Source organism: Arvicanthis niloticus, chromosome 22, assembly GCF_011762505.2.
Source record: "Arvicanthis niloticus isolate mArvNil1 chromosome 22, mArvNil1.pat.X, whole genome shotgun sequence".
In the NCBI taxonomy this organism is placed as follows: Eukaryota; Metazoa; Chordata; class Mammalia; order Rodentia; family Muridae; genus Arvicanthis; species Arvicanthis niloticus.
In genome coordinates, this window is record NC_133429.1 from 51,770,171 (window position 1) to 51,842,259 (window position 72,089).

The following is a 72,089-nucleotide window of genomic DNA, read 5'->3' on the forward strand; positions in this document are numbered from 1 at the left end:
TGAGGTCCCATTTGACCATTTTTGATTTTAGATTATTGGCCATTTGTGTTCTGTTCAGGAACTTTTCCCCTGTGCCCAAGTATTCGAGGCTCTTGTCACTTTCTCTTCTATTAGTTTCAGTGTATCTGGTTTTATGTTGAAGTCCTTGGTCCACTTGGACTTGAGCTTTGTACAAGGAGAAAAAAATGAATCTATTTGCATTCTTCTACATGCTGACCTCTAGTTGAACCAGCACCATTTGTTGAAAATGCTGTCTTTTTTCCACTGGATGGTTTTAGCTACCTTGTCAAAGATCAAGTGACCATAGGTGTGTGGGCTCATTTCTGGGTCTTCAGTTCTATTTCATTGATCTTCCTGCCTGTCTCTGTACCAATACCATGCAGTTTTTATCACTATAGCTCTGTAGTACATCTTGAGTTCAGGGATGGTAATTCCTTGGGGTTTACTTCTAAGTCTAGTTGCCTGAAAGTTGTTTATTCAACTACCATGTTGTCACAGATCAATTAAATGATTTCTCACTGGTTACATATTTTAAATAATTTTAAGAACTCTTCTAGCTTTGGCAAAAATCAAAATTTGTTTTTAAAAATTTAAGAACAATTTCAATACTATAAATGTTATCACATATAAACCAGGAAAATGAACAAGCAAAATGGAGAACATATTGGGCTTAGGGAGTCTTAGTATGAGCAGTTATTCAAAGCTCATCCATATACAGAGATCGTAAGTTGACATCTGGAGTCTTCAGTCACTCTCATCTCTTAAAATAGTGTAGACACTGTCTAACACAAGACACTGTCATCTCCCATTTGTTTTCTTGTCTGAATAGGGTCAAATGGAATCTCTTGCAGATTACATTTCTCTAACAGATGTTGTATTAATTTTTATTGCTGTGATAAAAATTTCCTGACAAAGCAATGCTAGAAAAAGTTTGGTTTACTTTAACTCACATTTCAAACTTAAAATTCTACACTTTGGAGGAAGGCATGATACCAAGAGCTAAGAAGTCACTAGTAACATTGCATTCAGCCAAAATGCAGAGAAAGATAATTACTATTTGTCAGATTTCTCTCTTTTTATTCAAAAAGGATTTCAGACTATAAAAATAATTAGTTTCCCCACAATAGCTCTAATATTAACTCCATAATGAAAAATACAGACTAACAGATTTTATTAGAAAATAAGATTTGTTTTTCTGATGCCTCCAGAAAAAAATATATCTCATCAGTGATAGACACCACCTTAAGGTAAAAGGATAGGTTAAATGGTATTCCATGCAGTTTAACTGAAAAACAAGAAGACATAGCTATTCTTTCTGTTGTATCTTATAGACTAGTTTGAGAAGCATTAGTGTTATATCTTTAAAGTTCTGGCAAAATTCAACAGTGAATCCTTTTAGGTCTAGACTATCTTTAATCAAGAACAATTTTATTATTGTATAAGACATTGAATTTTTAAAATTTATTTGCTTATTCACTTGACATCCCAATATCAGCCCCACCTCTTTCCCCAGTACCCACTCACACAAATCCTCCCTTATTCCCCCTCCTCCTCTTTTCTGAGAAGGGATAGCCCCCCATGAGTATTATGCCCCTTTCCCTACCCACCTATCAACCCACATTCCCCTCACACCCTACCTCCCACCTCCCAACTCCCACCTCCCACCCCCAGTATATCAAGTCACTTCAGGACTAGGCACACCTTCTCCCACTGAGGCCAGACAAGGTGGCCCAGTTAGGAGAACAAGATCCATAGGCAGGCAACACATTCAGGGACAGCCCCTGCTCCAGTTGTTAGATGATTTACATGAAGATCAAGCTACATATCTGCTACATATGGGGGAGTAGAGCTATGTCCAGCCTGTGCACGCTTCTTTGGCTGCTGGATCAGTCTCTGGGAACCCCCAAGAGTCCAGGTTAGCTGATTCCATTGGCCTTCCTGTGGAGTCCTGTCTTCTTTGGGTCCCTCAATCCTTCCTCCAACTCTTCTATAAGACTCCTGAAGCTCCACCTAATATTCGGTTGTGAGTCTCTGCATCTCTTTTCATTGGCTGCTGAGTGGAGCCTCTCAGAGGACAGTTATGCTAGGCTCCTGTCTGGAAGCATAACAGAGTATCATTAATAGAGTCGGAGAGCAGTGCTTGCCCATAGGATGGGTCTCAATTTGGGCCAGTCATCAGTTGTGCCATTCCCTCTGTCTCTGTTCTTTGTTTCTGTACATTTTGTAGGCAGGACACATTTTGTGTCAAAGAGTTATTAGTCATAAAGTGCAGGATAGCCACACTATAATCCACAGACCCAAAGAAGCCAAATAACAAGGAGGAAACAAAGCAGAATGGTCGAACCTTTCTCAGAAGGAAAAATAAAATAGATATCAGAGGTGGATGGAGGGAGATAACTGAATGAGAGAGGGAGTGAAGGAGAAATCAGGTATAGCGAGAACAGAGAAAAGAAATTGGGAGGGCATCTCTAGGATATACCAGAGACATGGGTTGAAGGGAGACCCCAGACTGTCTTTGAGGGTGATTCTAGCTAATACTCATGGCAGTGGGTGATATGGATCCTGAAGTGGCCACTTCTTGTAGCCAGGAAGGACTCCCAATAAAGAGACATTGCATTTTATAGACTGTTCATTTTTTAATCTTCATTTAGCTTTACTAGAATATATGTCTAGAAAGTCAACCAATCTTTTTATGTTGTCTAATCTATTGAAATATAGCTTTTTAAATATATACCCTAATAATTTCCTGGAGTTTGTTAATATCATTATTAGTATCTGTAATAATGTCTTCCTTTTGAAGCATAATTTTAATAACTTGAGTCTTCTCCCTTTTTTAATTAGTTCGGTTAAGAGTTTCTCAATATTTTTATTCTTTTCACAAAGCCAGTTCTTTTCCCCCATGGTTACCCAAACTATCTTCATTTACATTTACTCATTTTTACTCATATCTCATTTCTTTCTATGTATTGATTTGTGTATGGCATGTTATTATTGCTTGAACTCATTGGCACAGTAGACAATTTCCTAAACAGAACACCAATGGCTCAGACACTAAGATCAACAATTAGTAAATGGACCTCATGAAACCAAAAAGCTTTTTTAAGGAAAAGAACACTGTCAATAGGACAAAATGGCAGCCTACAAATTGGGAAAAGATCTTCACCAACCCTATATCAGATAGATATCGAAAATATATATCCAAATATATGATATCCAAAATATAATAACTAAAATATATAAAGAACTCAAGAAATTAGATACCAACAAACCAAATAACCCAATTAAAAAAATGGAGTGCAGAGCTATACAGAATTCTAGACACAAAAATATTGAATGACTGAGAAGCACTTAAAGAAGAGTTTCCTTAGTCATCAGGAAAATGCAAATGAAAATGACCCGAATATTCCATCTTATACCCATCAGAATGGTTCAGATCAAAAACTCAAGTGACAGCTCATGCTGGCAAGGATGTAGAACAAGGGGAATACTCCTCCATTGCTTGGGGGCATCTCTAGGACATGCCACAGACTGGGATGGGGGAGGCTCCCAGGCATCCCAATGATGATTTTAGTTGAGACTCCTAGCGGTGGTGATATGGAACCTGAATCGGCCATGTCCTGTACCCAGGCAGGACCCCCAACAGAAGGATAAAGACACCAACCCAACCCCCCAAAAATCCTTTTGATCCAATATTTGTCCTGTCTAAAAGAAATGCAAGTACATAGATGGAGCAGAGCCTGAGGGAATGGCCAACAAATGACTGGCCCAACTTGAGACCTATCTCATGGACAAGCACAAATCTCTGACACTATTAATGATACTTTGTTATGCTGGCAGTCAGGGGCCTAGCATAAATGTCCTTTGAGAGGCTCCGCCCAGCAACTGACTGAAACAGATGCAATACCTACAGCCAAACATTTGATGAAGCTTGGGACTCTTATAGCAGAGTTAGGGAAAGAATTGAAGGCCCTTGAAGGGGATAGGAACTCAACAGAAAGATCAACAGAGTCAACTTGCCTGGATCCCGGGAAACTGTCAGAGACTGAACCAACAACCAAAGAGCATACGTGAGCTAGACCTAGGTCCCCCACATATATGTAGCAGATATGTAGTTAAGTCTTCATGTGGGTCCTCCAACAACTAGAACTGGGGCTGTCCCTAAATCTATTGCCTGCTTGTGGATCTTGTTTTCCTAACTGGGCTTCCTTGTCTGGTCTCAGTGGGAGAAGGCTGCCTAGTCCTGAAAAGACTTTATGTACCAGGGTAGTGGAATACTCAAGGTTGGGCAACCTCCACCCTCTCAGAAGAGGAGAGGGGGCCATCGGGAGAGGGACCTGTGAGGTAGCAACCAGTAGGAGGGGTTAGTGATCAGAATGCAAAATGAATGAAAAATACATACATACATACATACATACATACATACATACATACATACATAGAAAAGAAAAGAAAAAAAGAAAGCACTTGCTGGTCTTGCAGAGGACCTGAGTTCAGTTCCCAGAATCCATGTCAGGTTGCTCACATCTACCTAAAACTCCAGGTCCAGGGTATCTGACATCCTTTTCTGGTCTCCATGGATACCCACATACAAGTAGCATATGCCCACACAGACACAAAAAATATACATAAATGAAATTTTTTTAAAAAATTTAAGAGGGTTAAGGAGGCATTAAAATTAAAAACAATCTGCTGAAGGCAGAGGTGTAGAGCTCATACAGACAGAGTCACTGCAAATGGTTAGATGCATATTAACAACCTCAGACAGAGAGCTGCTAGAGGCATACAGAGCTGAGTTGTGGGTCCAGAAGAGCCTTAGAGAGCAAGAATAACATGGCTGCATTCATAGATACGTGAATTGTCTGTGAGTTAATAGATAGACAGCAGTTCAAGTGTGATGTACAAAGCAGTAGAGACCAGGCTAATCTGAAGTTCCCAGAACAGTCATGAATTCTCTGGGATGGTCAGATGGGGAAAAGTGGGTGGAGCTCTCACCATCTCAAGATTAGCTGTGTTTTGTAGGACTCTGGAGTAGTTATTATACCTTTTGTTAGTCTGTTATATTCAATGAGTTTTTGGACCTGGTTTTTTAAATATGGTTTTAATACACTCAAATGCCCTTCTTTCCAATACACTTTGCTAAGATTACAGATGGTTGGTATATTTTTAACATGAGGAATAAACTATTATCAGTCTGTGCCTTCTAGTTGGTGCTAGACATGTGGTTGTGTTGCTTGAGGTTTTAGGTCTAAGCCTGGGCTTTGACAGATCCAACAAGCTAGGGTTGGCAACACATCCCCAAGACAAAAAGACAAAGAAGAGGAGGAGGAGGAAGAGGAGGAGGAGGAGGAGGAGGAGGAGGAGGAGGAGGAGGAGGAACATAAGAATGAGAGGAAAAGTATATGGGATAGGAGAAGAAGAGATAACATGAAGGGCAAAAACAATAAAAATCAGCACAGAAAAAGAAAAAAAATTAATTAATGGTCAGATCTAAAAAATTGAAAACAACAAAACTAATAAATGAATCAAATTTTTTTTAATATAAATGGATTTTTCCCCATCTCCTCCCAGTTGTCTCTTATAGCTTACTCTGGATGGATAATGACTGATTGGCTTTCTAAATCTAACATGTTAGAGCATAAAAATGTACTAGCAGTCTCTGCTCAGTCTGTCTGGGTTGAGTGGAATTCTCATGGAGAAATAGTCCTCAACCTGATCACACCAGCTGAGTATGAGTGGTTCTTTCTTCCCTGTCATCATTACCTCATCCCCTGAGCTGCATGTATGGTCCCTCTTTCTTCCCCAAGTGTTGCTGGTAATTTGTACTTTCTGTTAGAAAAGAATTATCTGTGGGCCTGAGGGAGCTCACTTAGTATTGACATTCAGTACTGAACTTTTTCCTCTTCCAGAATCCATGTGGAACTCCTTTACAAATAGGCATGCTCTGGGTTTCCAATTCTGCATGCCTTTTACTGTACTCTCAAGTGCATTTACATTTGAAAGTCTGAATTCTTATTATCTGCTCATCTCTTGAATCCACACTGATTCTTGTTATAGTCACTGTCTTAGTGTGTGGTGCTTATCCTGAGATACTTTGGAGTATGTAGACATAACGGTACAGGTTTGTTTTTTTGTTTGTTTGTTTGTTTGTTTTGCAATCCCCTGTTTAATATTTCAGTTACAAAGCTTCTCCTAGGATGGTCTTCTTCCACCAAACTTGTAAGGTTTAAAGTAGAGAATTCACTCCACAGTGTCTGCTCGGCTCACTTTACTTTTGCAGAGTACCAGATAGCACTCCCTTGGACTTTCCTTTTAAAATTAGTATATAATAATATAATACAATATAATTTTTGTAAATGCATTATTAAAGAAATAATTTCATTAAAAATTTTGTACATGTTTATTTTAGATACAATTCCATCCTCATTTATCTTCTTATCTCCCTGTCTCCCTTTTTCTAGAGGTACCCTTTATCCCACAGTAATTCTTTACCTCCTTCATTCAGATTTTCTAGTGTTTTCTTGTTTTTTTCAATGCCCAGCTGTTAAATCTTCTTTTCCCTTGACACATAGGTTCCTTTCTACCTTCCCATCTATATGCATTCCCACTTAAATATTCATAATTGACATTTAGACACTAGGACCTACATATGAAAAAAAATGTGTGGTGTTTGTCATTTTAAGCCTGGATTACTAGAATATTTTTTATTCCAAAAATACAGTTTTCTTGTATTTTTGTAACTTAATTTTTATTTATAGTTGTGGAAAATCCCATTTGTACTTGTATTAGATTTAATTAATCAGCCATCTGTTGATCAACATCAAGGCTGATTCTATTTTCTTGGTGTTGTGAAGAACAGGAAATACAATGAATGTGCTAGAATGAAGGGTTCTCCTTTTCTTTTTGCTGTTGTAGAGATTATCACCTCTGTCATTTTCCTCAGTTTTCTGTTTTAAAACCTGTTTCCCCTAAAACTCAAAATTCAATAATTATGCATTTAATTAATATGCATAATTTAATTAATAATTTTGATCTTTATTGTTTATTGTTGATTAGTATTACTGATTCTGTTTTATTTTTATATAGCCCATGTCTTCCTGCAGTCATAAATCTGATTTATTTTTGATTCATGAAGATGTGGAGTGCTTGGTATCAGTAACGTAACATCTTCCCCTACCTAAATTGTTATTTCTTGATGCTGTTCTCACTGCCAATGTCTTCTATAGTTATTTACTTTGTAGCTACCAAGCATTTACATGCTATATGTCCTATACTACTAGACATTTTGAGCTGATGATAATTAAATACATAAAACAATAATTCACTACCCCTTTACATATACACATACTACTATATTACTATTTTCATAAGCTAAATCATCTTATATTTATTATTATATTTATAGTACATTTCATTGGAATTTTATGCTTTGGGTTTTTAATTTCTGTAATAGTATAGCTTTGTAGCAGCAATTGTAATATTTATAATATCCTATATTTTCCAAATTCAACTCTTTGAATGTGATTTTTAATTCTTATATTTCCTTTCAAGGTATACAACATGAACAAACATAATTTCTCATACTGATCTGAACCTATGTTGGGTTGTATAACACTTTTAAAAAAAGAAACTTCTCTTTTTATTTATTTAAATGAAGCTGTTCTTGACTGTATGGTTGCTCCATCCTGGTCTCAAAAACATACAGTTATAATTTATGTAGTCATTTGTGAGATTGGAAAACAAAACTCCATCATATAAATTTGAAAGTATTGTTTTATGTTGCTATGGAGTATAGAGCTATAAATACAATGTTACAAAGGTATAAAGAGATATGACATCCTTCCTTTGGCCTCTATTTGCTAAGTTTTCATCATTAAAAATTATATTAAATGTAGAGTACAAACACACATGCACACATGTACACACACACACAACCACACATGCATGCTATAATCAAACTGAGGAATAATCCTATTGCTGACTTACTTAGAGATCACTAGTGTTTAATGTTGTTTGGTTTTGTGTTTACTTTGTAGTACAGAAGTTCAAGCTCAAAGCCTCGCTCATGCTTGGCAAGTATTTTATCACTGAGCAACAACCTCAGTTCTGCTTACTTACTTTTTTTAATTGTTCACTTTAACACTATTAACACTTACTCAAATTGAAAAACTAGAAGACAGTTCTTTTCAGAGTCCTGTCTTATTAATAAGTTAATATGTCTTATATATTTCCTGTAGCTTTTTAAATGTGCCACTTTCAAAATATGCATAGTTTAAATCCAGATAAACATTGTGGACTTCTGAAAGAATTTTTCTGACAGGCTTGGACATTTAAATTCTTCTGATCACCTAAGAACACTTTCACTGTTACCAGCCTCAGGTCTTTACTTACAATGTTGCTGGCAAAGTCATATGATTTAATCATTAGTCTCATTATTTCACTCATTAATTTGTAAACTCCCTATGTCTACCATGATGTCAAAATATTAACATGAGTATTCACCAAAAATTATCAAATAAACAAATATGTCTATGTGCACAAAAGAACATGCTCTATTTCAATGGCTCAATTATTTCTAAACCTTCATTAAGTATTTCTCAGTAATAATAAAAAAAGATAAAATTATAAACAGTATGATGGAAAGAATCACTAAAAAGTATTTTCAGTTCTCTATCTTCTAACTTAGTTTATTGAAAGAGAATCCAGCAACTAGCATTATCTCAGAGCACTACACAATGTCTGCAATGCTTAGAGACAATTTCTCAAATGTATATTAAAAAAAGATATTTTATACTTTGTTTCTTATTATTATTATCAGTTATTCCCTGAGTATAAACAGTTTGATAAAGCTGAAATATACTAACAAAATAAAAGTGCTAACAAAAAAATATACTAACAAAATAAAAGTTATTTTTATTAACAAAATAAAAGAGGCAATAAAATAGAAAAGGGTTTTATTTAAAAATAATCATTATCTTTATAAATTTTATACAAGCTGGAAGGACAATGAAAAAGATAAACACTAGATAAATTGTTGTAAAGGCCTTAGAATGAAACATTAAAATATTGTTTAACACTACAATATACATACTGATTCTGTGAATTAAATTGTCACTGAAGATGTGATAAGGGACTATAATCAAGAATGATTCTCTAATGTCCAGGATGCCCCATGTTCATCTAATATTTAAAAGGTTTAATATTTAGTAAGGGCTTGTTCCATAAATGCTACTAATATCATAGGAAAAGAAAATATTGACTATAAGATATATGAAATCAACACTCAAAGAACTACTAGTAGCAAGGAAGAATAATTAAAGAATGAATTTTTTCTTCTCTACAAGTCTGCTTAGAGCATCTCTAACATCTTTGTTTCTCAGAGAGTAAATCAGAGGGTTCAGCATAGGTGTGACTAGGGAATAGCACAAAGAAGCCAGCTTACTCAGTTCAGGAAATCTGTCAGGGGTGAGATACATGAAAAAAACAGCACCATATAACACACTCACCACACCCAGGTGAGAACTGCAAGTGGAGAAGGCTTTCTTCCTTCCCTCCGTGGATCGTATCTTTAGAACACTGGACACAATATACATGTAGGAAACAACAATGACTATGACAGTCGGTAAGATAATGATGCCAGATAAAGAAAAAGATACGATTTTATGAACAAAAAGGTTATTACAAGATAATCTCTGAATTGGTCGAGTATCACAGTAAAAGTGGTCAATGGCTCGAGAAGCACAAAAGGATAAAGTAAATGTCATGCTAGTCTGGAGAACAGAGCTGATGCAGCCACAAAAATACGAGCCTGCCACCAACTGAGTACAGAGACGTGTGGACATGTGGACAGAATACAGGAGTGGGTTGCAGATGGCAATAAAACGGTCATAAGCCATGGCTGCCAGAAGAAATCCTTCAGCCACAATGAAGAGTGCAAAGAGAAAAAGCTGAGCCACACAGCCTGCGAACGAGATGGACTTGCTCTCAGTCCAAAAGTTGCTCATAGCCTTCGGTGCAATAACAGATGAATAGAAGAGGTCGATGAAGGAGAGGTTGCCTAGGAAGAAATACATTGGTGTGTTCAGCCTGGGATCAGTCATAATGATGGCCATCATCCCAAGGTTCCCTAGAAGGATCATGGCATACACAAGCAGAAAGAGCAGGAAGAGAAGGATATGGAGTTCAGGGCTGACCCTGAAGCCTACAAGGATGAAGTCAGTCATATCTGAGTGATTGCGTGTTTCCCTGTCGCCCATAGAAGAGACCTGATGAGAGGCACAAGGCAAAATAAACAAACTCTTAGTTTGACCTTATGTTATAAATTGCTGCTACAGTACAGCTGTATCCAAGTCTGTAATAGTTAATATTTAAGCTTCAAAATACTGCAACTTAAACTGAATTCAACCAGCTTATGTGGACTCTACATCTTATTTTCAATTTTTAATTTCTAAATTTGATATAGTTCAGCATTTTTCTTAAATATACAATACAGTGTCTTCCTCCTAAAATGACTATCATATTTACTATACTAGTGATCTATACATTCCTTTGCTACTGCATAGGTAAATTTCAATATTGTGAAGCAATAACAAGAAGTGAGCATAGATAATTTAAGAAATGCCATAGAGGTAGCAATTTACATAGTCTGGGTTTAGAGATACAGCTAGTCACATTAGTATTCATTTCTGAATATTAATCCATTCATGCATTCATTTATAAGAAGTTGAGACTTAATGAATACTTCTAAAGCTGTATTCTTGAAGTCTTTATAAATGTATAAGTTCGTGTGTGTGTGTGTGTGTGTGTGTGTGTGTGTGTGTATTTATATGAAAGAAAGACAAAAGTAAACCTATGGTAAGGGGAAAAACTACTAGCAGGGAGATATAGGGAGAGGGTACTAAAGGGAGAGAATAGAAAGGTCTGAACTTGATCAATGAGATATACACTATGCATAATGAACATATGCCAATAAAAGTGACTGATTAATTTTCAATTACCTAATATGTTTAATTTCCTTCTGTGAGTCTAAAAGCTTTTAATTTTGGTTTAAGTTATGTACATCTAAAATGATGCGCATAGTGAATTGCAAATGAAAAATGTTTAACATTCATTGTAGAATTTTTTTCTCTCTTAAATGGACCATACAATCTCATAAAGAAAAAAATCTTTGTTTATTCTCACAGTTCAACATTTTTTTAAGAAAAATGAACAAAAGTTTTAAATGTTATTTGGTACCAGCCACTGAACATAATATTTGTGTGTGAGAGTACGATTACTTTGCATTTACCCTGCATATGATCTTAGATCTGTTATTGATTCCTTTGTAAGACACTGCAGACTTTGAAGTCTCTGTATTAACTATATATCCCACTTATTCTTTCCATTTTGAACTTTATATGGGCAATACTAATTACAGTTAACATTTATGTGACATTTTTATGCCAAAGTATACTTTCTATATGCATTCCAGATAGTCAATTTAATATATACAATAATAATAACACACACAAATACTGCTGTATTTCCATGTTTCCTTAAAAGGTGTAGAGAACTAATCTTCTTGAAATTTACTAACTAGTGTCAGAGTTATAAAAGCAAAAAAATTTGTTTCTAGCATCTATGTTCCTGATAAAATCATCTTATAGTACCATCAATAAAAACTTCCTATTTCTTTAATTGACTTTAGCATTATTTCTTATCTTTAATCCCTTAACTCTTCAACCTGGGTCAAAGCATATTTTCTAAGAATAATAGCAATTATTAACATACATTAATATTATTGATTATTGAATACTTTTCACATAGTAATAGCTCTCCCAAGATCACAAAAAAAAATCTGTGGTCAGAATATCATTTGGGTATTGCAAATACCAATTAATCAATATATACTTGTTATAGAAATTAAAATAGACTAATAGAGCATGCAGACTCAGGGTCCAACCTGAAGTCTTCAGAGTTATGCAGTTATATAACATAACATATGCTTCAAGTTAAGATAGACTCTCATACTTTCTAATTCAGACCTTGGACACAGTTTCTTACAAAAAATTGCTTTATCATATATAAAGAGAATAAAACTAATATAAGCCAAAGTTTACTTGTGGAAATTAAATGACATACATGCATAAGTCATTTGACTCCATGGAAAAGTCTTCTACCAATGTTATCCATTCTATCAGACTTCTCTATAATTGTCCAATTAATTCATACCCAAACAATCAATTTTAATTGTGTTTGAAATTTGTAGTATGCATATGGCCTTTTGGGATGTCAGTCTAAGTTGTAGTAAGGAACTAGGTAAATTTTTAAAGTTTAGGAAATAAAGAAATGGATGAGAAATGTGATTAAATTACATCAGAAAATCAAAAATTAAGATAAGAGTAATGACCACTATTTATAACACATTTTAATAATAAAAATAAAATATTAACTAAGTCTCTCAAAAATTACATGTCCAGATGTTATAGTAACAGAAGCTTCTAAATTAGCACAGCGTGTGATGAAGTGTGAGATACTGAAGCAATGAAAGAAAGCTGAAGAGTCATGTAATATTTGTAAACAGCAGATTATCTTTAATATTGCCTAGACCCAAAATCCAAGAATAAATAGTATTTATTCTTATCTCATTTCCTCATATTTTAATATTAGTGACAAATGTCCATTATCCCTTCCATATCAATAGCTTCTTTAAAATGAAACTCAACTTTTTGTTCTCCATGTATTTGTTAGCATTGTTTCTGAATCTGGTCAATGGTCTTTAGTGATTGTAGTACATATTTACTATATTGGTCATAATTGAGTGGTGATAGGTGTACAAAATCATACCAATGTTCTATAAATGTGATAGAACATAACATATAAATATCAGCAAATTTACAAGCAGAGCCATTTATATCTTAAGAAAGGAACTCTTCACTCAGTAGCAACCATGAACTTAGTCAGTTGATGACTTGTTGTTAAATCTCAAATATGTTTAAAGTTACTTTTACCTTCTGTGGTGTGGTGGTTTGTCAGAATCTCTTTTAAATGAAGCAGTAGAATTCCAAGGTTCCTTCTTTTGGTATATTATTCTAGTTCTATGAAGGCTAAACATAAATTTAATTAATTATTCTATCACAGTGGTATTTTAAAACTATTTTAGGATTAAATAAACCTAATTTTTCAAACATTCATTCATAGTCTGAGTTTCAGAGTCTCCCACAAGAAAACCATAACCTATACTCATCATTACTCTTTATTTAAAAGCAATCTTCTGCTTTATTGTTTTCTTGAAAAATTATAGTCTTAGGAGAGAGTCAAGATTAACTTTCTAAATGTTCAACTGCTAAAGCTTAAGTGATCTTAAAAACTATAATTTGTAGACATGCAAAGTCAAGCTGAAGAATCAACCAGCAGAATATTCTCTGGATACATTCTTAGATTCTTATATGCTTTAAGTAAGGTGATATATACATCCAGGTCCTGAGACATCTGAGACCTCTAATCTATCAAAGCATCAGAAAAGGCTATTCACAGGGGATTTAGACTCAGTATAATATTATATCCTTTACAAATAAGCATAGCATTGAGATTTCCCTCACCCTTCTGGGAGACAGCCCTCTGGGGATAAAAGGAAATACAACTTAATTATTACGATATCTATGTTCCACAAGTATGGAGACAAAGTATGGAGCAAGAATTAGAGGAGAGGCCATCTGGAGACTGCTCTACCTGGGGATCCATCCCATGTGCAGTCACTAAACGCAAACACTGTTGTGGATGCCAGGAAGTGCATGCTGACTGATATACCTGTCTCCTGAGAGGCTCTGCCAGAAGTGGAAACTCAAAGCTAACCATTGAACTGATTATGGAGTTCCCAATGGAGGAGGTAGAGAGAAGACTGAAGGAGCTGAAGGAGTTTGCAGCACCATTGGAAGAGAGGCAATACCAACCAACTAGAGCTCCCAGGGTCTAAACCACCAGCCTGGGAGCACATAGGGAGGGACCCATGGCTTCAGCTGCATATGTAGTGGAGGATGGCCGTGTCAGGCATTGGTGGGAGAGGAGGTCCTTTGTCCTTTGAAGGCTGGATGCCCCAGTGTGGAGGAATTCAAGGGCAGGGAAGAGGAATGGGTCAATGGGTGGGGGCGCACCCTCATAGAAGTAACAGGAGGGGGGATGGGATAAGGTGGCTCTGGGGGGTATGGGGACAGTAGATAACATCTGAAATGTAAATAAATAGAATATCCAATAAAAAAAAAGGTATCTTTGTTCCAAAATAAAGTAGATGAGGGAAATGGAGAATCTAGATATTTTTAAAAATCATAATAAAAATTAACTACATGTTGAAAGACATTTCCTTCCTTATTGAATCTTTGAGATAAGGTAAAATGATCTTTTTCTTTAATTTCTGCACCAAAAAAAAAAGCATTTGCAGTTTTGACTTTTAAAATTTTTGTTAAACAAGGCAATGTAGATATTAAAGGGACTATTGTTCTTTGTTATATAGTAATAGTCTTATTTCCCTCAATTATTTTTAATTATGTTTTTTATTTTATTTTTAATTATGACCAAGAATATGAAACATGGTAGTAAGATGATGAAATGGACAAGTTCAACAGTACATCTAATTTATCAAGTTATGACTAAACTATGGCTGACTGGACTTAAGTCAGGACCATTGTTACTTTTTAATATATTTTATTATTTCTTTGATAATTTCATGCATATATATAATGTTTATGGCATACTATTCTCCTGCCCCTTCATATAACCCTTTTCCAAATTATCCTTTAAAATGCTCAATTTAATCTCTTTTTAGAATAACTCATCAATTTCAATTTTTATTTTCACATATTCATAGTTTTGAGATTATCCACTGAAACACATTTTACCTTCTAGAGCTCATATTAATTAAAGAAAAGTGACCATCTTTCAACAAAAAGTCCTCAACAGGTGAGAAATCATACCTTCTACCCTTCTATATTAGCCAAACTTATCTAAAAAAAAAACAGAACTGTTTAAAAATTCAGCAGCTGTTTTTCTGGGCCTGCTTAGCATCATCCTATGAATAAACTTAATAAAATATCCTTTTATTCAAATATTTTATACAATATATTCTGTTTTTCACATTCTTCAACCCCTCCCTAGCACCCTGCCTACATATCCTTTATGTTCTCTCTCAAAAAAAAAAAAAGACACTAAGCACAAAAATAAACATCAAAGAAAAAAAACAAGTAAAAAAAAAGTAAAATTAAAACAAATGAAACAAAAATCAACACAACACACACACAAACACACACACAGACACACAAATAAATAACCATTCGGTTTGTTTTGTGTTGGCCAACTATTCCTGGGCATGGGGCCTATCCAAGAATGTGGTTGATATACCCAGTGACACTCCAACATAGGAAACTAATTTTTCCCTTTGCCAGTGGGCATCAATTGCAAATAGCTTTTCAGTCAGGGTGGAACTTGTGTCTGCAACCTCTTCTCAGTGCTAGAATTTTGTTTGGCTTGAACTTGTGAAGGTCTTATTTGTGCTGCTAATGGCCAAGATCAATAAAATAAATGACAGCGCTTGCTAGTTAGAATTTAAATACTAATACTATCTACAAAGAGACTAGGAACTTCATACTTATGATTCTTTTATACTATACTCGTACAAAATACCTCTGCTTTTTTATACAACTCTGTTTCTCCAGATAGCTAAAGCTTAACAAATATAGCAAAAATGTCAGTGTTTTGTATGATCCCGTTTTAAAACAAACCATTTTGGAAGCCTGGTGCTGCTTTCTTAGTCTAAAACAAGAACACAATAATAGAGAGATAACACATGTTATTTTAACATAAAGTCACATGGCATGCTTCCATCCTGATGAGGTCATCCACTAAGACAGAGGCAAGCCATGTGGCTGCCAGGTCATCAACCAAAATGGCAGCAAGCTACATGGTACTCCAAGGTGAGCACATCAGACATTGTTCTCAAGTACCAAGTATCTTTTCCTGGGATGTTCTATTTTGCCCTTTCTTTCTGTCACAGAGTCAAGTTGTCAGCCTGACCCAGGGCAATGACTTTTGTCAGCCTGACCCAGGGCAATGACTTTGAAGAAAGTTTTTAAATAAGCATGCTTGGGTCTGGAGTACTTTGCTAAGCAGCTGCTCTCAGCTTCTTTTGACCCATCTCAGGGTAAAGCACATAACTTCTGGTTAGTTTTTAGAATGGTACCTATGTGCAGGACCTTGCTTGTTCTCATTTGTTTTTCCCTTTACTTTTTATAATTAAATATTTTTATACATACCAATATCATCCCCTCCTGTTGCCCCAGTCCCCCCTCCTATAGACCCTCCATCCACTCTACTCTCCCTTTCTCCTTTGCAAAGGGGGAATCTCCCTCTGGATATTAATCCCTCCCATGACATGCCCCCCTTCTCTGCACAACAACTCCTGCAGGGATGGGAGATTCCTCTCCAACTGAGGCCAGATAAGGCAAATCTTTTAGAAGAACAGGATCCACAGGCAAGCAGGAAACAGACTCAAGGACAGCCTCTGCTCCAATTGTTTGGGAACCTGCATGAAGACCATGCTGTTCATATGCTACATGTGTGCAGTGAGCCTATGTTCATCCTGTGCTCACTCTTTGGTTGGTGATTCAGGCTTTGGGAACCCCCAAGGATTCAACTTAGTTGCCTCTGTTGATCTTCCTGTTGAGTTCCTATCCCTTTCAGGGCCTTCAGTCCTTTCCCCAACTCTTCCATAAGAGTCCCAAGCTCCATCCAATGTTTGGATTTTGGCATCTGCATCTATTTCAGTCAGCTGCTGGGTGGAGCCTCTCAGAGGACAGTTATGCTAGGCTTCTGTCTGCCAGCATAACAGAGTATCATTATAGTGTCAGGGACTGGTTGTTACTCATGGAATGAGTCTCAATTTAAAGCAGTCATTGTTTGGCCATACCCTTTGTCTCTGCTCTTTGTCCCTGTACTTCTTGTAGGCAGGACACATTTTGGGTAGAAGGTTTTATGGGTGGGTTGCTGTCCTTATCCCTCCACTTGGAGTCCTACCTGGATAGAAGTGGCTGCTTCTGTATCCCCACTACTGTAAGTCTCAGCTAGACTCGCCCCAACATACTCTCATCCCAGTTCTCTGGCAAGTCCTAGAGATTGCTCCTCCTCCCACCTCTGACTTCCCCCCTCCTTCCCTCCCTCCCTCCCTTCCTACATCTAGTCTCCCACCCCTGCGCCCACTCCCCTCCCCATCCCCTCTCATGCAGTTTCCTCCTTCCATCAATTTCCAATATTTATTTTGTTTCTTCTTCTAAAGAAGAGTCAACAAAGGTAATATTCCTCCCTTTGCCCTCTCCCCCTTGTTATTTGGCCTCTTTAGGTCTGTTGATTATAGTGTGATTATCATGTACTTTATGGCTAATATCCACTTATAAGTGAGTACATACCTTGCATGTCATGTCCTTTTGGGTCTGGGTTACCTTGCTCAGGATGATATTTTCTTGTTCTACCCATTTGCCTGTAAGATTTATGATGTCCTTGTTTTTAATGGCTGAGTAGTACTCCATTGTGTAAATGAACCAGAAACTGTTTCCAGTTTCTGGCTATTACAGATAAAGAAAGCTGCTATGAACATAGTTGAGCAAGTGTCCTTGTGGGGTGGTGAAGCATCTTTTGGCTATATGCCCAGGAGTGGTAGAGCTAGTTCTTGAGAAAGAACTACCCCCAATTTTCTGAGAAATTATCAAATTGGATTCCAGAGTGGTTATACTAGTTCACACTCCCACTCCCAGAGGACTGTTCCCCCTTTCTCTTCTACCTTGCCAGAATGTGTTGTCCCTTGAGTTTTTTATCTTAGCCATTCTAATGTGTGTAAGATAGAATCTCAGGATCAATTACATTTGCATTTCCTTGATGATTAAGGTCATTGAACTTTTTTTTAGGTGTTTCTAGGCCATTTGAGGTTCCTCTGTTGAGAATTTGCTGTTTATCTCTGTACCTCATTTTTTAATTAGATTACTTGGATTGTTGGTGTATAACTTCTTGTGGTCTTTGTATATTTTGGATATTAGACTGCTGTCAGTTATAGGGTTGGTGAAGGTCATTTCTCAATCTTGAGGCTGTTTTGTCCTATTAATGGTGTTCTTTGATTTGCAGCAGTTTCATGAGGTTTGTAGGTTTATTTCTAAGTCTTTGATCCTATTCCATTGACCAACCTGTCTGTTTCTATACCAATATCATGTAGTATTTATTACTATTGTTCTGTAGTATACCCTGAAGACACGGATACTGATACCTCCAGAAGTTCTTTTATTGTTCAGTATTATTTTAGCTATCCTGAGTTTTTTGTTTTTCCATATGAAATTGAGATTGTTTTTTCAAGATCTGAAAAAAAAATGATGTGTTGGAATTTTGATGGGGATTGCATTGAATCTGTAGATTGCAGATCCATGAACATGGGAGCTCTTTCCATCTTCTGATATCTTCCTCAGTTTCTTTCTTCAGAGACTTGAAGTTCTTGTCATACAGGATTTCACTTGCTTGGAGTTACACTGAAATATTTTATATTATTTGTGGCTATTGTGAAGGGCATTGTCTTTCTAAATTTTCTTAGTCCATTTATTGCTTGTATAGAGGAGCATTACTGATTTCTTTGAGTTAATTTAGTATTCAGCCACTTTGCTGAAGGTGTTAATCAGGTGTAGTAGTTCTCTGGTAGAATTTTTGAGATCGCACTCCCAGCCCAGAGCACTGGTTCCTTCCGGTCTGGGCCAGAGCACTGAGCAGATCCAAGACAGCAGCTCTGCCCCCAATCACACAGAACCCAGAGAAAGCGGGGCTCCCAGAAACTCTAACTCAGGCAGTATCTTAGGTAAGCAGACAGCAAGGCCTGCCCCAAACAGGGAGTAACTGGGACCAACAAGGACCCAAGAAGTCACTCCCTGCCTGGAGCACTGGTTCCCTTTGGTCTGGGCCAGAGCACTGAGCAGATCTTGGGTGGCAGCTCTGCCCCCAATCTCTAAGAACCCAGAGGAAACAGGGTTCCCAGAGCTCTAACCTGGGTAGCATCCTGTCTGTGCTTGAGCACTGAGCAGATTTTGGGCCCCAGCGCTTACCCCAGTAGTTACACCCACCCCACAAAGTTCTGATGCAACCAAGATAATAGGAAGGACAGGCTCCAGACAGGGACAGGACAGGTAGCACTAAGGAGATACAGATGGCAAAAGGCAAGCACAAGAACATAAGCATCAGCAACCCAGGGTACTTAGCATCATTAGAACTTAGTTCTCCCACACTAGAAAGTCCTGAATTCCCAGGAAAAGCAAGATTCAGATTTAAAATCACTTCTAATGATGATGATAGAGGACTTTAAGAAGGACATAAATAACACTCTCAAAGAATTTGAGGAGAACACAGGTAAACAGGTAGAAGCTCTTAAAGGGGAAACACAAAAATCCCTTTTAAAATTACAAGAGATCACAAGCAAACAGGTGAAGAAATTGAACAAAACCATCCAGGACATAAAAATGGAAGTAGAAACAACCAAGAAATCACCAAGGGAGACTACCCTGGAGATAGAAAACCTAGGAAAGAAATCAGGAGTCATAGACACAAGCATCACCAACAGAATATAAGAGATAGAAGAGAGAATCTCAGGTGCAGAAGATACCATAGAAAATATCAACACAACTGTCATAAAATGCAAAAAGTTCTTAACACAAAACATTCAGGAAATCCAGGACACAATGAGGAGACCAAACCTAAAGATAATAGATATAGATGAGAGTGAAGATTCCCAACTTAAAGGGCCAAAAAATATCTTCAACAAAATTATAGAAGAAAACTTCCCTAATCTAAAGAAAGAGATGTCCATAAACATACAAGAAGCCTATAGAATGCCAAATAGACTAGACCAGAAAAGAAATACCTCCTATCACATAATAATCAAAACACCAAGTACACAAAACAAAGAAAGAATATTAAATACGGTAAGGGAGAAAGGCCAAGTAACATATAAAGGCAGACCTATCAGAATTACACCAGACTTCTCACCAGATGCTATAAAAGCTAGAAGATGCTGGACAGATGTCATACAGACCCTAAGAGAACACAAATGCCAGCCCAGGCTACAATACCCAGCAAAACTCTCAATTACCATAGATGGAGAAATCAAGATATTGCATGAGAAAACCAAATTTACACAATATCTTTCCACAAACCCAGCATTACAAAGGATAATAGCAGGAAAGCTCCAATACAAGGAGGGAAATTATACCCTAGAAAGAGCAAGAAAGTAACCCTCTTCCAATAAATCCAAAAGAAGATAGCCACACAAAGATAACTTCACCTCTAATTGCAAAAATAACAGGAGACAACAATCACTGTTCCTTAATATCTCTTAACATCAATGGACTCAGTTCCCCAATTAAAAGACATAGGCTAATGGACTGGATACATAAACTGGACCCAGCATTTTGCTGCATACAGGAAACCCACCTCAGTGCAAAGACAGACTCTACCTTAGAGTAAAAGGCTGGAAAACAATTTTTCAAGCAAATGGTCCTAAGAAACAAGTTGGAGTAGCCATTCTAAAACACAAAGGTGGGGACTCATGGCTTCATCTGTATGGGTAGTTGAGGGTGGCCTTGCCAGGCATCAGTGGAAGTAGACGGCCTTGGTACCTGAAAGTTTGGATTTCCTAGTGTTGGGGAATTGCAAGAGCAGGGAGGCGGGAATGAGAGGATGGTGGGAGCACACCCTCATAGTAATCAGAGGGGGGGAAAAGGGTAAGGGGTTAGGCATCAATGGAAGTAGAGGGCCTAGGTGCCCAAAAGTTTGGATTCCCTGATGTTGGGAAATTTGAGAGCAAGAAGGCAAAAATGGGAGGATGGTGGGAGCACACCCTCATAGAAACTCCCAGAATTATATGGATTAGGCATGACAGAGGCAGGCCACCAGAAGACTAGATTCCAGAATTCAAACAAACAATTATCTTGATACTAAAATTTGTTTTGAGAATTGTATATTGCAGAATAAATAGCCTTGGTGTATCTACACATCAGGCAAGCTGAGCAGACCTGCTCAAACCTCTGATGTCCTGGAATTCCAGCTGGATGCAGTGAAGACGCAGTGTCAGAGGCTTATCAATTTACTCTTCCCCCAACCCCTCTTCTAATATCTCAATACCCATAATCAGCTTGAAGAAGTTAATGAAGAGTCAGTGCCCCTATTCCCTGGGCTTGGGGACTGAGGTGGCTGTCTTTCTAGAGAAAAGTGGTGGTTTTGTTGGAACAGGGAGGATTAGCTAGGATTTATTGCATAGCCATAACCTATTGGTAGAAATATGTATAATTGTTATTAAGATGAAATTATAATTTCTTAAATGGTACAAAATTTACTTTGATTTCAAATTTAAGGTTTTCATTGGTATGGGCTTCTTATTGATATAAAAGTGAGATTAATATTGTTACTCTCATAGACATTGTGCCTGTATAACACATTTAGGAATACAAGGCTTAGACCCAGTCCTTCTTTAACTTTTTTAACTTATTTGAGATGGTTAGCCTGTGAGTTCAGGACCTATAGAAAATTCATGGCTTTGAGTTTATTGTTAGGGTGTTTTCTATATTTTATTTAGAAATAGCTGAGAGGAGTTAACAGACAACAGTTCAGATTGCCTTACATGGATAGTTGGTTTTCAAAACATCAGAAATCCACAGAATTGACATGACAAACATTTCTGTATTAATGTTCATTTTGATTAGAGACCTGTCTGCTCCTGATAGCTTCCTGTCTTGGATTCTAAGAAGAAATTGAGCATCTTTGGAGTTACTCCAGTTGTGGTGAGACAGCCACTAGGCAAGAATTGCCTTTTTTTCATCTACAGACAAATTACTGTTCAGAAAAAGACACACTTGCAGAATAGTTGACTGATTTTATCTGGCAAGACAGAGTAATCAGCCCTTAATAATTCTGCAGCACTAGGTCTGTCAGATGATCCTGGGCCAGAAGGCTGAAGATCGGATGCTCCAACATTTTGTAGTATAGGGACTGTCCAGTTGTTCAACAGTCTCTATAAATTGGCTAAGTTTTAGAAGCTATGCTTTGTGCTTCCCATAATTTCAGTTAACTCAGTCATTCTGGATTTCTGATGGGGTTGAAAACTTATAGTCTCATAGCCAATCCTGGCTATTTACTTTGAGAGAAAAGATTTGAGAGAATGGTTTTCAGCTGACATTCATTCTAAAGCCAAGAAAAAAGCCAGGTTCAGAACTAAGTCTTTTAGTTAGGAGAAATGACAGAGGTTCTGGTTAGTCAACAAAATGATGGACTGGGTATTAGGTCTATCTTGCACCTTACTGACATAAATTGGTATAGTTATGCTCTAACTGTATTTTAAGAGAAAAGTTTTATTTTAACAGGAAGGGTGATATGTAGGAGGAGCTAAGGTGGGAGGAGTAAGGAGAGGAGGAGGAAAAGCAGAGGAGGAGCTAGGTGATAAGAGAGAAAGAGAGAGGGGGGCCAGACATGGAGGCAGATGTTCACATGTCTCTGCCAGTCAAAGATAGTTGATATATCTAGGTTGGGTATTAGGTTACACTTCTGATTGATATTGAGCATTACCAAATTTATAAAGCCATTGGTTAACATTTAAAAAATTGTATAAAAGGAAAAAGGAGAAGGGGGTTTCTAGGGGATAGGGGATTTCTAGGGAGGGGAAATGGTGAAAGGGGATGGCATCTGAAATGTAAATAAATATCCAATAAAAAAAAAAAACAGAAAAAGGAGAGGAGGAAAAGAAGGAGAGGAGAAGCTAGGTGATGAGAGAGAGACAGAAAGAGAGAGAAAGAGAGGGGGGATATCGAGACAGATGTTCACGTGTCTCGACCAATGAAAGATAGTTGATATATATAGGTTGCGTATTGGGTTACACTTCTGATTGAGCATTACCAAACTTCTAAAGCCTTTGATTAACATTTTTTAAAAGTGTATAAAGGCAAAAAGGAAAAGAAGGCATAGGATAGGGGTCTTCTGTGTGGGGGGGGGGGGGGTTGGGATGGGGAAAGGGGATGGCATCTGAAATGTAAATAAAATATCCAATAAAAGAAAAAAGAAAAATAAAAAAAAGAATTTTTGAGGTCACTTACATATATTATCATATCATCTGTGAATAGTGATACTTTGACTTCAAATGCTATATTGAAAAGTTATAAGGAGAATGAACAGCCTTGCCTTATTGCTAACTTTAGTGTAAATTGCTCTAAGTTTCTCTACATTTAATTTGATGTTGGCTATTGGCTTGGTATATATTGTCTTTATTTTATTTATGTATGTGCCTTTTATCCATGATCTATCTAAGACTTTCAACATGAAGGGGTGTTGGATTTTGTCAAAGGCTTTTTCAGCATCTAATAAGATAATCATGTGGTTATTTTTCTGCATCCCCAAAATAAAGCCTATTTTATCATAGTGGATGATGTCTTTGATGTATTCTTGGAATTGGTTTGCTAGTATTTTATTGAGTATTTTTGCACCAATGTTCACAGTGGAAATTGGTCTGAAATTCTCATTTTTTACTGAATTTTTGTGTGTTTTAGGTATCAGGGTGACCATGGCCTCATAGAATGAGTTTGGCAATGTATATTCTGTTTCTATTTTGTAGAATAGTTTAAATGTCATAGAATTCTGCACTAAATCCATCTGGCCTGGATTTGGGGCTTTGTTTTGGTTTTGGTTTGGTTTGGTTTGGTTTGGTTGGTTGGTTGGTTGGTTGGTTGGTTGGTTGGTTTTGGTTTGGTTTGGTTTGGTTTGGTTTGGTTTGGTTTGGTTTGGTTTGGTTTGGTTGAAATACTTTTAATGACTTTTTCTATCTTCTTAGGGGTTAGAGGACTATTCTGATACTTTACCTCATCTTGATTTAGCTTTGGTAACTGGTATCTGTCTAGAAAATCATTCATTTTATTTAGAGTTTCTAATTTTCTGGAGAGCAGTCTTTTGAAAAAGATTTAATGAGTCTTTGAATTTACTAAGTGTCCATTGCTATGTCTCCATTTTGGTTTTGTTATTTTTTTAATTTTGGTATGGTCTCTCTGCCTTTTAGTTCGTTTAGGTATGGGATTATCTATCTTGTTGAATTTCTCAAAGATCCAGCTCTTGGTTTTGTTGATTTTTTTTTTTTTTTGTATCGTTCTCTTTGCTTCTAACTGATTGGTTTCAGCCCTGAGTTTGATTATTTCCTGACATTTACTCCTCCTGGGTGAGTTTGTTTCTTTTCGTTCTAGAAACTGCAGGTGTACTTTTAATTTGTTCATTTGAGAACTCTCCAAATTCTTTATGAGGGCACTTAGTATTATGAATTTTCCTCTTAGCGCTGCTTTCATAGTGTCCCTTAAGTATGGGTATGCTGTGCCCTTATTTTCATTGAATTCTAGAAAGTCTTTAATTTTTTTCTTTAGTTCTTTCCTGAACCAGTGATCATTGAATAGTCATTCAGTTTCCATGAGTATGTAAGCTTTCTGTTGTTTCTGTTGTTGTTGAAGTCCAACTTTAATCCATGGTGATCTAATAAGGTACATGGGACAGAGGTATTTCAACATTTTTGTATCTGTTGAGGCTTGCTCTGTGACTGAGTACATGGGCAATAGTGGAGAAGGTTCCATGAGGTGCTGGGAACATGATATACTTTTTTTGTTTAGGTGAAATATTCTATAATATCTGTTAGGTCCATATGAATCATAACCTCTGTTAGTTTCATTATTTCTCTGTTTAGTTTCTATCTCAATGACATGTTCATTGGCGAGAATGGGATGTTGAAGTCTCCCACTATTAATGCATGCATTTCAATGTGTGATTTAAGCTTCAGTAATGTTTCTTTTACAAATGTGGGTGCCCTTGCATTTTAAGAATAGATGTTTGGAAATGAGATGTCTTCTTGGTGGATTTTTACTTCAATGAGTGTAAAGTGTCCTTCCCTGTTTCTTTCCATTACTTTTGGATGAAAGTCTATTTTATTAGATACTAGAATGGCTACTCCAGCTTGTTTCTTAGGTCTGTTTGCTTAGAAAACCTTTTTTTCAGCCTTTTATTCTGAGATAATGTCTTTCTTTGTTGCTGAGATGTGTTTCTTGTACGAAGCAGAATAATAAATTCTGTTTAAACATTTATTCTGTTATTCTGTGTCATTTTACTGGGTAATTGAGTCTATTAGTGTTGAGAGATAGTAATGACCAATGGTTATTACTTCCTGTTATTTTGATGTTGGTGGTGGCAGTGTGTGTGTGTGTGTGTGTGTGTGTGTGTGTTTCTCTGCTATTGGTATAAATGGTGTGAAGTTATTTATTTCTTGTGTTTTCTTAAGTGTAGTTATTCTCATTGAGTTGAAGTTTTCTTTCTAGTATCTCTGTATGGCTGAGTTAGTGGAAAGGTACTGTTTAAGTTCAGTTTTGTCATGGAATGTCTTGGTTTTTTTTTTTTTTTTTCTACAGGTATAGTAGCCTGGGCTTGCATCTTGGGTCTCTTAGGGTCTGCAAGACATCTGTCCATGCCCTTCTAGCTTCTAGAGTCTCAGCTGAGGAATCAAGGATAATTCTAATTGGTGTGCCTTTATATGTTATTTGGCCATTTTCCTTTGCAACTTTTAAAATTTGTTCTTTGTTTTGTGGTTTGATTATTTGTAGCAGAAGGATTTTCTTTTCTGGTCCAATCTCTTTGGTATTCTGTAAGCTTCTTGTACATTTATATGCATCTTTTTTTTAGGTTAAAGAATTTTTTTCTATGATTTTGTTGAAGATGTTTTCTGGACCTTTGAGCTAGGAATCTAATCTTCTTTTATTTCTATTATTCTTCTGGTTGGTTTTTTCATAGTGTCCAAAATTTTCCTGAATGTTTTATGACATGAACTTTTTAAATTTTGCATTTTCTTTAACCCATATATTGATTTATTCTATTGTATCTCCTACCCCTGAGTTTTTCTCTTCCATCTCCTGTATTTTGTTGTAATGTTTATGTCTATACTTCCTGTTCTCTTTCTTAGGTTTTCCATCTCCAGAATTGCCTTGTTTTATGTTTTTATTATTGCTTCTATTTCCCTTTTCAAGACTTAAACAGTTTTATTCATATCCTTCACCTGTTTGATTGTTTTTTCCTATATTTTATCTTTATTTGCCTCCTCTTCTAATGCCTCTACCTATTTGGATGTTTTTCCTGTTTTTTTCTTAAGAGATTTATTCATTCCCTCTTTAAAGGCTTCTATCATGTTTGTAAGATTGGATTTAAGACTATCTTCTTGTGCTTCATTTTCATTAGGATATCCAGGGTATACTGTAGTAGGATAGCTGTGCTCTAGTGGTGGAATATTGCCTTGGGTCTTGCTGATTGTGTTCTTATGCTGTCATTTAGGTGTCTGGTTTTCCCTGGTGCTGGCTGGATGATCCTGATGAGAGCAGCACCTCTCAGGAAGAGCATTGAGCTATGTGACAGACAATGGAGGTCAGGGTACCTGATTTGGCTGCTGTGCTTCAGGTGGCACTTGCAGGGGATTGATGGGGCAATGTTCTAAGCTGGTATTTCTTGGGGTCTCTGCAGGTCTCCACAGGGAAACAGAATACTCTTAGGGTCCCACAAGACTCCTTGGGACAGAGCTAGATAATGGAGTTCAGGAGACTGCATGCAACTCATCACCTAAGACTTTGTCTGGGAAAGACCTGACTAGAATGGGATTGGTAGAACAGGGTTCCAAGCTGTTAAGTCTTGGGGCCCCAAAGTCTTCCATGGAGGAGCAAGATACTCTTGGGGTCCCACAAATCTCCTGAGGACTAACGAGCCAGCCCAGAGAGAGACACTGGGTTTCAGGGACCATGTACCACTCACCTCTGCAGGCTGTGTCACAGGTGGACACAACTGGGAAGGGATTGGTGGGGGAAGTTTCCAAGCTGATTAGTTTTGGGGACCCTGAAGGCTTCCATTGGAGACTAGGATGCTCTTGGAGCTCCACAAGTCTCCTCAGGACCTAAGAGCATTCTCTTAATTCATATATATATATATATATATATATATATATATATATATATATAATATATAATATGTATAATATATAATATGTATAATATATTATATATAATTATATTATATATAATGAAGTAACAACTTCATTTTATATATATACATATATATATAACTTTTATATATATACATATATATATATAAATATATAATGAAGTTGTTACTTTATATATATAAAATGAAGTTGTTACTTTATTGTGAAAGGGAAGGGAAATACTCATCAAAGACTGATATTGAAAATATGGCAAAACAGAATTTCTCTGTAAGAGTTTTGATTAAAATTGCTCTATTTTCTGTTCTCCTTAACATATTATAAAGACCTAAAGACTAGGGGGAGTTCATTAGATCAAGCTACACATTATGATATTTCAAATGATAGCATGCTAATTTGAAAGTTGTACAACCTATGACATAATCAGAAATTGAATAGAAGAAGTAGGAAAAGACATCTAAAGATAGAATTTCTGTGGAAATAAAATAATAAATATTTTTATTGCAGTGGATATATTAAGATGAATTATAAATTATAATCTTTACCTGCTGCTTTTCATAAATTTATAAGCTTAATAGAATATTGAGGGAATATTCAACATTATTATAAAGATGTAGTCTTCAAGTAACTATTAACACTTCAATAATACAGTCAAAATAATACTTTTTTTTAAATGTTGATCAAAGGCTTTATAAGTTTGGTAATGCTCAATAACAAGATGCCCATACAATCAGAAGTATAACCCAATACCCAATCTAGTAATACCAACTATCTTTAACTGGTGGAGACATGCAAACATCTACCTCCATGCCCCCCCCATCACCTAGCTCCTCCTCTCCTTCTCCTCCTCTCCTTACTTCTTCTCTTCCTCTCCATACTCCTCCAACCTTAGCTCCTCCTACTTATCACCCTTCCTGTTAAAATAAAACTTTTCTCTCAAAATACAATTAGAACATAACTAATTCCTGAAATGGTTCATCAGGGCCTTGTTTAATACCAGATAAATTCCCACTAAGATTCCCCTTTAGTAGGTAATTGATTACAAGCATGGTGGGCAGCCATTGCAATCTGCATATACTCCTGAACATAGCTCAACCTGATTAGCATTACCTTCATATTGACCTTCTCCTAGAAGCATGTTAATATCCCAATCTGCATTGCCAGGCTGAGCATTCATCATAGCAGTTCTCTTACTTGTATCTCACCATTCTGAGCTCCAAAGTAAGTAATCTCCTCCTGACAAAGTAGCCTTACATATAGCTTTTCAATCTTGGGGTGTTAAATTTGCTTCTACCACAGTATACAATAAAGCTTGTGTGAAGGGGGCAGTAGGCCCATACTATGCCACAACTGTTTTTAATTCTTTTATCACTTTGAACTCCAATGCCTGATATTGTCTGACTCTTTTGTTCTGCTGGTCAATTATATCAACTACAGGAAAAGCTAACATGTCAGATGTATCTCACTCATCCCTGTGAGCCCGATTCACAGATCTTTCTAATGGCAATTGGTGCATCTCAAAATCATTGCTCTTTTTTGCACCTGAAAGACACTTTAACTCCTGTAGCTTGTTAGTCAATTTCTACAGCTTAATTTCCATCTCTAATTTATATACTTTCATATCCATCTGGGCAGCATCTGCTGCATCAAAGACTACAGGTGGAGCAGAAGGTGCATAGGGAGGCCAATCCTCGTTGTGATATTTGGCAGCCCTTTCTTTTAGTTCAGTTCAGCTCCCTCCTCTGGGTTCTAATTCATCATCAGAATCTCCAATTTCTTTTATCTGAGCTATACTTCTCTGATTTAGAGTTGAGAGAGCTTTTTTTCTGTAAGAGTGCTCTGATAGGTATTCTTGAATCTCTTCAAGCTGTGCCTGGGCAGCAGCTAATGCCTGCAAGGTCTCTTTATCTATTTTATTATCAATAGCATCTTTTATAAGCTCCCAGAGGCACAAGATGTTAGGATCTGCCTGGGTGGTTCTTAAAACGTCTCCAACTGTTTCCCAGGTTTTCTTATTCAAAGTTCTTTCTTGTGGGAACCATGGGCAGCATGAATCTATTTTAGCTAAAAAAAAAAAAAAAAAATCTAACATACAATTTGAAAACCCTGCTCCTCCTGCCTGAAGCAGCTCATTTAGGCTGTGGGAAAATGCCTGCTTAGAATTCTCCTGTCCTCTGTTTCACACTCACCTCCTAGATGAAGTCAGCAACGGGTCAACACCTATTCAGCCTAGACTGTATCCACTAAAAACACACTTGGAACATGGCCTCCAAAAGATCACTAGTGCTAGTATCAGAGTTTGTTCATTACTTACTGTGGGGAAGAAATCTCGCGGGCGGGGGGAGGGAGTCCGGTGGCAGAGTCCCAGGGCAGTCCGACATCAGGGTCCCAGGTGGGCTTCCTGCGCCACCAGCGGAGGATCCCACATTCACGCAGCTGTCGGTGGGCAGGCTGGCTGCTGCATCGGCAAGGTTCCAGGGTTCCAAAAGCTGGGAATCAGGCGGAGAGACCATGGACACGTGGTGTCCGGTTTTCCAAAGCTTTTATTGTTCATGGCATGGTGAATGGATGCAAGTGGTATACGCTTCCCCCGCCAAAAGCCAGGGGAGACCAATCTTATAGGGAAGGGAGAAAGGGGAGGGAATAACTTAATTAGCTACGGCCCTGGCCTTTTGATAATTCATTAATATTTAAATCTCTGGAGGTGGAGACTTGTTAGTCACACCCTCTACCTGTCCTACGTGACTGAAGGTAACAGGTTAAATGGAGTTACCTCGTCCAAGGCCCAACAACTTACCAAGTACAGGATCCTCTTGTTTCCATTTTCTGTGAAGCTCCACCTAAGACAGCATTTCTCAGTGGGTCCCCCATTTTCAAGTCCCTCATTAGGGCACCACCTGTAAGTGCCTACGGCTATGGACCAACCTGGTTCACCTGAAAGGAGGGCTGAAAATGAAAAAGGGGGGACAGAAGGGCAAAAGAAAGATGAAGCCAAGACAAGGTTCTCTGATCAAGGCTAGAAGTTTAATATTCAACTCTTCTAATTTAAAGGGTAAGCCCCACTGAACCCCTTCTTGTTTCAACTGGAGATGAGTAGGGGAGCCCATCCTTGGTCACTGCTGAAGATGAGTGGGGGAACCCATTTTTAGTCAATTGTATCAAGGCAAGCTCAGTGGGCAGTTTATTTTTCTAAGTTCCTGTATCAGGTTGCACGTGCAGCCAAGGTGAGTAACTCCACCTAGGTCCTATTATTTGGTCTATTGTGGTAAACAAGGTTTTTCAGGCCTTCTCAAGGCTGGGGCAGGGCACAACAGACCTATAATGCAGAATATTGAAGGGCTGATCACTCTGTCTTGGCAGATATAATCAATCAACTATTCTGCAAATGTGTCCTTTTTCTGGACAGTATTTTGTCTGTAGATGAAAAGAGGCAATTTACCCACTGGCTGTCTCACCACTACTAGAGTAACACCAAAGATGCTCAATTTGTTCTTAGAATCCAAGAATGGGAAGCTGTCAGAAGCAGACAGGTCTCTAGTCAAATGATCATTAATAAAGAAATGTCTGTACCATCAATTCTGTGGACTTCTGATGTTTTCGAAAACCAACTATCTATGTACAGCAGTCTAGACTGTTGTCTGTTAATTACTCTCAGCTAATTCTAATTAAAATCTAAAAAAACACCCTAACAATAAACTCAGAGCCATGAATTTGTTATAGGCCCTTACCTCACACTGCTTAATCATCTAAAAGTAGGAAAAAAAAAACATATAGGCCAGAAAGAAAGGTACTTCATGTGTCATTCCTTGGATGCTAACATGACTTTAGACAGGATTTCTCTCTATCCTTTAACTAGCCAATTAGGCTGGGCTGACTAGTCAATGAGCTCTGTCATTCAGCTTTTCTGTTTCCACTATGATGGGATTATAAATATGTACCAGCATGTCTGACTTTTAACAAAAGTTAATTTAACTAAAACATGATGGCATTATTTTCCCTCTCTCCTTTGTTCTCTACTATTTCTGTGTTGCCCTCATTCCCTTTCAAATAAATGAATCTTTTTCTCTGAAAAAAAAGTTAAAGAAGGACTGGGTCTAAGCATTGTACCCACAAATTTTGAATTAATAGAATAAATTATATCAATGAAATCCTTGATTTTGTATCAAAATAAATTTTGTACCATCTCCAAAATTATAATTTCAACTTAGTGACAATTATACAGATTTCTACCAATAGATATGGCTATATAGTCAATTTTAGCTATTTCTCCCTGTTCCAATAAAAATCCTTACTAAAATTTCTAGAGAAAAAAAAAAAAACCTACTAATGACCATGCCAAAGCCCAGGGAATTGGAACACTGACTCTTCATTTGCTTCTTCAAGCTAATTTTGGGCATTGAGACATTTGAAGAGGAGTGGGGGGAAGGGTAAATAGGGGTGTTAGTTGGCCTAAGAAGGCCACACCAGTGATTGATAAGCCTCTGATGTCTGTGTCTTAACTGGATCCAGCTGGAAGTCCAGGACATCAGGAGTTGAAGCAAGTCAGTTCAGCATGTTCTGACGAGGAGATTCATTCACCAAGGCTGTATATTCTGTAACCCTAATCTCAAAACAAATTTTAGTCTCATCAAGATAATTTTTTGTTTGATTCTCCGGAATCTAGTCTTTTAGAGGCCTACCTCTGACATGTCTGATCCATATAATTCTGAAAGGTATAACTATCTTAATGACCTCTTCTGAAAACACACAGCCAAAACCTTTTTCCCAAATGAGCACTTCCTTGAGCCAGTAACCAGAAAAATCTTTCTCTTGCCCTTTTTTCCAGAGGAAAAATATAACTACACAACTCAGAATCACATCCATTTTGAAAGTAAAGCAATCTAAAACTAATGAAGTAACTAAAGTACTGGTTTATGCCTATTTTCAGGCCTTTTCTATTTTGCAGAGTAGGAAATAAACCCAGAATTCCTGTGGGGCCCATGTTAGACAGAACCTGAGTATCCTGTAAGGCAATATAAATTTATACCATCTTAATACACCTGATTTACACTATCTGTTTGGCTCTCTGCCTAGAGCAGCTTTTTATTTATACCATTTATTCGTATGGCTGTCTATCTAGAGCAGCCTTCTAGTTATTTATTTATCTGTAGGTCTCTCTATAGGAGCCACAGACAAATTTTATTACCTGATTAAAACAGGCAATGAATGCACTTTACTCTATACCTGGAGTCAGTGACAATTTTCCCTACCTTAGTTCTGAACCCTGGGCTAAATTCCCCACATGATTCAGACAAATCTGTTTATAAATTATTTCCTAAAAGCAAATAATCCCTATATTGTAAATTCACAGTTAAATCAGTAATTGCTCTAAAACGCAGCCTTATTTATTTGGCTCTCTTGACTCAGAGCAGCCTGCAACTTCTCTCAGCAGGGGACCTGCCTGCAAGCAATTTCTTTGTTCAAAGTTTCTATGCTGGAGTCACATGACTCATATCAGTGTTACTCACTCAGTTTTTTAAACAAATAAAAATAAAAAATACAACTTTAACTCTCAGGTGAATAGTCTTAAATTTCTAGTAAATTTTTTGCCCCTTATTAGTGTGCCATTTGTAGGGGTGATATTTAGAAAACCGCGCCCAGTCTGGCTTGTTCCTGGGCAGCCACCATATTCCCACTGCTCCTCAGCTCTGACCAGGGCTCCAGCTAGCTAGATGTGCAGACCCTGGCACCCATGAGACAGCAGTTGGGGGGGGGAGGGGCGGGAATGGCTCTGCCAATCCTCCCATGCTGCATCCACAAAACTCAGTTAAACCCTAGACAATATCTGCCATCCTCGCAGTACCTGGTAGAAATAAGACTCTTAAAACTTAATGATTATCTAAAGGATTTATATATTTAGAAATGTTCAATCAACAAGATGCCCACACAATTAGAGTTTTTACCCAATATCTAACCTTTTAATGAAGTTGCTACCCAGGATAGCTTTTGACCTTTCCATGGTTCTCCATGACTGATAGCCTCCTTCTTCTTCTCCCCTTCCTCTATTTCTCCCCTCCCCTTCTTCTCTTTCTCTCCCAGCTCCACCTCCTCTTCTACTGCTTAATCATGGAGCTCCAGTGTGAATACAATGCAGCAGAATAAGTATCCTGCTACATAGAACCACAGTGGCCAGCAGTTGACCCCCAGCCCCAACCCCTGACCAATGGTCTGAGAGGTGTAGAAAGAAAGCCCAGAGGGGCCAGCCGAAGTCATGAGCACCAACAGAGCAAATCTGCCTCCCCACATCATCTGCCTAGTATACAAAAAAAGGTCTCTACCATTGTCATTATAGGCATTACCCAACAGATAAAAACTGACAATGCCCTGCCTTTGCTAGCTTTCAATTAAAAACCTCTGTTTACAATGGGAAATCACCCACCGTACAGGGATGTCCCACAACCCTCAGGGCCAAGAAATAACAGAGAGCACACATCAAATCCTAATAGAGAGTACACATCAAATCCTAAAAGCCCAACTTCTAAAACAAAAGACAACCACCTACCCCACACACAATATACAATTAATGACAGCTCTGACTACCCTAAATATATTTAACATCTACAAGATCTCCAAACACTCTCCTATCTCCCTCCATTGGCACACACTGGAAAGAATCCCTCCTGTCATAGTGTAATAGATGGGAGTTGGAAGGAACCAGACCCCCGTTTTACAACCAGAATGGGTTTTATTTGTGTTTTCCCACAGGACCAGCCATTTCTGGTTCTCACCAGAAATGTCTAACATCACCCCAGTGACCTAGAAGATGACCCACCTCCTGCTGCCAGATCGAGAACAGAGGAGAAAGAGGAGATACCACCCCCAATGGAACAACATCTGGAAGGACATCAGTGACCTGGTGACTACTGCCCAGGCCATGTGCCCTCGACAAGCTTCCCTCTCCTCTATTCTTATAGTTGTTTTGTCATTCTGCATATGAACTGTGCTAAATTACTCTCTCTAGCCTTTCTAACACTCACCACCGGAGATTCTTCACTAGGGAGACCTACAAAGGATACAACAAAATCATAGGAACCCAGGGTTGCCCATTTGAAGGATGTCAGACCAAAGTTGAGATTCCCCTACTCCAGCCCTTTCCTCTGTTTTCCATACCAAAACACAAGTGAATGCCTGCAGGAGGCCTCCAGATATGGAGGTTGCAGATATTGGAGTTGCAGAACTGAATCCATCAGCTGCCATGGCACCATGTTCACCAACCTTAAAACTCATTTTCAGCTTTCCACCAGTGATCTCTAGGATAAACATTGGTGAATGAGAGTCGTACGGTCAGCTCTGCCTTAATGGCTTTGCCAAATTCTCCATAATCAACCTACATGTCTCATGACAGCATGCCCCTGCCTCCAAATCAGTCTTTATCCATGTTAATATTCTTCAACAGGAAAATCAACTTCAGAAGGCGCTACAAGCTAACCTTTCCTGGAAACATACATTCAATATGCAGCTGATCTCCTTCTCTTAATCACCCACTTCAACTCCTCTCAATGCTTTTTCTGTGCTTCCCTCTCCAGACCACTATTGACAGCTGTTTCCGTTAACATTTCCCTTCACAAAGCCCATGGATCCTTAACCACACAGAAATTACAAGACATTTCTCTCTTTAATCTACCCCTTTCCCTTTGCCTTGTAGGATCCTCCTCAAGTCCCCATCCTACATGTACCTCATATATCACCATCACCAAACCAATATGTGCTAACCCCCCTGTTCTTTTCTGGTGAAAAGGCACTGCAAGTTCCTATATTAACCTCCATTTTCAAAGTTCCTACACCTCCATAATGATTGTTTTCCAGGTTTGTCTCTATGAATCAGAAGAATTCTACTAATAGCTGGGAGGAGACAAAAAGAAGAGAGAAATCTTCATTCCTCTGCTCTTTGGACTGGATCTTGATGTCTTGATGGGCATGACAGGAACTTTTGGAGCAGCCCTTGTCCAAACACACCATCTGGCTAATGATTTCCAGGACAAACTTGACCAGGCAATGGCTTCCACTGCAAACAGCCTTGAGTCCCTTCAATACCAGATAACCTCCTTAGTAAGTTGTCCTCCAAAACTGGAAGATCCTGGACTTATTGACTGTTAAACAGGGAAGGACCTGCATTTTGCTGGGTGAGAAAGAAATGTTGCTTATATGTCAATGAATCTGGGCTGGTTGAACAAGACACAAATGCTCAAAGAGCTCTGGGAAGATCTCTGGGCAAACTATGATCCAACACCCCTACCCAATGATATTCAAATCCCTTGGTAGCTTGACTTCTTCCCATCCTTGGTCCTATACTGGTCATTGGAACCCTGCTTCTCCTGGCACCCTGCTTTCTCCAACTTCTAAAACAGCAGATGAGTAGCAGGTTTTGGTCTGATACCAAAACATTCCGAACATAGGAGATAATTACTCCAATGACACCTCTTCTTTATAAAAGCAAAAAGGAGGATTTGGGGGCAAGTGGGCTGCCATTAGACACAAGAACTGGTAAGGTTGAGTGAACTAGGCCCTTTGAATATCAGAATTGAGAATACAGGAATGGAGCCCTGCCTACCTCTACTTGCTCTGGAACAGTAATCTCAACACCCCGCTGAGAGGAATATGACAATCATCTATATAGGAAAAACACCTGGAGTTCTTCCCCCATACAAATAGAGCATCACTAATATCTCAAACTGAACAAATAGAGAACAGCTAGTTGTGAAATGTCTTGAATTAAGTACTTCCAGCATTGTGGCATATGATAGTTTGGATCTGTTTGGAAACTGCTTCCATGATTTCCATTTTCTAGTTTCCTGGGATGCAGACTAAGACTCCACCTCACCCTGTGTGTGTGTGTGTGTGTGTGTGTGTGTGTGTGTGTGTGTGTGTGTGTGGCTTAGAGCAAAGAAGACTTATCTCCAAGTCTACTTTATGCTAAAATCATTCAGTGTTAATTTATGCAGTTCCTAGCAAAGAAACCAAACCACAAGGCCTTCTCTTAAGGAAACTAAAAGCAACTATTATCCTGTAAAGACAGTACATAGGGATACTTTTAAAATATTGACTAAAGAAAAGAAGAGTGTTCTTTAAAAAAAAAACAGATAATAGAACTGGCTATTACAGTCGAGCATTTGATACTTTTGGCAGCAATTTAACATTATCCATATTACTGAGATTCCTTATAATTGTCACGGACAAGGGACTGTGAAAGGGGCCCATGGAACTTTAAAACAATATCTTCGTAAAATAAAAAAATGAGGAGGTATATCCTCATATACCACAAATTTATTTAAATCATGTTCTTTTTATATTAAATTAGATGCCAAGGAAGTTTCTGCTGAGTGTCTATGGCACATTAAAACTAGGCATACTTATGCATAGGTGAAAGGGAAGGATCCACTTACGAGCTTATGGCATGATACTGATCAGGTATCTAATATGGAGAAGAGGGCATGTTTGTGGGGTTTTATTGTTTTGGTTTGGTTTGGTTTTTTGTTTTGTTTTGTTTTGTTTACAGGATACTGAAGGAGCACGGTGGCTGCCAGAGTGATGGATGAGACATGCTGATGCCAGAACAAAGAATGATGTTGACCTGTGAGTATCCGGAGTGCCCTGACAATGGTGACTGGGAAGCTGTATTGGACATATGTTCCCGACCCACCTTTGCTTGCCTATATCCCAGATGGGACAAGCTGCCTTGCCTCAATCTTTTAGACCTTGTGGAACATAGAATCAAAAATAGAAGTTATAATGACTCTTGTATTTTTCTTAAATGTGAAAAGTTATTCAGACTCAATCATGTACTAGAAATCAATCCAATATTGGAAATAACAGTCTTCATTTGGAAGGCTGGTTCTGGACATTTTCAGAGACATATTTGGGAGTTAGCTGCAGCTCTCCATGATGTTATGTTAGCAAGAGATAAACTTGGGACAGAATCTGGATTTTAAACAAGTGTTAATACATGTATTAAGGCTCTTTCTTAATTGTCAAGTTAAAAATACTTTTGTTCCTTGTACAGTATTTAATGAAAGTTTCATTAATTGTACACTTTCTAATTGTGTTAGCATGTTGAAACCCGGCATATCAGTTATAGAGGGCTATCAACCAACTTTTGTTTTATTGCCCTGAGTATCACAGAACCTTGATATATATATATATATATATATATATATATATATATATATATATATATATTTGCAAGTACTGGAAGAAGTGAGTCAGGCTTTAAGCAAAAGCAAGAGGGTAGTGGCTTGAATATTGCTGGTATAACAGCTTTAATTACATTAATTGCTAGCACCACTGCTTCTGCAATTGCTTTGACACAAGAAGTTAAGACAGTTACTTTTGTTAATCATTGAGCAAAAAATGTTACTAATGTATTGAATATACAAGAGGATTTAGATAGGCATTTGGAACAATGTATTGATGCTCTTTATCCTATTATTGGAAGGAGATTCAGAGTTTAAGAGTAAGGAGCCATCTCGAGTGTCATGCCAAATACCATTGGATTCGTGTTCTAAAATTTATGGTGGTAGTCATTATAATTAGGAAAAAGCTTAAAGACAGTAGCAGTGTATTTGGCATAATTCTAACACTTCTCTGGATGTTTTAACTTTACATAGTGAGCTTATGAGTTTAAAGAATGCTGCTGTGCTGAGCATTGATGTGGCAGATACTGCTGATAAAATTACCCATGGCCTGAGGTCACCATTTCTATTTTGGTCAAGCTTCAAGAATGGCATATATAGCTTGATTATACTAGCCCTTTTTGTCCTATGAATACATTTATTCCTGCCCAACATGTTGTCTTTAACAACATCAACGTGTTGGCAGCCAAAGTACATGGCTTGAACCTGAAAATGGACCCCACAAACAGAGTTATTAAATTGGCTGGCAAGCCAAGGATGGGTAAGATTCTGTACAGACCCTTACCAACCTAAGACATAAGTGCATTGCTTTTGATAATGCATATTCTGTGACATGTGAGGAAGGTATTCTTGGCAGAATGACCTAAGACAGGCTCAGTCTTGTTTATGAAATAAAAATGGGGAGAGGTGGAGAACTTTTGGGGATGTTTGGCAAGAATCTAACATGGGCCAAGGACAAGGAAATGAGCTGCTTGGCAGGAATCTGACACTGGCCAAGGACAGGGAAGTGGGCTTCAGGCAGGAATCTGACATTATACTAGAACAAAAAGTAATTTCAGGCAGGAGTCTAAATATTAGGTTAGAAGAAAGGTATAATTTCAGGCAGGAATCTAAATCTTAGGCTAGAACAAGAAAGAGGCTTCAGACATGAAAATGACTTTGGGCTAGAACAGGGAAGCTGGCTCAGATATTTTGGTCATTCTGATAAGCCCTTAGAAACAGTTATCATGGTAGTGTTCATGGAATTTTGTTTATTGCCTGCTTGTTCTTTGACTGTGTTTATTGTCTTGCTTGTTCCTTGACTATTTGCATCTATTGCATTGCTAGTTCCTCAACCTAGAACTGACCTTAATATTTACATGTAATTAAAATAGTATAAGAGCAAAAAGGAGGAGGGGGATTGGATAGGGGGTTTCTAGGAAGGGGAAATGGGGAAAAGGGATGACATCTGAAATGTAAATCAATAAAATATCCAATAAAAAAGTCTACAAACCAAGTACTACAATGGAAAAAATGTGGACATCAGTCTTCCCTTCTAGTTTCACAATGGATTCCCTTAATTAGATTGTACTTGATTCTTGAAAATAACCATTTTAAAACTTTCCCATTTTCTTCCACTTCAATCCCTCCACCTCACACCAACAACAATATTTTTCTCCACTGAAATCACAACATATTATTGATTTGATTGCCTGTGCTAGCGTCATGGAACTGAGAAAAGTGGTATCTCATACATAATTCATAAGAACAGTTTAATATTATAATTCGATAACATGGTGTTTTTAAAACGCCAGATGACTTTAGCTGTGTCTATCATCATATGTTTAAAAAAAAATCCCATCATGAGTTTAAACCACTCTAGGATAACAAAAATGTAGCACAGGCTGGATACCACTGTATAATACTGTTTCATTTAATAGTTTTAACCTACAATATGAAGTTTGGATTGCTGTGTAATTAGTATTTGAAATTAAACTTTAAAATATTGGTAATGTAAAACACATGAAATAATAATAATATTGTCATTAGGTAGGCAGACATCAGGAATATGCAGAATTTGTATCAGATGGTGTTATAATATAACAAAAACTTAAATGACTAAAACTTTTACCCAATAAGGGTTAACAATACAATACAAATAAGGGTTTTGAACACTTTAATGTCATCATCAGCTTCTTAAGGGTATTCAAGGTCATAGCATCATATCTTCTTGAGCATTTTGTGTACAATTTTAAGGTTACCTCTAAACAATGATGTATAATGTAAAGGATGAAGAATATACTCTCTAAAAGTCTCTTGGGTATTGTAGCATTTAATCGTTGTATCATTGAAACACAAAATACTTTGTTAATAAAATCCAGCAACATATTGGTATGAGTATAGGGTATTGCAATAAAATCAGGATGGCACAAGTAACAAGAAAGTAACACTAGCCACTCACTTATTTTTCTAAGCTTGTGAACCCTGAGAAAGATTTGCCAAAGGAGGATACTACATGACAAAAATTAGAAGGCAATTACAATTAACTGAATTTAACACTTTTAGAGACCTTTTGATTTTGGTTTTTGACTTCTCCAAATTACTTTGGACATTTACAGTAAATTATGAAAAGCAGCTTGTAATATTATTAAACATTGAAATACTATGATTTGTTGTGGCTATAAAATAGGAAATGTGTTTCATTCTGCTGAAAAATGAAATCAAGTAAGTCTAGGTATAATTTTATGTAGCATTTGGTTGAGTTTTCCAAGCAATCCTCAATAACCCACACTTGGTAGATGCTGAGAAGAGAAAAAAATCTAAGTTAAAGGGGATACAATGGAAATAAGTATAACCTAATTTTAAAAATGAGTCTTTTGGACTAATCATAAGCTATTCCAAGAAATTGGTCTCCCAAGTGATTTGAATTTCTATTTGCTTTCAAATTTTATTTCTCTAAAATATGAGAGAAAAGTGAAGATGACTTATGCTACTTAAGGAATAATATTTAAATTTTCTTAATTTATATGGGATTTTTAGTGTTGGTTGGTTGGTTGGTTGGCTGATTGGTTGGTTGGTTGGTTGGTTGGTTGGTTGGTTGGTTTTTTGAGACAGGGATTTTTGTGTAACCCTGGCTGTCCTAAAACTCAGCACTCCATCTAAATTTTACTTATGGCTATAAAATACTTTACTTCTCTATACACATAGCACACACAATGTTATTGTTAGAGTAAGAAACATACTATTTATACAAAATGCAGTCAATCAGAGCACTCGTATTTAATCACCTTAAAGAAACCAGTAACTTATTTGGAATGTTGTTTACAGGAAATTATTAATGCTGTGCATTGGAAAAGTTGAGGATCTGGCATCTCCTTTTAAAGTACACTTCAACTTTAAATGTGTAAATGGCAAGGATCAGACAGACAACAATCAACTAATACAAGAATCAGTAAAACGAGTGCAAGTCTTCTTAGAGTAAAACATTTTTCTTGCACAAGGCTTTTTTCATGGCATCTTTTACATCCTTATTTCGTAAAGAGTAGATTAGGGGATTCAACATAGGTGTGAGCAAAATATAACATACTGAAGCTATTTTACGAAGCTCAGGATTATTCGGAGGCGTGAGATACACAAAGGAAACAGTACCATAAAGCAAACTTACAACCCCCAGGTGGGAGCTGCAGGTAGAAAATGCTTTTTTTCTCCCTTCACTGGAATGGATCTTTAAAACCGTGGATACAATATACATGTAAGATACTACAATAACAATTATTGTTGGCAAAATAATGAGCACAGCCAAACTAAGTGATACCATCTTATTGATAAAAGTATTAGAACAGGAGATCTTTTCGATTGGATTTGAATCACAGTAGAAGTGATCAATGACCCTAGAGGCACAAAAAGACATGGAGAATGTTACACTGATTTGGAGGATGGAACTGACCCAGCCGAAGAGATAGGAACCAGCCACCAACTGGATACAGACACTCCTTGACATGCGAACACTGTAAAGGAGAGGATTGCAGATGGCAATGAAGCGGTCATAGGCCATGGCTGCTAATACAAAAGCTTCTGTTACCATAAAAAGTGCATAAAGGAAAAGTTGAGCCACACAACCCACAAAGGATATGGTCTTTTTCTGAGATAAGATGTTTACCATGGCTTTAGGTACAATAACCGTGGAGTAGGAGAGGTCAATGACGGAGAGGTTGCCTAGGAAGAAATACATTGGTGTGTTCAGCCGGGGATCAGTCACTATGATGCCAATCATGCTAAGGTTTCCCAGAAGAACCATCCCATAAATAATAAGAAATAGAAGAAAGAGGACACTGTGGAGCTCTGGACGGACCCTGATGCCTACAAGAATGAAGTCAGTCATTTCTGAGTGGTGAATGAAGTCAGTCACTTCTGAGTGGTTGTCTCTTTCCTTGTCACCCATGGTAAATTTCTGCTTCAGGTTATAAAAGAAAATCAACATATAAACGCCCCATAATTTATCACTTATAACACTTCACATTTTAAAAGATTTATAGTTGTTGTGAACTTTTGTATCCACTACCCCACTAAATTTATACAGCTTCTAACTAAGATAAGAGATTCCCTGCTGCTCCCTTAAGGGAGCACAACTGGACCAAAATGCAATGTTATTCCAGAACAGTGTTAACTTAAATATGATGTTGTTTGATACTTCTTATATTTGTATTGTTATATAAAAAGCTATGAATTATAACTTATGACTAAGATAATATCAATATATTAAAGACTGATAAATTCATAATACTAAAAATATACTTTTTAAAATTTAAACTTATTATTTAATATATGTTTTTCTATTTAATAACAAGTTTTGTCTTCTTGTCTATAATAAAAATAGAAATAGAAAGCTAAGAGTATAAGACAAAGTAGTATGATCTTTCTATCAAATGGACCTTTGCAACTACAGGTATTTATCAAAAGTTATTTTCTTCAGAGGTCTTTTATAAAGTGGCCAATTTTCAGTTTATGAAACACAACTTTTTAATTTAAATGCAAATAAAAATGTCAGTATGACACATTTTTATTCTGTGAAGTCTGATTCTTTCTATTCTGGTGTAAATTTTTCAAACAAAAACACATCTGAAACATTTTTGAATGTGAGAAAAAATTAGAGGCTTTAAAGCAAGAAGCCAATAAAAAATTTAACCTCATAGGATATATTACATTAGAACAAAAATGTTACTGAGTTCTTGATCTAATGGTAAGAACCCAGTAGTTTTAAGAATAAATATACATTAATTTCTAAAACATCTAAACCATTCAATGTTCTTGTATGCTAATAGGTAAGCAGCAAAAATTTTTAATTATTTTGAAGCATTTCTGATCTTCTTAAATTATAAAAAATACATTCACTATTAAGTTGTCTAATAGTTAAAAATAACTTTATAATTTTTTTCTTTTGTAATATTTAAACCAAATGTTATTCATTCTTCCCATGAAGGTATGGACAATAAAAACCTACGAATAGTCCAAGAAGCTTCTTTGATAGGGTTGAGATGAATGGTATACCCACAATCAAAAATGGCAATATGCAGTTTTATTTGGACTTTATAACTCAATAGTTATAAAAAAGTATAGTTATATTTTTACTATCTCTGGATTACAAAACTGTTTAGAACCCAAAAGCTTCCCTGATATATTTTATTCAATGCTTTCATCAATAAATTTCTCATAAAAGTCCATAAAATTAATACATACAAATTTGAATCCATAGAAATAATGACACTACCACATTTGCTATGCTTGATCTCCTTCTTCAACCCCTCTCTTTCATATACCTGAAGTTCATCTCCCTCTCCTCCATACCTGAAGTTCATCCCCCTCTCCTCCATATACCTGAAGTTCATCCTGAAAAGTTTACAATAGTTTAATATCAGTGGTAGTGGGGATGAACTAAATTTACTGAGTAAGGTAGATTAAAGTGTTTGTTTTGGTTGGTGAAGAATAAAAGTATCCTCTCAGGTACACATCTGTGCAGAGTACTTTCAAGTAGTCACCATTTGTTCATTTGGAGTGAAAAGGAATATTTTTACAAGAGACAAGAACTTTTAAGACACATTAATAATTTCACACATATCTGCCTTCCACCACAAATCATAAGCTTGTGAGCTTGATTGTTATGATAATTTCAAAATGTATAGTACATTAAATTTTATTAGATATCTTAAGCTACTAGTTTTATGTCATTGCTATGTTAACAAGACTTTTGTAAAAATGTCACAAGTTTAATTTGCTTTGATAGTTAATTAAATTTTAAAATAAAAAGAGAAGAAAGGAAGAAATCTCAGTTTCAAGAGTTACTTTGTTACTATGCCAATAAAAATGGTATAATTTTTCAAAGACAATCTGTATCTAACAGGACACAAATTAATATGTTTAATTAGTATTTACAAGTATCTACTCTATGGCAAGAATTGTTTGGCACTGAATTTGAAAATTTCAACTCAGGGCTATTTATTGCATGAATGTATTTTGTGAAGGGTTTACCGTGATGTGACATTCATTTTTAGTTTACTGCTAAATGATCAATAATAAATTAACTCACTCAGTGACTCAGTGCTGATTTAAAAAAAAAACACATTTTAAAATAGTTTAGAGTGGCAATACTAAAGGTTATTAAGTGATTATATGAGTACAGCAGACTTAGAGAGGTGACTTTAAGAGAAATCTAACTATGAATGTTCCAGCATGTATTTAAGTCACACTGTAGATAACTTCGGATTCAGAAAAATGTTCAATCTATCTAGAACTAAAAGCTGACTATTCTAACCTAAACAAATTGTCATTGTTGACAAAAAAAGTTTATATTTTGCACACAAAAAAAATGAAAAACAGGCTTTGAAGGGCTTATCTGCACTAATAATTATAAGTAACCCATATTATATATGAAAAATTGAAATATGGGAAATGGAGACATTTTAATATTGTGAAATTTATTAAGAAGTGAAATTAAAGCAGGAGATAATAGAATTCGTGTAGCTCAAGCTATACTTTAAATATCAACTAGTGTATTTTTAGTCAGATTTAGCCATTCTATTTCTTTAGGTAATGAAATACAAGTCTCAAAGCTTATTCTAACCTGAATAACCATCAAATTATATCAACACATTTTGATCTACAAGAAAATTATATTTTAAGTATCTAGATAATGTCCTGGGTTTTCTTTTTATATAATGAAAATATATAAGTATTTGATAAACATTCTTACCTTGTACTTGTATAGTCTCTTGTACTTATACTCTCTTGTAATGTCACTTACACGAAGTTGAAAAATTCCAATTTTTATTTATTCTAAATGGAAGATAAATTTGTAAAATAACAAGATCAAAATTAAGCATTTAAAATAATATTTAATTCCCCTCATAGATGCACTGTGTACATCTTGGTGACTTTGCCTAACTTCATAACTTTCCATTTCCTATTATTGAAGTTTATTCTCTCTTTAATTTTACCTTGTTAGGAAACTTGTTGAGATTGTTTTTTCAAACACTAAGATGATGGCATCTGGATCACCTCAGTTTGCACAGAAAATTCTATTTTTCTGGCAAAACTGAAGAAATGTCACTGACTTAACCTATAAACTTAGCTGCATACAGAGCTCCAGTCTCTATGCTAACAGACCTCAGACTAAAGACTGGAGCAAAATAGATATAAGAGGCAAGTAACAAAATCCCTGGTCCCGGATGGCTGTGAAAATAGCAACAGCCAGAAACTATGGTAGTCCTAATTTACTCTAATCCCATGAAATGATTCCAAAGAATTACAGCATCAAAGTTTTTTAGGACTTTGGAAAACAAAGTCCCTCTGAGAGTAGGCTAGAAAAGAAGTCAATTAAAATTTCATAACAAGAACAAAGTTTGGGACCATCCCATGAGGCTACATGAAGAGCAGTCACCAAGTGTGATTTCTTTGCTTGTTGAATACTCTTGAGATAATCACAAACTCATCTTGGATCAATCTCCATGTTTTAAAAAAAAGTTTTTTCATATTAAGCTGCAGACCAGTTCTTTGTACCTTGACCTGCCTAGATGCCACAGAGTCCGCACAGTACCCTTGTCTCTGCACATGCTTCTACTTTAGCCACTGACATTGTTCTAGCTTTAACACGGATTTGTTAGCTTTCAATCTTTGGTGACTGAATTTAACATTCTTAATTACTATTATTCATTACGTTGCATCAAGATCTTAGTTTAGCCCAGACTACCTAGGCTGGCTTCAAATTTATATCAACCCTCCTGGTTCAACTTCCTTAGTACTGTAATGACACCTTTATACCACCAAATCTAGTGATATCCTTTCTTTCTGTTGGGATCTCTTTTGAAGTATCTGGATGATTTCTAACTTGCTTTAAAGATGTCTAATATCAGAATCTATTTTCAGAGCAGTAGGAATTATTAAATTCAGCTTGAATATGTCAGCCACAAAAAATTCTAAATAAAATAATTAATCCATGTAACAAAATAGTATTAACTTAAAAACTATAGTCCTACTCTGTACTTTTACAATCAATTCAACATTAATATACTCCAGTGTGGAAACTGACTATAAATTGTAATGAATAGAAAAGATAAAATGGACTTTCAAGCAACATTAGCTCTTTCTTTGGCACACACTTTTTTTTGAGCCATTGATGTGAAAAAAAAAAGTGCTAAAACCTTATGCTGAGATTTTGCAGTTTGACCACCACCTGAAGAAAAGTCCAACAGGATGTCTTATAGTATATAAATAATATGAGGGTTTGAGTAGACACAATACACATAGAAGAAATGTGTCTTCCAAAGCCCCTATACTTCTGGAAGTTTTTAATATTTTCAACTACAACCCCAAAACTTCTTTCACTATTAATTTGTTCCAACAAGCCCAGGTTCTCCCCACTGGGATTTATTAAACTCATATTACCTTCAGAAAAGAGTTTACATTGATTTAACTAGCAAATTTCTGAGTTAACTTTTCTTCCCAATTTGGCATGGTACATTGCACACCTAGCCACATTTTGATGTGGGTAGGAAGGAACATTGTTAGAATAGTTTCATGTCATTAACAAAGAAGAAATAGGGACATAGTGAGAAACGCAAGCTCAGGAAATAATGGCATGGAACTTCACCTAGTTCAAGCTATATACACATTCCTATCCTAAAACACGTAGAAAATTATTACCCACCTAGGAGTCTTGTCTGCAGGTACTACATATACATGCTTTTCTTTGAACAATTCACCTAACAAGCTGCTAAAAATCTAAGATCCCCCAACTGCTTTAAGCTAAATGCTAACAAAACAATAGCATTAGTTCCCCCTGCCCCCAAATAGCATCAAATATAGTTTCTATTTAGACTTTTTTTTTTGGAGACAAGTTCTTTCTATATATCCTGGCTGACCTAGGACATGGTATATAGACCAGGCCAGCCTTGAATTCATAGATTTCTGCCTGCTTCTATCTCCCAAATGCTAGACCTAAAAGCATGCCTGGCTATTCAGTCTTTTCCATTGCATTTCAGTTATATCTAGTTATGAGGGAGCTCAATGGATTAACATGAACAATTCAGAATACATACATAACGTGGTAAGCCATATAGTCTTAGTGGATTTATAGACATAATCCCTTATTAATCATCTTATTTCTATGCACAATTGGGCATGCCTATAATTAAAATAAGGTGTATTATGGAAGAGATATGCACAATAAGCAAATAGTTATAGAAATCTAAGCTGTCAATCAAAATGGAAAGTTGTTCTTCTTGTGACCCTTAGCAATCAAACTTCTACTTTTCTTAAATATCATAAAAAGAAGTCCCAAACAATAATTGGGACCCTAAGTACTCTCACTCATGCTTGATTGTGTATTCATTTCTGGTCTGTACTATAACTATGCTTTTGAATACTGTTTTCTCACTAGTTTGTGCACCTTTATTTCAATTGTTTGAATAAACACTCACAAGTATGAAAACACCTGGATCATGGATATTTACATCGTGTCTTAGCTTATAACCCAGTTCATATTGGTTCATTTTATCCATTATCTTAACTTTTGAGTTTTAGCCTTTGAATTTTTCTGTGTCTTACATTTTCAGTACTCCAGATGCTTCAAGATTTCTTTTTATTTTATAAGCCCTATAATCAAATATTTCTTCAAGAATCCTGTTTCATTCAGCAAGGAATAGAATAGAAGCAAGGGTAAAGATTTTAGGTTCATTTTGCTTCTAGAATATTATTGTGTCTAAACTGTCAGCAAAGTTTTTTCTCCCAAAACATCTCTTGTGTGAAGTTTGTTGTTCAGTGTGACTTTGTCAATTTCCTTGGCTCCTGACTGCCAGAATACCTTTCAGAGCAGAAACTAACAACTACTAATTTAATTTAGTGTTAACAATCACTAAAATTGTTAATGAGACTGGGGCTGAAGAATCACCTATAATTAACAAGAAACTGCACCACTTAAACAAAAACTTGGCTTTACTAGGACAATTGATACTGGTTAGCTGTGCCGGGAGCCGGGAGCCGACCCCCTCGCCCCCGGCTTGGGGGTGAGAGAAGGGGAGGGAGAGATGCAGCTGCTTCTTCTTTCTTCTCCTCCTCCCACCGTCAGGTTCTTCTCCGAGGCAGCCCCTATGCTACTGTAGCTGACCTGCAGTCAGCATCCTGGCCCTAAGACCAGTAAGGTGTTAAGTAAATAGCCTTGTGCTATCCTAAAAACTTCTTCTGAGGATAATGGGACTGCAGGCTAGGGTGATTAACACCTGTAGCCTAACAGCAGAGGATTAGGCAACGTGGCCTTTGTTCTATCTCAGCAGGAACTGCTGGGCTCTAACTTGCAGGAAGAAAAGACACTTTAGAAAAGTTACTATAGAGTTTATTAAGTGTAAAAAGTATCCTATGAAAGCTATCTGAGGGGAAACGTGGAAAGGTCCTGAGTGGGGAAGAAGAAAAGATTCTAACAAAGTAAAATTCTAAGGGAGAAAAATTCTAGGCAGGGGGAAAGGAAAGGGCGATGGGGTCTAACTAACTAATTCCTAATTCCTAATTCGCGCGCGCGCGCCCAACTCTTTGTCTTCAGTATTTATATGCCATTCAGAGTACATGATCACATGTTACAAAGTTCATCACAAGTTCACACCAAAATTCAAGTCATAAATTGAAATAGAAGTTTACAACACAGAATGTTTACATGAATACCCATTAGGAGTAATTATCTAACTAGACATTCATCACCTGTCTAGCTCTACAGGTTCGCAGAAAGTTTGAAACTATAACTTAAGAAATTAGTGAAGTTTTGTATAGATAAACCCAGGCAATATTTTCTCTTCTGTCCTGGTACCTATAATAAATTGTGGATTCCCTCTAGTAACCTAGGCTAATGGTTTTATGACCTCTTGGAATGTGCTCTGAGCAGGAGAAGGTCCAGTTACTATCACTCTTGGGGCAATTAACTGATAACACTCAGGAGACTGGCAGAGTTCTCATTGCAGTTTGACTATGCCTAAGGGACTTAATAGCAGTCCCGATATAAAAGAACTTAATAATCACTGATATAATTTTAGGAATTCTTATAGGATCATCATTAAGACTTAAGAAGTCATCTATTTGTCTATATAGTATCACTACAAGACAGTACATCTTCGTGGATCTGCAGAGATCTGCTACAAAGGGGTGTGCTATTGCTTAGTGATTGTTACATATGTTTAATAATAGTAATAATGGGAAAAGCTTATTAATAGCAGGAATCTTTCCTAAAATCACGTCCACCACAGCCTTGCTAATGGGGCACACTCGTCGCAGATTATATAATAATCCGAGGCAAGCATTTCAGGATGATCATCTGCTCATTATTAGCTTGTCCCATTATGGCTCCCGACATAGCTGGAACTAAGAAAATGGCTCTAGTCTTCCAGACTGGGCCCGGAGCACTGAGCAGATGATCCAAGGCTGCAGCTCTGCCACCAATCTCACAGAACCAAAAGGAAGCAGGGCTCCAAGGAGCTTTAACCCAGGGAGTATCTTAGTTAAGCAGACAGCAACGCCTGCCCCAAACAGGGAGTAACTGGGACCCACTAGGACGCAGGAAGTCATTCCTGGACCGGAGCACTGGTTCCTTCTGGTCTGGGCCTGAGCACTGAGCAGATCTTGGGCCCCAGCTCTAACCCCAGTAGTTACACCCACCCCACAAAGTTCTGATACAACCAAGATAATAGGAAGGACAGGTTCCAGTCAGAGACAGTGCAGGCAGCACTAAGGAGATCCAGATGGTGGAAGGCAAGCACAAGAACATAAGCATCAGCAACCCAGGGTACTTGGCATCATTAGAACTTAGTTCTCCCACACATGAAAGTCCTAAATTTCCCATATCACTATGAAAGTAAGATTAAGATTTAAAATCACTTCTAGTGATGATGATAGAGGACTTTAAGAAAGACATAAATAACACTCTCAAAGAATTTGAGGAGAACACAGGTAAACAGGTAGAAGCTCTTAAAGAGGAAATACAAAAATCCCTTTAAAAATTACAAGAGAACACAAGCAAACAGGTGAAGAAATTGAACAAAACCATCCAGGACATAAAAATGGAAGTAGAAACAATAAAGAAATCACCAAGGGAGACTACCCTGGAGATAGAAAACCTAGGAAAGAAATCAGGAATCATAGACACAAGCATCACCAATAAAATACAAGAGATAGAAGAGAGAATCTCAGGTGCAGAAGATACCATAGTAAATATTGACACAACTGTCAAAGAAAATGCAAAATGCAAAAAGTATTTTTTTAACACAAAACATCCAGGAAATCCAGGACACAATGAGGAGACCAAACCTAAGGATAATAGGTATAGATGAGAGTGAAGATTTCCATCTTAAAGGGCCAATAAATATTTTCAACAAAATTATAGAAGAAAACTTCCCTAATCTAAAGAAAGAGATGCCCATAAACATACAAGAAGCCTATAGAATGCCAAATAGACTAGACCAGAAAAGAAATACCTCCTGTCGCATAATAGTCAAAACCCCAAGTGCACAAAACAAAGAAAGAATATTAAATGCAGTAAGGGAAAAAGGCCAAGTAACATATAAAGGCAGACTTATCAGAATTACACCAGACTTCTCACCAAATACTACAAAAGCTAAAAGATGCTGGGCAGATGGCAAACAGACCCTAAGAGAACACAAATGCCAGCCCAGGCTTCAATACCCAGCAAAACTCTCAATTACCATATATGGAGAAACCAAGATTCCACGATATTCCACGATAAAAACAGATTTACACAGTATCTATCCACAAACCCAGCACTACAAAGGGTAGTAGCAGGAAAGCTCCAATACAAGGAGGGAAATTGTACCCTAGAAAGAGCAAGAAAGTAATCCTCTCCCAACAAATCCAAAAGAAGAGAGCCACACAAAGATAATTCAAGCTATAATAACAAAAATCAATCACTGTTTCTTAATATCTCTTAACATCAATGGACTCAATTCCTCAATTAAAAGATATAGGCTAATTAACTGGATACGTAAACAGGCCCCAGCATTTTGCTGCATACAGGAAAACCACCTCAGTGACAAAGAAAGATTCTACCTTAGAGTAAAAGGCTGGAAAACAATTTCTCAAGCAAATAGTCCTAAGAAACAAGCTGAAGTAGCCATTCCAAAACCTTCAGCCGAGAACACAAAGGGAGGGACTCATGGCTCCACCTGTATGGGTAGTTGAGGGTGGCCTTGCCAGGCATCAGTGGAATTGGACGGCCTTGGTGCCTGAAAGTTTGGATTTCCTAGTGTTGGGGAATTTCAAGAGCAGGGAGGCGGGAATGAGAGGATGGTGGGAGCACACCCTCATAGTAATTGGATGAGAAGGGATGGAGTAAGGGGTTAGGCATCAATGGAAGTGGAAGGCCTTGGTGACTGAAAGTTTGGATTACCTAGTGTTGGGGAATTTGAGAACAGGGAGGCAAAAATGGGAGGATGGTGGGAGCACACCTTCATAGAAACTCCTAGAATTATATGGATTAGGCATGACAGAGGCAGGCCACCAGAAGACTAGATTCCAGAATTCAAACAAACAATTATCTTGATACTAAAATTTGTTTTGAGAATTGTATATTGCAGAAAACACAGCCTTGGTGTATCTACTCATCAAGCAAGCTGAGCAGACCTGCTTGAACCTCTGATGTCCTGGAATTCCAGCTGGATGCAGTGAAGACGCAGTGTCAGAGGCTTATCAATTTACTCTTCCCCCAACCCCTCTTCTAATATCTCAACACCCATAATCAGCTTGAAGAAGTTAATGAAGAGTCAGTGCCCCTATCCCCTGGGCTTGGGGACTGAGGTGGCTGTCTTTCTAGAGAAAAGTCGTGGTTTTGTTGGAACAGGGAGGATTAGCTAGGATTTATTGCATAGCCATAACCTATTGGTAGAAATATGTATAATTGTTATTAAGATGAAATTATAATTTCTTAAATGGTACAAAATTTACTTTGATTTCAAATTTAAGGTTTTCATTGGTATGGGCTTCTTATTGATATAAAAGTGAGATTAATATTGTTACTCTCATAGACATTGTGCCTGTATAACACATTTAGGAATACAAGGCTTAGACTCAGTCCTTCTTTCACTTTTCTAACTGATTTGAGATGGTTAGCCTGTGAGTTCAGGACCTATAGAAAATTCATGGCTTTGAGTTTATTGTTAGGGTGTTTTCTATATTTTATTTAGAAATAGCTGAGAGGAGTTAACAGACAACAGTTCAGATTGCCTTACATGGATAGTTGGTTTTCAAAACATCAGAAATCCACAGAATTGACATGACAAACATTTCTGTATTAAAGTTCATTTTGATTAGAGACCTGTCTGCTCCTGATAGCTTCCTGTCTTGGATTCTAAGAAGAAATTGAGCATCTTTGGAGTTACTCCAGTTGTGGTGAGACAGCCACTAGGCAAGAATTGCCTTTTTTTCATCTACAGACAAATTACTGTTCAGAAAAAGACACACTTGCAGAATAGTTGACTGATTTTATCTGGCAAGACAGAGTAATCAGCCCTTAATAATTCTGCAGCACTAGGTCTGTCAGATGATCCTGGGCCAGAAGGCTGAAGATCGGATGCTCCAACATTTTGTCGTATAGGGACTGTCCAGTTGTTCAGCAGTCTCTATAAATTGGCTAAGTTTTGGAAGCTATGCTTTGTGCTTCCCATAATTTCAGTTAACTCAGTCATTCTGGATTTCTGATGGAATTAAAAACTTATAGTCTCATAGCCAATCCTTGCTATTTACTTTGAGAGAAAAGATTTGAGAAAATGGTTTTCAGCTGACATTCATTCTAAAGCCAAGAAAAAAGCCAGGTTCAGAACTAAGTCTTTTAGTTAGGAGAAATGACAGAGGTTCTGGTTAGTCAACAAAATGATGGACTGGGTATTAGGTCTACCTTGTACCTTACTGACACAAATTGGTATAGTTATGCTCTAATTGTATTTTGAGAGAAAAGTTTTATTTTAACAGGAAGGGTGATATGTAGGAGGAGCTAAGGTGGGAGGAATATGGAGAAGAAGAGGAGGAGTAAGGAGAGGAAGAGGAGAAGCTAGGTGATGGGGAGGGGGGAATATGGAGGCAGATGTTTGCGTGTCTCCACCAGTCAAAGATAGTTAATATATCTAGGTTGGGTATTAGGTTACATTTCTGATTGTATGGGCATCTTGATATTGAGCATTACCAAACTTATAAAACTTTTGATTAACATTTTTAAAAAATTGTATAAAAGGAAAAAGGAGAAGGGGGATGGGATAGGGGTTTTCTAGGGGGGGGAATGGGGAAAGGGAATGGCATCTGAAATGCAAATAAAATATCCAATTAAAATAAATAAATAAAATTTAAAAAAAATTTTTTTAAAGAAAGTGGCTCTATTAATGTAGAGACCAACATCACTAAGGTGAAATGGGACCAATGCTGTATCTCATCCTGGTAGCCAAATTTGATAATGTGTAAGTCTCCCATCTATTGCTGCCTTGGAAAGCCTGTAGGTGTCATGGAGATGAGCTGAATTTTGGCACTGAGAAAAGTCAGGAGAGTTCATTGGTGAAAGTGAAGTTGCAGTTGAAATCCCAGGCTTGAAGGGATAATAGAGTTAGTTAGGCTGAGGCTTGGCACCATGTGTCAGGGTTGGACTTCATGAAGATAGTCTAAGAGAAGCCACTAGTGTAGGTGCTATTTCAGTTACAGTGAAAATGCCAGCATTATTTGAGATATCTGGACTGCAGAATGACCACTAAGTAACAGCTGTGAAGTGAAGTCTTTGTGTGCTATGAATGATGGAGCCAGAGTCCAGATGCTCAGGTCTTCTGGAGCTCATAAAATTGTTAGTGAGTCCCAGGATAAACATTGAGATGCAAGATTTTATTTACACTGTAAGATTTTAGTTTTCTTTTTATTTAACTGTGATTATGAGTGTGCCTTGATTCTTCCTTCCCTCATGGAATAAGAAGTATTCAACATACATTATTATTTTACAGAAGGCCACAGTTGAGAGACTTTAGACTTTTAGGGAAACTTTAGGTATTTTCTAAGAGACTTAATTTTGAAATTGTTTTCATTTTTCAAGTCTATGGGACTTTTAAAAGTTCATGCTGGTGGGGATGTGGGGGAAAGAGGAACATTTATTCATTGCTAGTAGGAGTACAAAGTAGTGAATCCATTATGGAAATCAATGAGAAATTCATCCAGAAGCTAGGAATAGATTTACCTCAATTTCCAGCAATACTACATTTGAGCATATACCCAAAGAACTCTACATCATACTACACATATATTTGCTCATTAATGTTCATTACTGCTCTATTAATGAAAGCAAGAAATTGGAAGCAGCTTACATGTCCATCAACTGATGAATAGATCATAAGAAAGTAATTTATATTTATATAATGAAATATTATTCTGCTGTTAAGAAAAAATGAAATTATTAAATTCACAGGAGCAAAAATAAAATCACACTGAGTAAAATAACCTGGATCCAAAAGGACTAATATTGTATGTATGTTTTGTCTTTTATGTGGATGTCAGCTTTAAGTCATTGATGTATATGTTATAATCTAAATAATCAGATAAGTTAGGTATCTAGTATTAAACTCATGGGAGGAGAGAATCTCCCAAAGAAGGAGAAATAGAATATATTGTTTAGAGAGACAAGTGGAGACAAGAATAGGAAAGCTAAATAGGGAGGAGGAAGAAAGAGAAACATGGAGGAATTATGGGGAGGAACAACTAACACCAAGGCTCATTTGAGGGGTCATATGGAAATCAATTTCTGTAGAAGCTTCCTAGAACATATGCATATATGAAAGAAATCTAAATGGAGTCATCAAACAATGGAGAGACAATGCTCCAAGTAAACATCTTATGCCACCAAGTGAAACTTCCACTGTCAAGAATAGGTTACATGTAATTGAGTCATTGACAAAACAGCACCAAACAGCCCTAAAATATATTAAGCTATTGACAAAGCTAGTGGTTGCTCTCTAGAAAATGAGGATTAGGCCCTATTGCTGGAGATAACACCTACCTTTTTTATTGAACATAGAGAAGTTGCCACTACTGACCAGAATTCATGGTACTGAAATGTATTCTTTACACTAACAAAGGAGAAACTCAGCTACAATGGTGACCTACATGCAAGGTAGTAATAGTAGCACAAACATTGTATGAGTAACCAACTACTCTCTGATTATATTTGAGACCCACTCAGTAAGATGAAGCCATGCCTGACACTGCTTGGGTGGCCAAGATCCTAAGATTAGATAGGCATTTGGCCTAGGAGAAAATCAAATACTATTGTTCTGCTCTAATAACACTGCAATAAAATGGCTACTAATAACATTCCTCTATTTCCATAAGTTAGTACATAACTCAACTATCATCAGAAAAAAAATTCTTCTTAGAGTAGATGGGAACTGACAGAGAACCACAACTAGGAAATATACAGAGAGTAAGAAATTTTGGAACACTCAGTTCCAAATGAAATATCTTCATCAAACTCTCCCCTCGGGGATCAGGGAAACATGCAGAAGATGAGATGGAAAGATTATAAGAGATCAAAAGGATAAATGAACCCAAAGAAAGTGTCCTCCAAACACAACAGTACTGATTCACATATAAATTCACAAAGACTATGGCAGCACACACAGACCCTGAACAGGTTCAAGACAGATGAGGGTCCCAGGACTGAGAAGGGGAAGTGAACATGAATCCCCACCCTTAATCCAGAAGTTATCTACAATTGAAACCCACTTGTAAAAGAAAAATTAGGTACTGGCAAGAATATTAGTCCAATTGTCAGGAGCCATCATAGGACAAGCTAATAACTAGCAGGTGATCTTCCTGAGATGTCTGCCTTGGATTAACAATCCATGACAGTTTTTCTCCTATAAGCAAAGCCCAGGGGAAATTCATTTTAGGAAAGATTCCTGCTATTAATATGCTTTTCATATATATATATATATATATATATATATATATATATGTCACTAGGTATTAGCCTAGTGATTTTGAGCAGATCTCCACAGATCTACAAAGATGTACTGTCTTATAGTGATGCTATATAGACAAATAGATGACTTCTCAATTCTCTATGGTGATTCACTAAGAATACCTAAAATTATATCAATATTTATTAAACTCTTTTATAATGGGACTGGTATTAGGTCCTTTCACTAGTCAAAACTGCAATGAGAACTCTGCCAGTCTCCAAGTGTCACCAGTTAATTGCTTCTGTGATAGTAAGCAGGCATTTTACTACTCAAAGCACATTCCAAGAGGTAGTAAAACCATTAAGCAAAGATTATAAAAAGAGAACTACAATTTATTATAGGTGCTAGGGCAGAAGATAAAGTATTGATCGGGTTTATCTATACAAAACTTCACTAATGACCTAGTTATGATTTTTAACTCTCCATGAACCTGTGGAACTGTGACAGGTGATGAATGTTTAGCTAGACAATTACTCCTAATGGATATGCATGTAATCATACTCTGTTGTAAACTTCTTATTTGAAATGTAATTTGAATTTATGTGTAAGCTTTTTAACATGTGATCATGATCCTGAAAGATGCATAAGTGCTGAGGACAAAGAAAGAAATCAAAACTGAGCTGAAGACACCTTTAAAAAAAAAAAAAAAAAAAAAAAAAAAAAAAAAAAAAAAAAACAGAACGCCTTTTAGACCAAACTGAGCTCAAGAAGAACTTAGAAGTAAAGGTATAGCATTGGGAGTAATGGTATTGAGAGTAAAGGCAGTATTGTAACATCAGAGCAGGAAAAGAGAATATTAGAAGGAGAATGCAGAGTGGAATAACTTATAAACTACAAGGCAACTTAAAATACTAAGAGACCATTATGCAGAATGCTAACAGGAAGGAAAAAAAGGAATAAGCTACAGAGAGAACAAGAGCAGGCAGGCTTCTCCTTACCATAGGACAGAACAGATCTTTTCTTAATAGCAAGTCAGGCTTAGTCTTATTAAAGAAAACAAAGCTTTCTTCTTCCAGACTTGAGTTTAATTAATTTAGTACTAAAATAGTATAAGCTTTCTCTTTCTCTATGCAATAAAGATTGGAGCTCATTTTATCCAGAATGAGTGAATTCCTTCTGTACTGGCACTTGATCTTTTGCTCCATATAGATATGTAAGTATGGGTGTATGTGTGTAAGTACGTAATCATGAGAATGTATGTAAGTTGGGCCCAACTGGTTTGAATGGAGATTTAAGAAATGTGTATGATGAACCCATATGTGAATGTATGTGAGTTTAATCGATATTTGCTTGTGTGGAAGTTTTTCCTTCTGTAAGTATCATTCTCTTCTTCTGGTTCCATAGAAGTTTATTACTCCAAACTTCCTCTTAGTCTGACAAATAAGAGGCATTTGGACCAAAGGGGAAAGGCTCTAGCAATTAATCCTTTACTTAATCTCCTGATATTTTAGAATGAGGTGCTAAGCAATTTCTTGCCTCAGAAGAACTCAAAAGGCAGGTTGGCTCCTGAAGCAAAGTGACTTAGAATTGAGATAGAAAAATGCTTTGTTATTATACAACAACCATTTCTTGTATAACATTAAGTCTTACCCCCATTGTGCTCTTCCCCTCTCCACTGCCTCACGAAGAACCAAGAACAAGAAAGAAGAGCTGCTGAGGCTGGCCCATGTCATTCAATCATTGTGGAAAACAGTGGCCCCCAAACTGGATATCCTAAATGAAATTATATCCATATATCTTCATTGTGTAAAAGAAAATCAGTTCAAACTGGTTGAAGACTACAATTTAAAACCTGAAGTACTGAAACTCCTAAAGGAAAATATAGAAAATAATTCATGATGTAAGTATAGGTATAACCTTCTGAACATGATGCCAATAACACAGGAACTAGCCCCCCAAAATAAGTGGTCAAATTACATAAGATGTAAAGTCTTCTGTACAGCAAAAGAAACTATCATCAGAATGAGTTGACAGCCTACACAATAGGAGGCACTTATTGTCAGCTCTACTTCAGATGTAGGATTTATATTTTGCATATAAGCATGAATCTAAAAATTGAACTCTTGCAACAAATCAATGTCAATGCTGCATATTTTACTCTCCATAGAACTGGGTTAAGCAACATGTTAAAATGCAAGATACTGATTGCCCTAATTTGAGCTTGCCATTATTTCAGTTTTATTTAGAGTACTAATATAATTTGAAGTATTGTATAGTTTCCATCTTGAAGACACATTTTATTCATTCATATGAATATTTAAATCCACTAAGATGTTTAATCTATAATTCAGCCTTCATCATCATGTTCTGAAATAAGTTTTAAAACAATTTAAATTATTTTTTGAAATTTTCACAAATACATGCCACATATTGGTTATATGTACTTTCATTGTGTTCTCTTATCCCAATTCCCTATATCCCTTGCTTCCTAACACATTCCCCTCCCACTTTCATCTCTTCTGTATCTGTAAGATCCAAATCTAAGTACTGATGACAGAACTTCGAATTCAGGCAGGGCCAGGCTCAGGACTCTCAACATTATATATTTTTAATTCTTTTAAGCATACATTTTCTTGCTATACTATGTAATGATATTTTATTCAACTTGAAATTGAAACTGCAATTATACCTTCCATTCATTTTACAAGTCTTTCTTTATTGCCTAATATTGTCACACCATTAGAAAGTAGTATCCACCCTGTTCTGGAAGATATCTGTACTCCTCCTGAACACCTACGCTCCTGTGTCATCCCCTTCCCCATATCCTGCCTTTTTGTGTTTATAACCCCTATGTGAAAAAGTAAAATTTATGATTTGATAAAAAAATATTTTCAACCCCCCCCCAAAAATTAAAAAAATAAAAAAGTAGTCTACCACTTGAACACATTATTTCACCTTGTGTAAATCTCTTGATTTAGTTATGTCTTTTAATGGCACATAAAAGCCATTTCTTCATTGTAGTTATTTACTAACCAGGAACTCACACCGGTGGAGCTGAGCTGCCCTTCTGCATCAGCACTATATATAATTAGGGGCCAGTTGCTCTGCTCTCTTCCAATTACATCAGTTTCCCAAGCATAATCTGATGAGACAAACTTATCTTAAAAGCACCATGCACTAGTCAGTGTTCTCTAAAGGAACAGGACTGATTTTATGAATGTATAGATCCATTTCCTGCAGCACTGGGGGAGTTCTAGAAGGCTTCTGGTCTTCAGTTTACATTAAAATCCTGAAGAAGTGGGTTTTTAATAAAAGTGAAGGAATGTTTCAGCAATGGTATAGATAAAATTGCCAGCAAGAGTAGGAGCAAGCAGGGAAAAGAACATCTTTTTCTATAGACTGCCACCAGATGTGACCTAAATAGAGTGGGTCTATTTAGAGTGGGTCTTCCCATCTCCAATAATACAACCAAGAAAATCCCTTATAGATGAGTCCAGATGCCTCAGTTTAGTTGATTCCATGTGTAGTCAAATTGAAAACCAAGATTAGCCATCTCATATCTACTTTTTCCTCACAGAATATTATATGTTCCATACTCTGTATACATTGCCTTAAAAACTCACCATCAATAAACGGTTGTGATATTTTTGTACTGCTACATATAACAGTAAGGATTCTCAGAGAACCAAAACTGATATAATTCATATATAATGAAAAGGATATTTATTAGATTGGCCAACATAACTCAGTCCAGGTAGCCCAACATGGCCATCTGCACATCTGATAGCCTCTCAGTACATGAGGTTTGATGCCTCAGTAGTCCCAATTGGGTGATGAATACCTGAAGGATTCCACATGAGGAGGCAGAAGAATTTGAATTTGAAGGATAGCAACTGCTGTGACAATGGAGCAGATGCACTCACTAACAGGGAGAGAAGGCAGGCAAGCAAAAACAGTAGCTTTCCCCTAAGGGCTCTTTATACATGGACAGCCACTGATGTAGGAAAAAGGTGAAGTAATAAAAAAAATGCTATAAACCTTACTGTGTTAAGAATTTACTAATAATCTGGCTTAAGAAATATTAACTTACTTAAAGGAGAATTTAGCTAAATGGGTTCTACTTCCAAAAAACTCAAAGATAACAGGCTTGTTAGAAACTGTATGAAAGAAGAATTTCATGCTACAAGCATAATTGAAGTTAAGAATTACTGAGAAAAAAACTTCTGTAAATGTTTGGACAGATCTCTAGTTAGGCTTCATTCCTGTAACAAAAGGAAACAATCCTGGAATTCAACTCACCATCAGACTGATCACATGCCAAAGAACATGCCTGTAACGGAGCAGCACAGGGTAACTACTATTGTTGAGTTCTTGCCTGCATACTTCTACCCTAAGGACAACATGATCCTGAGTAAAGCCTGTTTAAAAAGAACAGCACAGATGAACTTTAAAAGATATTTCTGTCAATATCTTTGCTGTGTGAATTTCTCATTCCTAGGGGGTAGAGGACCAAGATTTGTAGTTTTCTGTTTCTGTTTAAATTGTTCAAAGTTAACCTGGGGCAGGGACCTAAAGGAGATTTAAGGATGAGAGCATATATGGCATATATAAGCCTCATGTCTATATGAGCTGGCTTTTTAAAATGCTAGTTCCTTTTGTGCACTAGCAGAGCCAGGTGTGAACTAGTACTTGATTAATTGATTTCTAGATGCAGAGAGTAATTTCTCACTGGAAGGACATACTATTATAGGGCCAGAATGTGCTGCCCACTTTAGAAGAGGGCCTTTGTTTTTAGTTAATCCTTCCAGAAAATTCTCTCACAGACCTGTCCAGACATGTGTCTCAGTGGATCTCAGACCCAGTGAATCCATTGACAAACAAGATTAACTATCACACCACATAATGATTTGAATTGTAACCTTAAGAAACTATTTGTTAACAAGATGGACATTTTTCAGTTGCATCATTTAACCCATGACTGTCTTTGATACACTAAAATTTGACAGTATAATAATGTTTTCTCAAATCATAGTCTTTGAATATATGCATAATTTTTCTACAAATTAAGGAAAATGCCTTACTGATCACCTCAAAAAATGTAGTCATCTGCTACTTTTTGTTCAATAATCTTCATTCAGCTGGATTTCTTTTTGTTTGTTTGTTTGTTTGTTTTGTTTTCATTTGAGGTGCTGTAGAATCCATGTTGTCCTCTGCTGGGCCAGTGGCATGAAATTTCACCAGTCATGTACTGGAAAGATCTCAAAGGTCTGCTTGGGATGTTGAACAACCGGCAAGTCATGTGCCTAAAGGGGCAGATTCCTCTGTTAAACACACTTTCAAAGTATCCATTCCTCTATTTCAGCTAAAACTTTCTACAAGCTCAGCATGAGGCATTTCTGCCTGCCAGTTTAATCTTTTACATATATGATCCATGACACTGAGCTCAGCATACACAAAAGGATGCTCACACTGAACATTCTTAGAAGCAGAGTTCTTTAAACAAATTTAGGAATGAGTGACCCTCTGCATGAATATGTGACTCCTAAATAAAATGTCTCTGTTGCCTTTGGGAGGGGATACCCTTTGGAAACAATTCCTTACCTTACCTTGCCTGATGCAGGCAATGTGTCTTTCCACTCTTTTATATGACTTAGCTATGTTTTGGAGTTACACTCACCAAGATACACATTCATTGTGTTGAATTACCAAGGCATTGCTTGAAGTAGGACTTCCTCCCCTTCATGACTCAACTACCTTTTTAATGGAACTGAATTTTCTTTCATTTGCTTTTCTCTGGAAGCAGGAAAATCTGACACTATGATAAGAACTCCTTACTCACACACTGTACTTCCTCTCGGGAATTATTGTAGCCTTGCACTCATGACTCAGCATCCCCCAGTCTGAGTTAATCTTCTTGTTTCTCAGGTTCCACTGAAGCTGGGTCTAATTCCATACAGCAAAGTTGACCCCATCAGCTGCATTAAATCTATCATGTCATGGTGTAGAAATATTTAATCTCAATCAGGGTTTCTACCCTATCTTTGATCATTCAGTCCCCAGATAAAAGGCACATAACTTTTAGTATTATAAAAAGCTTTAATCAGCACTAATGCTGGACAGATATCTACCCTCTATACTATTAGAATCTATTTCTCCATCAATAACTCCATTTTGTAATTTATGTTTCATCTGGGCAGCTCTTAATGCCAATTGGCTAGTCCTCATGGCTATGTTTTCATGACTTACCTACCCCATGGCAGCTTCCTCCTCTCTTCCCTTTCTCTCCTCCTCATTGTTCTCCTCAGATCCCAAATCTGGGAACACCAAGTCCTGCCTATCTCAATTCTGCCCAACTTTAGGCTGTAGGCAACTTTACTCATTAATCAGGGATAACTTGGAGGTGGGGAGGCAAGGTCACAGAGCATCACTTGGGTGCAGATTCTCTCGTCCTTGAGGACAACCACACCTTGGGGGGCTGGTATTTAGCATTTACAATTCAGAACAAAAACCCAAACCTCAGCAATGTCAGGTATTTTGTAATGTTCTTACAGACATATTTAGTGACATTCTTACTGCTTGGAGCTAAAGCCAACATAGCTGAAAGTCAGTGGTTCTAGTTGGACTTGACCTGGATGCCTTCCATGTTCTTGGAGCCCATGTCCTTCAGTTCTAAAGAAGCTGGCCTTTGGTGTCAAATATCTGACCCTGAGCTTGGATTTCAAGTTCTAGGCAAGGACAATAGTGGGGACAAATAGGTTTTTGTTCTGAGGTTTCTCTTCTGAAATGAATGAGCAAGGCTGAAAGAACAAGACTTAACATAGAAAGGGCAGCTACACTGACTTATCTCCCCCAGAGCCCCACTATCCTTTATTAAATTTCAAAGAATAGTCTCAACATACACACACACACACACACACACACACACACACACACTTGTTTAGAATCATGGTACTATCCCCATTTCTTTTGTTCATACAATAAATACTTGGTGAGAAACCCTCTATACTATGGAATACATGTGGAAGAAAGTACTAAATAATGTGTTTTCTGAAACTAATTAGGAAAAATACATGGCATTTGCCATAAAAACACTTTATATGCAGTATTTAAGAAATAAATGACTTTGTCTCCTAACTTTAAAAAAAGAACTAATTTTATCATTAAATCAAAGTACTTTTATACATGAATATGTAGTAATTTCTGACCACATAACTGATGAGTATGTATGTGTAGAAATAAGATCTAGGTTAAGGTATTATGCCCTAAATATTCCTCATGCTAACAAAAGTGTGTGTTCCTTTGGAGGAAAATAGGAAAACAACATAAAATAAACCAGAAGTAAATTAAACCTTGCAGACAACTGATACTACCACAAGGTGGCAGCATGACCACATCATACCTCTTCTAACAGATTTCCCCAGTTAGTGTCCAGAGAGAAATCCTGGCTTCAGTGTAATGCTCCCTAGAAGCATTACAAACCATATGTGTCTTTTCTCTACCCTAAAGACTCTAAGTGGTGGTTGATGCTAAAATAACTGACTCTAAAGAGAAATATAAAATGAGCCTTTACCAAGGCTTCTACTCCCAACTCTTCCTGACCAGACACTAACTTTTCAGTACCTTCCCTTGTCTAGTCTCTTTTCAAGGCAAGATACTAGAAATACATGTCATATTTTAACTAAAATTATTTTGTCTGCTTTATCTATAAAATCATCGGATGGTTTTTTGGTTTTGTTTTTTATTTCTTGTTCAATTTATTTTTCACTGTCCTTATTGTATTCAATATTACAAATATAATTGTTTTTAATTGGATATTTTATTTATTTACATTTCAAATGTTATCCCCTTTCTCGGTTTCCTCTCCACAAACCCCCTATCCCATCCCCCCTACCTCTGCATATCTGAGGGTGCTCCCCCACCCAGCTACCCACTCCCACCACACCTACCCTGGCATTCCCCTACACTGGGGCACTGAGCCTTCACAGGACCAAGGGCTTCTCTTCCCATTGATGCCAGATAAGGCCATCCTCTGCTACATATGCAGTTGGAGCCATGGGTCCCTCCATGTGTACTTTTTGGTTGGTGGTTTAGTCAGTGTTTCTATTCCTGCACAAATATCATGACCAAGAAGCAAGTTGGGGAGGAAAGGGTTTATTCAGCTTACATTTCCACATTGCTGTTCATCATCAAAGAAAGTTAGGACTGGAACTCAAGCAGGTCACGAAGCAGGAGCTGATGCAGAGGCCATAGAGGGATGTTATTTATTGCCTTGTTTCCGCTGGCTTGCTCAGCTTGCTTTTTTTTATAGAACCCAAGACTACCAGCCCAGAGATGGTACCACCCACAAGGGGCCCTCCCCACTTGATCACTAATTGAAAAAATGCCTAACAGCTGGATCTCATAGAGGCATTTTCTCAACTGAAGCTCCTTTCTCTGTGATAACTCCAGCTTCTGTCAAGTAGACACAAAACCAGCCAGTACAAGTGGGGATATGAAACCTGAAGAGAAGACTTTAGTAGCCAGACAGGCCCCCAGTAGAGGGATGGTAACACCAACCTTACAAAACTTTTGACCCAAAATTGGTCCTGTCTAAAAGAAATGCAGGGACAAAGGTGGAGCAGAAAGTAAAGGAATGGCCAACCAGTGGTAGAGGATATAGAGTCTGAACTGAGCATCCTTTGGAGCCATAAAAGTCTCCCAGTGGTAGAACTGGGTTGTATTCCCATGCCACAAGAGGGAGCCCATGCTCTACACAACCCAGATGGCTAGGAACCAGAGACTGGTTAACCCAGAAACCTAGGATTACTGCCTTCTCGGTCATCAACAGGAAAGCCTCATCTGAGGCAGCAGATGGGAGCAAGTACAGAAACCCACAGCCAGATATTATGTCTTAATTGGACGTCTTCATTGAGTCCCTCCCCTCAGAGATCAAGGAAACCCAGGGAAGATGAATAGAACATTTTACAGGAGTCAGAGGAAATGTAGGACACCTTAAGAACATAGCCCAGCAAATCAACTAGGCAGGACCCATATAGACTCACAGAGACTATAGCAGCAAGCATGGGGCCTGCATGGTTCTGTACTAGGTCCTTTGTGTATGTATCATAACTATTTGTTTGGTGGTTTTGTGCAACTCCTAAGAACAGGAGCAGGTATCTCTGACTCTTTTGCCTGTTCCTTGGTCTTTTTTCCTTCTGTTGGGTTGCTTTGTCCAGTCTTGGTACCACAGGACTTTCACTTGTCTTCTTCTATCTTGTTTTGTCGTGTTTGGCTGTTGTTTTTTGGAGGCCTGACCTTCTCTGAAGAGGAAACAGAAGGGGAGTAGATCTGGGGTAAAGGGGTGGTGAAGGAGAGCTGAGAAAAGTGTTCAGTTGTTAATTCTGTATCAGCAAAGAGCTAAATACTAGCCCTTGATATTGTTATTTCTATGGCTTATCACCTGTCTCACATTTTGTAAATATTTGTTCCTTCCTCACCTGCCTAAGGCAATCTAGAGTTGTATCACATTGGCTTTAATAAAGATCTGACAGTCAATACCTAAATAGAAAGTGGAAGATGGAACTTCCACACAGTGATAGTCACTCTGGGAGAATTAAGATGCAAGAGATTCACCAGTGGACTTGAAGGTGAATGGATAGACCAGAGTGGAGAAAGAGGTGGATCTGGCCACTCGGTGGGACTTAAGCCAACATTAGTAAGGATGAGTAATCAGGAGACTGCCAAACTAAGGCTTAAGCTTTAAATATTAATAAGCCTCTGTGTCATTATTTAAATCACTGGCAGGTCCATGAAAGTCTCACTATATTTGACAACCACAGATTTGGTGTTGGTTCACCCTTTCACAAAAAAATGAATTGGCTGGGGCTTCAAAAGAACTTGTCTAACTGACAAGTGTCACAACTGTTGTAGACCTCCTTTGATTGAGGACTATTCTGGACAAGGTTTGAAGAACTGGTTTCCTTCTCTATTCAAAAAAAAAAAAAAAAAAAAAAAAGCAAACAAAAACATAACCCTTCAAAGCCAGTATTCTAGGCATCTGCTAGGCAAACACATAGTCTAATAGGAAACTACTGGATGAAAATTGCCAAATTGCCAGAGCCAGTTCCCCGGGGGTTGGGGGGGAGTTTGGCTTGGGCTACACTTGAACAAACAGTCTCAGCATCACAGCTTAAACCCTGAGATTTAATAATTACCCAGGGTTAAGCCTGAAAACAAAATCATAGAACACCTTCTATCCTTTCTACAGCAGAGTTCTACCTGCCACTGTAGCACCGTTCTCTTCCAAGGGTTTTGGACCCCCAAGTATTTAATTTTAGTGGTTTTTCTGCATTCTTCTGTGCTGAAAAACCAGCTTCTGGAAACCCTGTGCTAGAGTTAGGTATCTGGTTATGGCCTCTATTATGTGGACATGTGGTCTGTTTCTGGAGCCCGTTGAATCAGAGCAGAAACCTGTCTGGAGTTACAAAAGGAGATTGGCTAAACAGGGACATGGTGACAGATCCAGAAGGTTTCTGAGGATGTCAAGGAGAGCAGGTAATAAGGCTTTGTCCAAAGTAAATGGTTTTCACCTTGCAGCTGACTCTTTAGTCTGATTTTGCAAATCCCCATCTATGAAGTCACTGGTGATATTCAAACCCTCCATTGTGTCTTTTTATTTTCCTGCTCTGTAGGAAAGTCTGACACACATCCCTCCCGCATTTCCCTCAGTGACTTCTCCCCAAACTGTTGCTGCTGCTGAGCCATCTGTCAGGCTCCCAGCATCTGTATCTCTTTCTGCAAAGCTGAGCTCCCAGCAGACTGGGGCCTCAGCCCACAGAAATGCTGCAACCACAGTGGAATTCTGAAACCAAGGAAAGGACCAAGAAGAAAAAGGCTTATTTTGAAATTCACAGGGAAAAAAACTGTAGGTATTTGCTCAAGAGCCAAATAAGCAAAATCTATGGAACAGACTCTATGAGATACGCATTTATTTTAAAGGGCTAATCCTTGTCCCCAGCAATCATAAAATATGCCCTTCGTGAAGGAGCTAGAAAGATCTGTCATCAAATAAGCTATGGTGTACCAATAAATTTATACATGCTGAAGATCATTAAATAAAACCTCCTTAGTTTCATATATGAAAACAATGGAATTCAGAGTTAAGATAAAGGGAATTTTACATACAGTCTATACTTCACACCCATAATTTCTACTACTTAGGTTTAACAAACACAGAATAAAAATAATCAGAAAAAAAGTCACATCACCCTGAACATCTACAGACTTATTTTTTTTGACGTTATTTGCTAAATAATATAGTTTAACAATTATTTATATTGTATTAACTATTATATCAGGAGATACTTAAAATATAAAGGCGTTATACAAACACTACACAAATGTGTGTAAAACACACATTGGTCCTAGAGCCAATCGTTTATGGGTGGTGGGACAACTGTATATATGTATATGTGTATACTTATGTATTCATGCACGTAGCACACACATAAATATAGCTGGATCAGGTAGAAGAGATAATATTTTCAGAACAAAGATCTTTTAGGAAGAACAGGTGTAGGACTAAGAAAAGGCTATCTATTATTGTTGATGAGGGTCTTAACTGTAGTTGGAAGTTGAATGTGACTAAAAAAAATTAAGCAAAAAGTGATAACAGAAAAGTAAGGAGTGAAGTGTCGTTAACACTAAAAGGAAGAAGTCAAATAATTTCTGGGTGGCTTTAAAATGTTAGGAGAAATTTAGATAAGTATCTGGAAGGGAAACTATTGGGCAGGGGCAATTATATGGATTCCAAACAAAGAGATACATGGAAGGGGGAGCAGAAACTCTGAGCCAGAAAGATCTGCAAGCAGAGCTTACATTAAGCTGGTGGTACACGTCATCAAGAAGCGGTTTTCATGTGGGGATATGGAGTACATCATCAGGAAGAATTTGACACATAGAAGTGTGTGTTAAATCATGTGAGTAGGCTTTAAATGTAGCCCATTCCCAACACATCATTAATACAATATGAGTTAGAGAGGCTTTGTAATTCCTGTAAAGAGGACAGTTCTGATAAGCTGTTGTCAAAGACTAAGGCAGAGTACAGCAAGAGGCACTGTTATTTTGTAGCTAATTCCTCCAATCAAATAGAAGAATCACAATCTCAGCTGTGGGAGTCTGTCCCTCACTCTCTAATCTATTCTGAATCCCAAATTGTCCCTGAGGAGAACATCTGAGGCCTGGTCTTCTTCAGTCTCCAATTTACACAAATACCTCAGATTATCAGAAATTGTTCTGATTTCACATTATCAAATTTTTTCTCATAGACCGTGTGTTTGTTTTTTTAAATGAAGTCATGCAGTAAGTAGCTCATATTTGCTTTTGCTACAAAGTTTTTTTAAAAAAAGAATGGGAAACAAAGACTGTGGAGGTCAACATTTACCAAAGTTTTGAAAGAATATTAAGATTTCCAAGACACTGCTCCTGACAGCTTCCTATATTGAATTCTAAGAAGAAATTGAGCATCTTTGGAGTTACTCCAGTTGTGGTGAGACAGCCACAAGGCAAAAATTGCCTCTTTCCATCCACAGACAAATTATTGTCCAGAAAAGGACACACTTGCAGAATAGTCGACTGATTATATCTGCCTAGACAGAGTAATCAGCCCTTAATAATTCTGCAGCACTAAGGTCTGTCTGATGATCCTGGGCCAGAAGGCTGAAGAATAGATGCTCCAACGTTTTGTAGTAGAGGGAGTGTCAAGGTATTCAGAGGTCTCTATAAATTGGCTAAGTTTTAGAAGCTATGCTTTGTGCTTCCCACAATTATAGTTAACTCAGTCATTCTGGATTTCTGATGGGGTTGAAAACTTATAGCCTCATAGCCAATCCTGGCTATTTACCTTGAGATAAAAGATTTGAGTGGATGGTCGTCAGCTGACATTCATCCTAAAGCCAAGGAAAAAGCCAAGTTCAGAACTAAGTGTTTTAGTTAGGAGAGACGACAGAGGTTCTGGTTAGTCAACAAAAGATGGACTGGGTATGAGGACTATCATGTACCTCACTGGTACAAATTGGCATAATTATGCTCTAATTGTATTTTGAGAGAAAAGTTTCATTTTAACAAGAAGGGTGATATGTAGGAGGAGCTAAGGTGGGAGGAGTACTGAGAGGAAGAGAAGGAGTAAGAAGAGGAGGAGAAGAAGGAGAGGAGAAGCTAGGTGATGAAAGAGAGAAAGAGGGGGGATACAGGGAGTCAGATGTTCATGTATCTCCACCAGTCAAAGATAGTTGATATATCTAGGTTGGGTAGTGGGTTACACCTCTGATTGAGCAATATCAAACTTATAAAGCCTATGATTAACATTTTTTAAAAAATGTGTATGTGCAAAAAGGAAAAGGGGGCATGGGATAGGGGCTTTCTAAAGGGGGGAATGGGGAAAGGGGATGGCATCTGAAGTGTAAATAAAATATCTAATAAAAAAGATTTCCAAGACACATTAATAAATTGCAAATAATTTTAGTGTAATTTTTTTTTAATGTGGAAGCTCAGATACTAAAAATTATACCCAAACTTGCCGTTTGTATCTGCACAAGTGTTTTTACTCTGAACATCCCTAAGGAACAAGTTATAAAGTAAATAAATAAACAAAAAAGCATCTAGCTCTATCCAGTAGAAAAAGAAATAAGGACAAATCAAAATTGAAAAACTGAAAAACATTTTCAAACTTACGTGTTTGCTTGTTGAATTTTTGCTATATAACAGTATAACTAACAATGTGTCTACCCACTTTCATGCTAATATCTCATATGTTTACATTTAGAATAACTAGTTGAATGATTACTCCTTGTGTTTTCAGAATCCTGGAAATCCAAATACTCTCCAGAAACAAAATTATGACTTATGCAAGCAATTCCACTATGACTCTCATGCCTTTTCACTGTATACCCTTGTTGTTACTCTTGGTCTTTCTATGCCCCTTTCCTAGTCTCTTTCCCAAATATGTGAAGAGTTAGAAACTCCCCTCCGGAGTCCTAGTCCACACTGGATGAAAACAAAACAAGAGAGTAGAGCTTTCCCCCTTCCCCCTGGGGCTCAACACGGCTGATTTCCATAGGAAACAATCAGCTTGACTATAATGTAATTGTGTGGCTATCAGAAGCTGGATGGAGGGGATGGAAGTAGGGCTGTCCCTGCCCACTGCTTTAATTAGAGTCAGGACTTGGATGGTAATCATGACAGATGGGGTATGAATATCAGACAGGCACCTTAGAAAAGTTTTTCATGGCTCTGCTGAGGACAGAATGATGTCTAGATCTGGGGTCAGAATGATAGCAAGCTGTCTCTGCTCCTGAAATGCTCCCTTTTCAAAAGAAGCACTAAGTAACCCATGGCTGTCCTGAATGGTTTGGAGTAGACTCAAAAATGTTTCCTTCAAGTAGCACTGGTTTGTTCAAACGTGTTCACCAAATGAGCCATCCCCTAGAGTGAATGCTGTGACTAACAATGAATCTCTTGGCTTTTCTGGGTAGAAACCTCAGTATCCTTAGGTCAGCAGCACCAAGATCAAACTCCTTCTGCTACTTGGTCAGTCATAATGATTCCCAGTCTTACTACGTGTTCCCTTAAAAATATCCTTACTTCAATATAAACAGTTATTTCTCAATGTGTGTTTTGTACTGCAGAACCCATTGCTTCCTCTTGCAGTTGAACTTTGATATAAAATATTACCCTCTTTCTTTACAATTCTACTTTCTTTGAAGGTTTTTTAGATTTTGTTTTTTGGTTTGGTTTGGTTTGGTTTGGTTTGGTTTGGTTCGGCTTGGTTTGGTTTTTTGTCACTTTATTGTTGTTCCCTGGTAAGGTATGGAATGATCTGGCCGACTGATAGATATACATCTCCAAGAAAAACTCAAAAAAGTCTTATGCTACTTTTTTTTTTTTTTTTTGATGTCTGAATTTGTAGGTAGGCGTGGCTTCCAATTTTTGTAAACAATCCTTCCTCTGCTTACATAGGGCTGGGAGTATAGACATGTGCCACTGTCCCAGACACGTCTTATGGTTTTCATTCCAAAACTAGATCCTAGTGACAGCTCTGAAGAATGCCCTTGAAGATAATTTTATTGTTACCCCAGATAGCTCTTGAGATTATAGATGTATCTGAAGCACATGATGCATATTTCTTTTAAATCCCCTTTATTTCATGCCAAGTCCAGTAAATGGAAGTCATTTTCAATAGTCATATTTCAACCTAAATGTATGTTTACAGGTTACTATTTGTTTAGTGGCTTTGTGTACTGTCTGTTTAGAGAATACCTCTTTATTATTAAACTGTCTTATGAAGGACACACAGATAAAGAAAACTTTAACTTAGATATGGTGCTAGCTTACTACTATATAAGTAATGACTACTAAGAATGTAACTAAAACCGTGGTACAATTTCAATGAATGTTCAATGAATAGACCTTGATGTTCCCATGAAGATAATAAACTTGCTAACACGTTTCTTCTGTAACTTCAGCTATTGTACTTTTTCTACACTTCTGAGAAAAGTTTAGGCAATATGAATCTTTTCTGAGAATCTTCTATTTCCCTGCATAATGTGCAATGCAAGTTTAAGGTAGAAAATAGGTGAGAATAAAATGTTACAGGTTTAAACCAAACCTTTTCCTCTACAAAAGAAGTAGATGAAGTATAAATATTATAACTTTGTGAAATATTTAAAAATAGTAATCAGAGGGAATTCAACTATTAAATGATTGCATACACCAAGCCATAGCGAAAAGAACACTGTAAAGGTATGAGTTGATTTAGTTTTTCGATACCATAGTGAGATGTAGAATCATAAACACCATGTTAAATATTTTATAAGTTTATCTTGTTCATTTTATTACCCTAATCCAAAAGAACTGAATTAATGAATTATGGCCAGCCTAGATATTTAACTGCCTTAAGTCTTATTCTACAATTTTTAGTGTCCCACAATATCTTTACTAGTTTAAATAAGGGAAGGTTAAACGTGTCTGAGATATGCATAAGTACACTTAAAAATTATCTTTTGAATAGTCAAAAGTACACGTAGTGATATCAAAGATCCAGGCAAGTTGAGGTAATAGAATATAGGGCTGTGGGGATGTTTCTTTAAGCATTCAAGAATAGTAAAGCATTGGTCTTAATAAGCTAAATAATCTATTGTTGGTGTGGAGTAAGAGACACGGGTGATGAGAAGTTTACCAGAAAGATCAGAAACTCAAAAAACAGTGGAAATCTGGATAAAACAAAGATTCATTCTAGCTCAGAGATGCAGTGTCATTTTTAGGTTCAGCATTGCTGCCCCTAGCCCTTCAGACTAGGAAAGAAAGGACTTCATTGTTTGAATATTTTTTAATTGATTTCGAAAAATCCCTCCATGTTGGAGCTTTTGCAAAACAAAAACTGATAAAGTTACATCTTCATCTGAG

At 37.1% G+C, this 72,089-nt stretch overlaps 2 protein-coding genes across 4 annotated transcripts; both read right to left on the minus strand.

Moving 5' to 3' along the window:
- Positions 1-7,087: 7,087 nt before the first annotated feature.
- LOC143436452 (olfactory receptor 9K2-like) lies at positions 7,088-13,398 on the minus strand. Its single transcript, XM_076920842.1, has 2 exons — positions 12,987-13,398; positions 7,088-10,262 (listed from the first exon to the last, which is right to left on the minus strand). Exon 2 carries the CDS (start codon positions 10,251-10,253, stop codon positions 9,312-9,314), a length of 942 nt encoding a protein of 313 aa, XP_076776957.1. The 5' UTR covers positions 10,254-10,262; positions 12,987-13,398; the 3' UTR covers positions 7,088-9,311.
- A 25,535-nt stretch (positions 13,399-38,933) lies between these two features.
- On the minus strand, positions 38,934-44,904 carry LOC143436453 (olfactory receptor 9K2-like). Of its 3 annotated transcripts, none has more exons than XM_076920843.1 (3): positions 44,673-44,904; positions 44,429-44,511; positions 38,934-41,632 (listed from the first exon to the last, which is right to left on the minus strand). In XM_076920843.1, the coding sequence occupies exon 3, from the start codon at positions 41,621-41,623 to the stop codon at positions 40,655-40,657; it is 969 nt and encodes a 322-aa protein (XP_076776958.1). In that variant the 5' UTR covers positions 41,624-41,632; positions 44,429-44,511; positions 44,673-44,904; the 3' UTR covers positions 38,934-40,654. The 3 variants fall into 3 exon arrangements, 2 of the variants coding, with proteins under 2 accessions (XP_076776958.1, XP_076776959.1); XM_076920844.1 differs by having other exon boundaries at positions 38,934-41,635; XR_013106470.1 differs by having other exon boundaries at positions 41,259-41,397.
- Between the last annotated feature and the right edge of the window lie 27,185 nt (positions 44,905-72,089).

Bases quoted from the DNA above. Each gene is read 5' to 3' on its own strand.
- LOC143436453 (XM_076920843.1), bottom strand. From the start codon at position 41,623: ATGGGTGACAAGGAAAGAGACAACCACTCAGAAGTGACTGACTTCATT.
- LOC143436452 (XM_076920842.1), bottom strand. From the start codon at position 10,253: ATGGGCGACAGGGAAACACGCAATCACTCAGATATGACTGACTTCATC.